The sequence below is a fragment of the Nomascus leucogenys genome, chromosome 4 (assembly GCF_006542625.1).
Source record: "Nomascus leucogenys isolate Asia chromosome 4, Asia_NLE_v1, whole genome shotgun sequence".
Lineage (NCBI taxonomy): Eukaryota > Metazoa > Chordata > Mammalia > Primates > Hylobatidae > Nomascus > Nomascus leucogenys.
In genome coordinates, this window is record NC_044384.1 from 92,383,366 (window position 1) to 92,444,687 (window position 61,322).

General features: G+C 52.4%; 2 protein-coding genes across 4 annotated transcripts; both read left to right on the top strand.

Moving 5' to 3' along the window:
- Positions 1-707: 707 nt before the first annotated feature.
- Positions 708-12,465, top strand: CTSD (cathepsin D). The gene is made up of 9 exons (XM_003281336.4): positions 708-908; positions 3,247-3,406; positions 5,075-5,198; positions 5,630-5,748; positions 7,149-7,381; positions 10,194-10,316; positions 11,076-11,220; positions 11,313-11,411; positions 11,550-12,465. Exons 1-9 carry the CDS (start codon positions 841-843, stop codon positions 11,715-11,717), a joined length of 1,239 nt encoding a protein of 412 aa, XP_003281384.1. The 5' UTR covers positions 708-840; the 3' UTR covers positions 11,718-12,465.
- A 3,263-nt stretch (positions 12,466-15,728) lies between these two features.
- On the top strand, positions 15,729-31,779 carry IFITM10 (interferon induced transmembrane protein 10). Of its 3 annotated transcripts, none has more exons than XR_004029728.1 (3): positions 15,729-16,210; positions 17,093-17,455; positions 31,150-31,779. XR_004029728.1 is itself a non-coding variant. In XM_030811507.1 (3 exons), exons 2-3 carry the CDS (start codon positions 17,303-17,305, stop codon positions 31,297-31,299), a joined length of 393 nt encoding a protein of 130 aa, XP_030667367.1. In that variant the 5' UTR covers positions 15,760-16,384; positions 17,093-17,302; the 3' UTR covers positions 31,300-31,779. The 3 variants fall into 3 exon arrangements, 2 of the variants coding, with proteins under 2 accessions (XP_030667367.1, XP_030667366.1); XM_030811507.1 differs by having other exon boundaries at positions 15,760-16,384; positions 17,093-17,545; XM_030811506.1 differs by having other exon boundaries at positions 15,760-16,210; positions 17,093-17,545.
- The last annotated feature ends 29,543 nt before the right edge of the window (positions 31,780-61,322 follow it).

Genomic DNA, 61,322 nt, shown 5'->3' on the forward strand with positions numbered 1-61,322 from the left:
AGCTTCTCTAGAAAACGCGAATTTCGCCCCCTCAAGAGACAGCTGTGCAAGGCCATATCAAAACATGTGAAAGGAATGTATTTTAGGGTGGAATACTTTGCCTGCCTTCGGGCCTGCTGTCTGCCACGTGAGGCTGTGCCAGTGTGAGGTTGGAATTCGGGATCTGGAGGCTACAGAGCCATCGGTGAGGCCTGAGTCTCTAAGCACAGCGCCCAGAAGGAGAGGGCGGAGCAGGTCCGACCCCCTTTGCGGCAGGGCCTGAGCTGGTTTTCCAGGTTTCTCTGGAAGCCCTGTAGAGGAGCGGAGGGTCCATTAAGTGGGCTGAGGACTTTGAATTTAACCTTGGTTTGCAAGAGGCTTCCAGAGAGGATGTCTGGGAGCGTCTCGGAGGGGGACGAGGGGGCGCCGGGAGGAGCAGGTGCAGGAGCCCACGGCGCAGCGCCCCGCGCAGGCCTGGACGCGGGGACGGCCGCGGCGGCCGGGACAGGGGTCACCCCGCAGGGCCCTCCAGGGTGGGCCGCCCCACGACCCCGGGCCAGGCCGAAACAGGAATCCTCCAGACCCCAGAACTTGGGCCGGGCTGGCCCCGCTGGCGCGGGAGCCGGCGCGGGCGGCGGGAGCAGTGGGCGCGGCAGGCGCACCCCCGGGCGCTGTGCGCGTGCGCCGAGGTCGCCCCGCCCAGGCCAGGCCCCGCTCCGCCCCGCCCCGCGCACGCCGGCCGCGCCCACGTGACCGGCCCGGGTGCAAACACGCGGGTCAGCTGATCCGGCCCAACTGCGCCGTCATCCCAGCTATAAGCGCGCGGCCTCGGCGACCCTCTCCGACCCCGCCGCCGCCGCCATGCAGCCCTCCAGTCTTCTGCTGCTCGCCCTCTGCCTGCTGGCTGCACCCACCGCGGCGCTCGTCAGGTGAAGCCTCAGGGGCCGGGGCTCAGGGACGGGCAGGGGTCGCGGCGCCGAGGTCCCGGGGCCTGTGGTGACTTTCGCGCTCCCCTGCGGCCCCCACGAGCCCCTTGCGCCCCCCGCGCTGGAATGCACCTGTGCCGCCCTGCGCGGCCTCCTGCACGGACCACCTGCCTACGGGGCGCCGGGCTCCGGAGGTGCAGGGGACTCGGGGCAGAGGCGCCAGATGCCTCTTCCCCATGCCACCCTGGGTTGTACCTTGAGGACTGCAGACTGACCGCAGCCTCCCTGGAGACGGGGCGGGGCGGGGGGAGGTAGTGCTCATTCGGGGCAGGTGGAATTGGGGTCTGTACTGAGCGCCCCTGTTGCTGGAGACCTAGGTGCAGGCCCCAGAGCCCCCGAGTATGGGCGAGTCCATTTCCTTAGGGACCCCTTTACCACCTGTGAACTGGGGTCTTTAAAAGTTTGCTCCAGCGGCTGTTATCACAGGCCCTGGGCTGGGAGGCCCCTCGAGACGCTAGGAGTTCCCATGTCCCTGAGAGAGCAGGAGGCATGGGGAGTGGGCCGGCTTACCCACCCCGGGCCTGGGGCTGTGCTGCAGTAAGGCCCACACGCTCCTCAGGCCGATCCCCTGTGCCAGGTGAGGCCACTGATTGGGCCTGGATGGGATGGGGCCCGGCCATGCCTGACCAGCTGGGCAGAGGAGGGCCATGCTGCAGTCTGCTTCCTTGACCCCCTCCCCAGCCCTTGCAAGGCAGCCTGCATTCCCAGGAGGGGTATGCTGACCCATCCTATTGGGCACCTGCCCCACCCTTGCTCTGGGCCTTTGTGGGAGACCTGGGATCTGCGATGGGTCCACTGCCCTTGGGCAGGTGGGTGAGGTCAGAAGGCTGCAGGGGCTGGAGCTGGCTGGGCCAGCAGGAGCAGTGGGCTGGGTAGGACTGAGCCTCACCAAAGGCTGTGGGGGAACGGTCCGGGGGCGGGTAGCTCCAATTAAAGTCGTTGTTGGGGAGTAGCCACAAGCCTGAGCCTGCCTTGACCTTGCCAGCCTATCCACAGGCCTCCCCTCTCCAAGGAGGGCGGACACAGCAGAGGGGAAAGGATGCTGGGGCTTCTTGGAGGGAAGGGTAGCTGAATCCAAGCCCTCACCTGATTCCAGCTCTTGTGCGACTGATACTATTACACCTGCTTCCTGGGTCCCTGGAGGGCGTGTCCCTCCCCCAGGACAGAACCTGGGGCTCTTCCAACCCACCAGCTCTTAGGCAATAATTTCATCTTCCCGGACCACGCCCTTGGCAAGCCAGGAAAAGCCGGCTATGACCTTGAACTCTCAAGGTCAAGGAGAGGTTTTATCTAAGTGATTAAAAGCCCAGGGGAGCTTCCTTGGAACAGGGAGTCAGTTCACACCAAGGGGAAGGCCAGTGGCCCTGGGGGAGGGGCAGGGACCCCTCTCTCTGTTACTCGCTTCCTGGGTATGGAACTCAGGACCCCTGACCTCAGTCTGGAGCTCCCTCCTGCACCCTGGCCGGTGGTGTGCTGGGTGACAGGACTCTGGAGGGGTACCCTGAGTGCAGCTGTCGGGGGAGGCAGGGCGGTGGGTGAGGGAGCACAGAAGCCTCTAAGGCCCCAGGTGCAGTCCTGGACTTTGTGGAGCCGCATGGAGTGAGGAGAGGGGCGGATGCACAGGAACGAGTGTGGGATGAGGGCACCGGGCAGCCACAGGGTCCATGTGGAGGAGGACAGATAGTCAAGGAGGGCTTCTGGAGGTGGTGTGGAGGGCCCATCTGATGGCCAGAGGAGGCCACCCAGAAGGTCAGGCAGAGCTGCCAGTGCCAGCCTGGAGGTGGGGCCACCTTCATGCAGGTGTCTGGGGGTGGAGAGCAGGTATGGGGGCTGGGTACAGTGGGCTGCCTCAGAGCACTTTGGGCAGGAGTGACAGGTACCCGCCAGCACCCTGAGCAGCCATGCTGGCCACCATCCTGGAAGAGACCAGCGCAGGTGCAGAGGGAGGATGGGAGACCCTTGGGGGCTTTGGAGCCTCTAGAATGGCTGAGGAGAGGAGGGGTGGGCACACTGGCCCCCAGTTTGGGTGTGTGGGGCTGAGGTGGGTGGCGGGTGACCACTTCTTAGGACTGTGGCCTGTGCAACCTGGAGGGGGCAATGGGTTGCCATTCACTGACTTGGGGGAGCTGGGCCAGCAGTTTCCAGGTGACAGGCAGGAGTTTGGTTTTGGCTGTGGTGACTCTGAGATTCCCCAGGGGCCTCCAGGTGGATGTGCAGTGTTGGCGGCCTCGGCCGGCAGGCCGGAGGGCCTCCCTGATATGCCCCGACCCCTGGTTGACAGGATCCCGCTGCACAAGTTCACGTCCATTCGCCGGACCATGTCGGAGGTGGGGGGCTCTGTGGAGGACCTGATCGCCAAAGGCCCCAGCTCGAAGTACTCCCAGGCGCTGCCAGCCGTGACCGAGGGGCCGGTCCCCGAGGTGCTGAAAAACTACATGGACGTGAGTATGGGTCTCAGCCCTGCTGCAAGCGGAGCCACTGTCAGGAGAGCTCCGTGGAGTGTGGGGAACACTCCGCCTCCTGTTCTCAGCAGCGCAGTTTGAGTGGCTCACCTGGCCACGGTGGCGCCCAGGCTCAGCCACACTCCTCTCTTCCCCATCCTGGAACCTCCTGCCACTGGCCCCCGTCGTTGCAGGGTCTTGGTCCTGCTCGGGCCTGGGAGGGTGATTGGGGGTGGCCTTGGGCCTTGGTGCTAGCTCACCTGTGGGGGCGGTCCTTGGGCCTGCCTGAGTGTGGCCGGCTGCCCTGGAGCCTTTTACCGCTGTCCTGCTGGGAGGCCTGTGGTGACTCGTGGCCTCCCCAGCCCCTCCCCATCTTCTTCCTCTTGCAGCAGCCCCTCCTGTGCCCACTACTCCTTCAGGGGGAAGCAGCATCCAAGGTGGAGCACTCTGGAAGCCACCTAGCAAGCTGGGGCTTGGTCAGCCTTGTCCCAGCTCTGTGGGGTCAGTTCGAGGCCAGAGCCTGCTGTCCAGCCTCGGGGCTCTGGCCCACTGTGGGGGGGCCTTGCCCTCTGTCCTGCTTGGCCCGAGTCCTGGCTGTGACAGGAAGCCCAAGACTCACAGGCATGTGACTGGGCCAGGGGGGCACTGGGGGGAACCAGGCGCTATGTGCCTGGTCCCAACTGGTCAGTTCCTGATCGCCCTAGTGCGCGAGCAAGCAGATGCATGCGTGCACACACATGCACATGCACACATGGAGATTTGCTGAGTCTCCCCCTGCCAGTGGTCACTTCCGTGGGGCCATGAGTCAGCAGCTGCTGCTGCTCCGTGAAGCCAGGCAGTTGGAGAAACACTGGGCTGGGCTGGTGCCAGGAATCTGGTGGCTGACGGTGGCCCAGGCTCCAATCCTGGGGGAAGCAGGCACCCAGGCGACCCCAAACTCCAGGACCCTCTTACTCTCTGCTTCCTGAGAGGCTCAGCGGGCATGGGACCCCTTGTACTTGCCTGATCCCGGAGTCAGCACCCCCACCTGGCCCTGCTATCCCTGTGTACACACGGGGAAACTGAGGCCCTGGGCCATTAAGGCAGGGTTGCTGGGCAGGCAGTGACTCTAAGGCTTACCTTCTCCCCTTGACCAGCTGAACCCCTCTAAGCCCTCTAGGCTTGGAGTTCACCCTGGAGGGCAGGGCAGGCACTGAGACACCCAGAATCAGACCCTGACATGGCCCCAACCTGGGGAGGAAGTCACTTCCTTTTTCAGGCCCTGGACCGCGGGCCACCAGGGGAGCCTTCCAGGCTGGGCTTTCCTGCACCCGGGGCTCAGGCCAAGGGCCACGTCTGTCCCCACCCTGGCTTGACCTCTGGCCTTGTTTTTTTGTGGGGAAGTCCTCAGTCTCACCATGTATTAAGCAGGGGTAGGTGTCAGAACCTAGGGGTCTGGATACCCCAAGCACCTGTGGGCATTAGGACCGAGGGCTGGGGACCTGGCCCATCTTCCTTGCAGGCTGAGCAAGTGGGAGTGGGTGGCTGTTGGCAGCTGTGGGCCCCGTGATGCCCCTCCCTCCAGCATGGGCCTTCAGGGCTCGGCTCTGGGGACAGCCGGGCCTTCTGAGGCCCAGTGGGGAGATGGGGCCCCCTCTCCCATCTCTGACGGACCCTGTCCCCTGCCAGGCCCAGTACTACGGGGAGATTGGCATTGGGACGCCCCCCCAGTGCTTCACGGTCGTCTTCGACACAGGCTCCTCCAACCTGTGGGTCCCCTCCGTCCACTGCAAACTGCTGGACATCGCTTGCTGTGAGTCACACACCCCGGCCCCGTTGCCCAGGTCCTGCCCTTTGGGGATGTCGCCGCAGGGCTGACTCAGGAATCACTTGGGCAACGCACTTCTCCTGCCTCTTGGCCCCATGAGCCAGGCCAGCCCTCCACCCTGCTCCAGCCACTGGCTTTCTGGGTGAACCACCAGCTGTGGTCTTGCTCTCAGCAGCGCTGGGGCTGGGGTGGCTGCAGAGGGAGCCAGCTGTGGCTGGGAGGGAGGCCCGGGGTCACAGCCCACAGTCCTGGGGCTCTGGCATGATGGTGGGCCTCAGATCCCCTCCAAATCCCACCCTGGGGAGGCAGCCTGGGGGGTGGTGTGGGCTCCATGGTAGATTGCAGGGGGATGGGAGGGCCATGGCCATGGCGTGGGCTGCGGGATGACCGGCGGGCCCCCTTGTCGCCCGGGTCAGGGATCCATCACAAGTACAACAGCGACAAGTCCAGCACCTATGTGAAGAATGGCACCTCGTTTGACATCCACTATGGCTCGGGCAGCCTCTCCGGGTACCTGAGCCAGGACACCGTGTCGGTGAGTCCCTCTGGGGCCTTTCCCAGGACTCGAGGGTGCCAGGGTGTGGGGTTCACCCACTGTGGGTGTGTGGTTGAAAGGGGGGGCTCGGTGATCCCAGCCCAACCCCAGCCCTCAGGTGGCCGGGGCAGTCAGCAGGGTGAGGAGGGGCCTGGGAATGGGCCTGGTCGTGTGCAGGCTGGAGGGACAGCCTCAAACCCAGGGGGTACAGGGGCAGGGGTCCCCGGAGTCAGGCCACAATGAGTGGGAGGGAGGACAGGGCAGATTGATTGGGCTCTTTTTGGCACATTGGGTTTGAGGTGCCAGCAGGTGTTGAGGGCTGGACCTCGGGCTGCACAGGGTCCCTGCAGCAGGCCGAGGGCCTGGGGAGGCTTGGGGTTGGGAGGATGTGCCAGGAACCTGCTGTGGGGGCTGCTGGCGGAGAGACACCTGCAGGAGCCTGGGAGGGCGAGGGAGGGGAAGCAGCAGTGGCTGTTGGGGGCCCCGCCTGCACTCCACCATCCTCAGGGCCCTGTGCAGAGCAACTCCCTGCCCAAGGAGAGGGTGAGCTGGCCCTTGTCACCCTGCCTGGGCCTCAGTGAGTTCTCACCTCGGAGCTGTCTGCTGGGGGTGGGCCAGGCCGCAAGGGGTTCAGGAGTTATAGGACAGTGACACAGCCCCCGGCTCTGGAGCGGGCCAGCAGGGCAGCAGGGCCGCCCTGCAGGCCCAGGGACCCAGGAAGAGGCCCCTTCCTCCAGCTGGAGCTGCTCCTAACAGTCCCTGCTGGGCTGGAGTCCAGGTCTGCACACGGGGCTCCTCAGAGCCCTCCTGTCTGGGCCCTGCTCAGCCTCAACAGGAAATTGCCCCGTCTGCCCTCTTCCACCCCCTCTGCCCTGTGTCAGCCTCAAGCTGTCGTTCTGTTCCCACATCCTGCTCTGGCCGTGTTCTCTCTCTGCAGCCGCATCCAGGGCTGGGGGAGGGGACAGGCAGAGAAGGGGAAGGGGGCAGCATGGCTGTGAGTTTGGGATGGGGTCGGCAGGTTCCCCGTCTCTCGGGCTCTGGCCCAGGCTCTCTCTTGTTCCCAGCGCTGAGGGCAGGAGCAGGACCTGCCTGTCATTGGTGGTGGGAACAAGAGTTCAGAGCAGGGAGAGGAGCAAGGGGTCTGCCCGTCTGTGCTCCTGCCTGGTTCCCATCTCGTTAAACCAAGCCCTGATGACTCCTATGAAGAGGCCCCCACTATACCCCGTGTCCCCATCCCCAGCAGTGTTCAGCTCAGGGTTTCCCGCCCTTTCTTCTGGGCCCTCTGGGCCCCGTCACGTGTGAGATGGGCATCCATTGAGCTGGGTTTTGTAGCCTTATGCTCAGGGAGGGGTGTAGGGCTCAGCCTGTCTGCTGCCCACTGACCCTGCCCTGGCCTGCAGGTGCCCTGCCAGTCAGCATCGTCAGCCTCTGCCCTGGGCAGTGTCAAAGTGGAGAGGCAGGTCTTCGGGGAGGCCACCAAGCAGCCAGGCATCACCTTCATCGCAGCCAAGTTCGACGGCATCCTGGGCATGGCCTATCCCCGCATCTCCGTCAACAACGTGCTGCCGGTCTTCGACAATCTGATGCAGCAGAAGCTGGTGGACCAGAACATCTTCTCCTTCTACCTGAACAGGTGGGCGCATGGGTTCCCTCTCGCTCAGCGTTGCTGGGAGGCAGGGCGGGGCTGGACTGGGAGCCTTCTAGGCACCCCCACTCAGTGCTGCCCCCTTCCTGTTGCTGTGGCCAGAGCTCCTCACCTCTGACCTCAGGGCATCTGGGAGGCAGGGGTTGGCCGCAGAGGAGTAAGTGGCATCACAGAGAAAGCTGTTTGGCCAGGGTCTCCCAGTGGGAGAGGCTCGGGCCAGGCTGTGGGTCCTGGGACGTTGGCAGCTGGGCCTCCCTATGAGAATGGACGCAGGTCAGGGGTCGTGGCAGTTCCTCTTGGTTCAGTCGGCCCATCGGTCCCCGGACCTGGTGATGGGCACATGTGGTCCTGGTCCCAGGGTTGCTGATGGTGGAGAGGGGGCGTGGTACCCAGGGGACTGGGGATCCCCGGGGAGGTGACCTTGGGTGGGTATGGGTCCCCAGCACCACGCGGCGAGCAGCTCTGTGGGCGTCCCCAGCAGGTGCTGGCTGCCCTCGAGGAGGAACATGGGGGCCCTTCCTTCTGGGAAAAGGGTTCTCCCCCACGGCCCCCACCTGCAGCCGCTGCTCCAGCATGGGTGACTCATGGTCAGGTGACCTTGGGAAGGGGACCTCAGCCTCAGTTAGTTTCCTCTTCTCGGGCAGACCTGAGTGGAGGGTTCCACGTAAGAGGGGTGGCTGGGGGTTGGGGGCTTTTGTTTTGGGGGTAGGCAGCGTGTCAGCCAGCGGCCTCCTGCCGTGAGCTGCGCCTGGTCACTGCCCCACACTTTCCAGGGCCGACAGGGGCAGGTTTACCTCACGTACGTGGCTCACTTGGCACTTGGAGTCTCTAGGCCTGACCCCTGACCTTGGGGCACTTCTGGCAGAATTCCAGCTGTAGGGCTGGCCAGGCCTCTTTGCTCTGCCCCTTGCCTGGGCAGTGAATACTCCTTAGCAACACCCAGGGCTAAGCTGCTCACTAGAGGCCAGGACACAGGTGAACTGGCTGGACCATTTCCCCGGTAGCCTTGGGGCACAGGGGAGGCAGCGAGGTGAAAAGGGGTACCCTGAGGGCAAGAGGGCATGCAGGCATGAGTGCCCAGGTCAGGGAGGGGGACACAGGCATGAATGCCCATGTGGGGGAGGGGCACACAGGTGTGAGTGTCCATGTGGGGGAGGGGGCACACAGCATGAGTGCCCATGTGGGGGATGGGTACACAGACTGAGTGCCCAGGTTGGGGGGAGGAGCACATGGTGTGAGTACCCAGGTGGGGGGAGGGGTACACAGTGTGAGTGCCCAGGTGGGGGGAGGGGTACACAGTGTGAGTGACAGGTAGGGGAGGGGCACACAGTGTGAGTGCCTAGGTGGAGGGAGGGGCACACAGTGTGAGTGCCCAGGTGGGGGGAGAGGTACACAGTGTGAGTACCCAGGTGGGGGGAGGGGCACACAGTGTGAGTGACAGGTGGGGGAGGGTACACAGTGTGAGTACCCATGTGGGGGGAGGGGCACACAGTGCCTAGGTGGGGGGAGGGGTGCACAGTGTGAGTACCCAGGTGGGGGGAGGGGCACACAGTGTGAATGACAGGTGGGAGAGGGGCACACTGTGAGTGCCCAGGTGGGGGGAGGGGCACACTGAGTGCCCAGGTTGGGGGAGGGGCACACAGTGTGAGTGCCCGGTGGGGGGAGGGGCACACAGTGTGAATGCCCATGTGGGTGAGGGGCACACAGTATGAGTACCCAGGTCGGGGGAGGGATACACAGGCATGAGTGCCAGGTGGAGGGAGGGGCACACAGACTGAGTGCCCAGGTGGGGAGGCGCACACAGTTGTGAGTGCCCAGATGTAGTCTCAAGGCAGCAGCTTGGGCAAGAAGTGAAGCCAGGCAGGAGGGAGGGTCTGAGGGCTTCTGAAAGCATGTTTGGTGAGGAGAGGAGGGATGGGAGGCGCTGATCAGGTTTCTACACTTGGGATTGCAGAGGTGTTGACAGGAGACGAAGGCGGAGGAGGCTGGAGGAGGGCGGAGGCCCCGAGCAGTGCTGGGAGGACTGGGTCAGGCCTGGTGCTGCCTCGAGTGACGGGCAGCAGGATGGTGGCCAGCTTAGCTGCAGATGCCCTGGTGGGATGGCAGAACTGCCCCAGACACGGAGAGCTTCTCTAACGGGACCAGCAGGATTTGCTGCGTTGAAAGCTTGTACTTGAGCAATGTTTAGAAACGAACCCGGGCGACATGGGCTGCAGGTCCTAGGAAGTGCAGTGCGCTCCTGCCCAGAAGCACCTTTGCTGGCCATCAGTGGTCTGAATGAGGGGGAGATGAGCGGACGTGGCTCGAGGATGCAGGTGGAGGGTGTTCCCAGGAGCAGCCAGTGCAGAGGCCCTGTGGCCAGAACCAGCCATCCCAACTTCCCAGATTGTGCCATCACCTCCTCCTGGAAGCCTTCCTTGGTTTTTCTTCCAGACAGACAGACAGACAGACAGACAGGGTCCTCCCCACTGGGCTCCTGGTGTTCACTTCCTTGTCTGCCCCCAGCCTTGACCCTGATGTCTGGCTGAACCTTGGCTCCTGAGCAGACCAGGAGAACCTGAGGGTTGAGGAAAACCTCTTCTGGGCCAGGCGGGGCCCACGCAGAGCAGCCCCACCCCAGGAAGAAGGGAGTCCCTCCCTCCTCCTGCCTTCTGGGCCTTTCCATCCCTACAGGTTCAGAAAGGCCCCTCCTTCAGGAAGCTCTCCCTGATTGCCACATTCACCCCCTTACTCCTGACCTGGCACTCTTGTGCTTGGGGGGTGGAGTGGCAGCTGACTCCTCCCTTCCTTTTCCTCCTAGGGACCCAGATGCGCAGCCCGGGGGTGAGCTGATGCTGGGTGGCACAGACTCCAAGTATTACAAGGGTTCTCTGTCCTACCTGAATGTCACCCGCAAGGCCTACTGGCAGGTCCACCTGGACCAGTGAGTAGTGGCTGCAGTCGGCTCCCCTGGGTTCTGTGGGTGGGGGTGGCGTGTGGGGACCCTGGAGGACCGCGGTTCTGCAGGCGGGGGTTGCATGTGGGGAGTAGTGGAGCTGGGCAAGAAAGAGATGGGGTCGGACCAGTCCTCCATGCCCCTCCATGCCCCCCATCGCCTCCATCCCCTCTATCCCCTCCATCCCTCCATCCCTCCATTTCCTCCATGCCTCTGTGACTCTCCATGACCTACCATCTCTTCTGTCCGTCTATCTGTCCATCCCTCCATCCCCTCATCCCTCTGTGACTCTCTATGACCCTCCATGATCCTCCATCCCCTCCATCCCTTCCATCCCTCCATGCCCCTCCATCCCTCTATGCCCCTCCATCCCTCTATGCCCCTCCATCCCCTCCATCCCTCCATGCCCCTCCATCCCTCTATGCCCCTCCATCCCCTCCATCCCTCCATCACCTCCATCCCTCTATGCCCCTCCATCCCCTCCATCCCTCTTTGCCCCTCCATCCCTCTATGCTCCTCCATCCCCTCCATCCCTCTCACCACCACCTGAGGGTCTCCCACCCCCCTACCACTCTGGGTCTCCTCTCCCACCCTTCGCCCTGGAGGGCTTACAGCTCCCTGTGCATCCAGGAGCCCTGAGAGGAGGAAAGTGCAGCCCAGCCAGGGGAGGGGCTCCCAGGGAGGGGCACTGGGCCCCCAGGGCACACTCCAGTCCAGGCAGGGGCCTCACGCCCTGACTCCCTGCAGGGTGGAGGTGGCCAGTGGGCTGACCCTGTGCAAGGAGGGCTGTGAGGCCATTGTGGACACAGGCACTTCCCTCATGGTGGGCCCCGTGGATGAGGTGCGCGAGCTGCAGAAGGCCATCGGGGCCGTGCCGCTGATCCAGGGCGAGGTGAGCGCCGGGGGCTGGGGCTGGGGCTGGGGCTGGCAGGGGGAGCCCCAAGGCCACCTCTACCACCCTGACACTGCTCTGACCCCTCTTAGTACATGATCCCCTGTGAGAAGGTGTCCACCCTGCCCGCGATCACACTGAAGCTGGGAGGCAAAGGCTACAAGCTGTCCCCAGAGGACTACACACTCAAGGTGAGCAGGCAATGGGGTGCCACACGCCCCAGGTGAGCGGGCGGTGAGGGGGCGCACGCTCCAGGTGAGCGGGCAACAGGTTGGGGGGGGGGGGTGGGTGGTGCCAGGCCTGGGTGCTGACCACCAGGGCCATCCCAGGTGTCGCAGGCCGGGAAGACCCTCTGCCTGAGCGGCTTCATGGGCATGGACATCCCACCACCCAGCGGGCCACTCTGGATCCTGGGTGACGTCTTCATCGGCCGCTACTACACCGTGTTTGACCGCGACAACAACAGGGTGGGCTTCGCCGAGGCTGCCCGCCTCTAGTTCCCAAGCCGTCCACGCGCCAGCACAGAAACAGAGGAGAGTCCCGGAGTAGGAGGCCTCTGGCCCCGCGGCCCCCTCCCACACACACTGACACACACCTGCACACTCCCCGCCCACTGTCCTGGGCGCCCTGGAAGCCGGTGGCCCAAGCCCGACTTGCTGTTTTGTTCTGTGGTTTTCCCCTCCCTGGGTTCAGAAATGCTGCCTGCCTGTCCATTTGTCCATCTGTTTGGTGGGGATAGAGCTGATCTGAAGCACAGATCTGTTTCACGCATTGGAAGACCCCGCCCAAGCTTGGCAGCTGAGCTTGTGTATCCTGGGGCTCCCTTCATCTCCAGGGAGTCCCCTCCCCAGCCCTACTAGCACCCACTGGGCTGAGCCCCTACCCCACACCAGGCCGTCCTCCCGGGCCCTCCCTTGGAAACCTGCCCTGCCTGAGGGCCCCTCTGCCCAGCTTGGGCCCAGCTGAGCTCTGCCACCCCTACCCGTCCAGTGTCCTGGCCCATTGAGGATGAGGCCACTAGAGGCCTGAGGATGAGCTGGAAGGAGTGAGAGGGGACAAAACCCACCTTGTGGAGCCTGCAGGGTCGTCCTGGGACTGAGCCTGTCCCAGGGGCATTTATTGGCCTGGAGGTGGGGTTGGGATTGGGGGCTGGCGCCAGCCTTCCTCTGCAGCTGACCTCTGCTGTCCTCCCCTTGGGCGGCTGAGAGCCCCAGCTGACGTGGAAATACAGTTGTTGGCTCCCTCTGTGCTGGTGTGCTCTGTGCTTGCTCAGGGGTGGCTCCAACCTGGGATGGGGACGGGGGGTGGGTAGTGCGAAGCCGGCACGGCAGCTGACTCAGGGCAGCACCGGGACAAGCATTTGGGGTGCCCTGGGCCTATGGCCCCCTGCCCTGCCCTGCCCAGCCCATGGGCTCCAGCCTGGTCGGCCAGCGGGGACCGACTTGTTCCCAGGTCTGGAGCAGTGGCTGGCAGGATGTGGCCTTGGCTGGGGCTTCAGGGTGTCTAGTGTGAGTGCCAGCCTTGAGGAGTGATTTCAGGGAGGTGGCCCAGCCAGGCGGCCATGGCACTTGAACAGGATATTTCTGCCCTCGGGTGCCATCAGAGCAGGACTACCAGTCACCCTCCTCAGCCCTCTTGTCCTGGGAAAGAAATGGCCCCAGGTGGCATAGGTGGCTGGCCTAGCTGGGCCTTCTTGCCTCCCAGGCCCTAGAAGTGGCTTTGTGTGCAGTGAGCCGAGCTGGCACCAAGCAAGCCTGCCCGGGGTCACGGTTGCAGGGATTGGACACAAGTCCTCTCCAGCCACAGTTGCCACAGTCACAGATGCCCAGGCTGATAACGCGGTTCGCTTGTTCTGCTGGGAGGGGAGGGGTTGGAAGCATGTGCCCGGATGCAGTGGTAGCAGCCCCTGGGGTTTTAACGGGTAAGTAGGAGTTTGTGGGCATGTGGTGGTGGGAGCAGAGTTCCTTTTGGGATCAGTAGCTCTGGAGTCACTTAGAGCCCCCTCGAGCCCCACCCCAACGGGTTAGAAGATGAGGCAGATGTGACACTTGCCATTATCTTGATGCCTCCGCCTGAGGGTGGTGGCTGCCTTGGCCTTCCTCCCGAGGGGCTCCAGGGCTTGCACTCCAGAGCCATGCCACAGCAGACACCTGGAGCAAGAACGTTTACCCAGGGTGGCACGGAGGCTTGGAAACACATGCCTAGCATTTGGCATGCCTGAAATCTGAGCAGAGCCGGGCAGAGCTCTGCGGGGCCTGGCAGGGCTTCTGGGGAGGCAAATGTCCTGTCATCAGATGCTTTGTGCACCGAGGCCCGGGAGGGCGGAGGTGCAAGGAGGCAGCCGTGCCCTGTTGTCCCCGCCCCGTCCCATTCTGCCCGTCTCCCTCCCTCTGCAGCTTGTCAGCTCCGTCCAGCTCCCATCTTCACGGCTGCTGCCCTGGGGTTGCTCTGAGGGCTCCCTCCAGCCCGGCAGGATTCTCGGGGCCGTGGAGTCTGACCCCAGGTTCCTCCGTGGTTTTCTAGCTGGTGACTGGACCCCGAGCCTGGAGTTTCCCCTGTCTAGACTGGGTTGTAACCAGAAACCCCTAGCAGAGGGGATGCTGGAGCCCAGGCCCTTGGGGAGCCCAGCACAGTCACATGAATGCTGACTGTGCCGAGTTTGGCTGGGCCCTGGCTCTGCCCGGCAGCCCCTGGCTCCCTCTCAGTGGTGTTTGCTGGCCTCAGAGAGAGGCAGCCCCAAGGTGGCCTGAGGCCGGGAGCAGGCCCTGGCTCCCCTGTCACCTACCCAGGACCCTGGGCAGGCCCTGGCCCCTCGGGCCCAGGCAACCCTCTCCTGCTATGGAGGCCTCCTCACTGCCTGAGGCCTTCAGGGCAAACTGGGGCAGCACCGGGCAGAGGCTGTGTGGCAGGTCAGGGTCTCCCAAGAGGTGGTGGCTGGCTGGGTAGGCCCAGCTCAGATGCTAGGGAGACATGGGGGCATGGCACACAGGCCACACGCAGCCCGGGATCAGGCCCCGTCTGAAGACACCGGGTCCAGTTTTCCCTGGGCCAGGCCCTTGGAAAGGAGGAGGGAGTTGGGGAGGGAGAACGGAACTCTGGTTCTCTGACAAGCCCCGTCCACCCACAGCCTGTGGGCTCCAGTGAGAGCGTGGCCAGGGTGCCCAAGGAGATGAGGAGGAGGCTCCTCATGCTTGATGACCCCTCCTGCTCATTAGGGTTTATCAACATCATTTAAGATCAGCCTTGTGCTGTGGGTTCCTGGCGTGCGGTGGATAACGCTGTGCCAGGGGCCAGCCCAGGCATGAGGGGCAGGGACTAGGCTGGAGAGGGGAGGGGCTTGCAGAGGGCTGGGCTTTTCCAGGGATCAGGGTTCAGAACACAGGTTTGGGGAGAAAAAGGGTTCAGTCAGGCACAGGCGGTTAGACAGGACCCCAAGCAGGACCAGCCTTCCAGACAGGAAAGGGTTGTGGAGACACAGGAGGCCAATTGAGAGTGGCAGAGGAGAAAGGAGTTTCATGGGAGGATGGGGCTTGGAGAGAGATGAGGGAGGGAAAACGGGGGCCGCCATGCATCCTCAGCTTCCGGGGGACTTTGGAGAGGGTCGGGGCTCAGTGGGAGCTGGAGGTTGGTGAAGAGGACCCAGCTCAGGGAACCTTCGTGGTGAATGGGGGGACTTGGAGGGAGGGAGGGAAGGCTGGAGTTTTCTCCATGGGGAAGGACTCTTGGGGACTGTTACAGGGATGGAAGACCAGTTGGGGTCAAGCATACCGTGAGAGTGAGGATGTGGTGGGGTAGTGGAGGCGGCTGAGGCTGAGAGGACAGGCATCGGTTAGGAAAAATGATTCACAGGGAACAAAGTATCCTCAGGGGACCAGGCTCAGAAGGGCTAGTAGGGATCACAGAGAGGCTGTGGGCAGGTGAGTGAACCAGCCTCCAGGGAGATATGTGTCATTAGCAGCCAGGACCTCAGCACGGGACCAGAGCTCAGAATGGGACACTTTGCCCTGCGAGCAGAGGGAGCATGCCCTGGGGTCTGTGCAGGAGAGGCCACATTCTCCCAGACTCTCGGAGTGAACTGGATTGGGGCCCCGGCTGGGTGAAGACAGACTCCAGGAAAAGGGGCAGGAGCTCCGATGGGCAGGAGTGGGCTCAGCCAGGAAGGAACAGAGTAGGGGGTGCTGAAACTTACCAGAGGGCTTGGATTTGGTGGGCTAAGGAGGGAAGGGACTGGAGGGTGGTCTTGGGGGCCTTGGGGACTTGGTTAGGGACAGGATGGGGCAGAGACAGGCAGTCAGGTAGGGGGCCTGCTGGGGCTCGGGGGACTGGAGCTTCGTCAGGAGGGGACTGAGCTGCTGGAACTGAGAGTCAACAGGACAGAAGGGCAGGACCCAGGGGCAGGGGTCCCTGGAGGCAGCAGGGCCCAGCGCTGGGGTGGAGCGCCATGGGGAGAGTGGGAAGAGGAAGAGGGTCTCTCTTGGGGAGGCAGATAGGGAGGGTTCCGGGAGCGGCCAGTCTTCCACGGGGCTGGGGGCTCCGCGAGAGGGATGGGGCCGGATGGGGCGGGGAGGAAGGCTCAGTGGGTCCGGGGTGATGGAGGTGGCGCAGGCACCCTGGTCGGAGGCTGTAGGGGTCCCATCCCTGTGGGACCTTGCAACTCCCCAGGGTCGCGGTTTCCGGCCAGGCCCGCGGCCCCCACCCTCCCGGCAGGAGGAGGCGGGAGGCGGGGATGTGGCTATGCCCGCCGCCGCCGCCGCCGCCGCCGTGAGTCAGGCTCTGGGCTGCAGCCGCGCGGCCGGTCTAGCGCTGCGGAGGGAGCGCAGGCGGCGGGGGAGGCAGCGGCGCCGCCGCCGAGCCCCGCGCGCTCCCCACCCCCTCAAGGTTGGGCCGCTGGGACGCGGATCAGTGGACAGACAGCGGCCCGCGGGACGGCGGAAGGAGGCGCGCACCGAGGCTCAGGGGGTCCGGCCGCGCGCCGAGGAGTCGCTTGTAGGTGAGGAGGCGCCGTCCGGGCGGCTGCGGCAGACCCGGGTCGGGCTGGGGGCCGCAGAGCCTCGGCCGCAGACCCCCCGGCGCGCGCCGCACGGGAGCTGGGCACGCGGGGTGGCGCAGAGCGCGAGCGACTTGGTGCCTCGTTGGAGAAGTGTTCGTTTCGCAGCCTGTCATTGTGCGTCTGTGTATGGCCCGGGGGTGCGTGGCTCCGGGCAAGTGTGCGCGCTTGGGGTGTCCAGGTTGGAGGTGGGGGGCGGTGCGCACGAGTTGGAGACCCCGCACCTGTGCCAGTTTTCGGTGCTCGTGGCTGAGCCTGCGTCGCCTTGTGTGGGGAGTTGTTTACTCGTCAATGGCTCTGAGCGCGCCCGCGGGTGCGCCCGGGGTCTGGAGAGCCCGCGGTGGAGCCCGTGGCAGTGCCCGTGGCGGTATCGGGTGTCCGCGGGCGCCGTGAGCAGGTGCTTTGGCCGCTCTGCTAGCTCTGCCGGTTGACGGCTGAGGCAGCGTCGCTGTGGGTCCGGCGCCCCGTGTGTGCGGGGTTGTTTGGGGTGCTGGGGCGCTCTGTGTTTTGTAACAGTGTCAGTCTCAGCGTTGGTGTGCTTCGGGGCGGGGGGTGCTGTTGTGTGTGTCAGTGGGTGAATGTTTGTGCGCAGATGGCAAAGTGATGAAAGCCCCAGGTCCCTGCCAAGGCTGCTGCGAAGGGCTTTGGCATCGTCCGTGGCCGCCGAGGCCCGGGGCGGGTGGGGGAGGCAGGTGGCAGGCTGGCAGCTGGCGGCCCCCGCAGGGATCTCCGTCTCCACTGGGGCTGTTCTCGGGGCTGCCGGGCATGAGGGTGGGTGCTGGCCGGTGGGCCGGGCCCAGCTCGCTCTCACTTTCTCCTCTCCAGGCCCAGGGCCCCGGCCAGTGCCCAGCCCCGCTGGGAGCCCCGGCCAGCACCACGGACGGCGCCCAGGAAGCCCGAGTCCCCCTGGACGGGGCCTTCTGGATCCCGAGGCCCCCGGCAGGTTCACCCAAGGGCTGCTTCGCTTGCGTGTCCAAGCCCCCTGCCCTGCAGGCTCCAGCGGCCCCTGCCCCTGAGCCCTCGGCCTCTCCCCCGATGGCGCCCACACTGTTCCCCATGGAGTCCAAGAGCAGCAAGACCGACAGCGTGCGGGCTGCCGGCGCGCCCCCCGCCTGCAAGCACCTAGCCGAGAAGAAGACGATGACCAACCCCACGACCGTCATCGAGGTCTACCCGGACACCACCGAGGTGAACGACTATTATCTGTGGTCCATCTTCAACTTCGTCTACCTCAACTTCTGCTGCCTGGGCTTCATCGCCTTGGCCTATTCCCTCAAAGTGAGCCCGGGCGGTGGCAGGGGACAAGGGCGGGCTGGAGAGGTGGTGCCGGCAGGACAGTCCCTGGCTGGCGGCTTTCGGCCCCTCTCCCTCTCAGGGGAGCACACGGGTAGAGCAGGTGCAGCTGAGGGGCCAAAGGATCAAAGGACAGTGAGGGGTCCTGATCGTGGGTCCCAGATAGGTCGGGGTACTGGCTAGGTCTGGGCGGGCAAGGGTCTGCCCTTCCCTCTCCCTAGCCATCAGGGCCTGGCTTTCTGCTCAGCCAGCTCAGCAGAACCTGTAGGAGGGGCTGGGAGCGGGGGTTGGGGGGGCGTTGCTCGGACTCAGGGGACATGGGACGTAGACCTGGGCAGCAGCCACTTCTCCGTGTACAGGGATGGGGCCAGCATGGGGCTGAAGAGGGCTTGGAATCCTACCCCTATGGAAAGGAAGAGGGGCCACCTTCTTATCCTCTTCACCCAGAGCCCAAGGGCAGGTGCTTACACAGCTCTGCCAAGCCCTGCGTGGAGACCAGTCCTGGGTGGCCAGGGCAGCCCAGGGAAGAGGGGTGTAAACAGGTCCTGCACCTCCCCAGCCCCCACCCTGAGAGGGCATGACTTCCAGAATCACCTCAGTGCAGCGAGAAGAGCTGACTGGTAGCAGAGCAGGTGCTGGGCAGACATGACCCTGTCTCCCTGAGGGCAAGGTGGAGCAGCAGGGACGGAGACGGTGGGAGGGAGGCTGTGATGGGCTCACAGTGAGGGGGTCAGCCCTGTATAAATGTATCTGGTGCTGGAGCCCTTCCTGGGGAAGGGAGCGTGAGAGTGAGGGCAGGCCCGGGTGCCCTCCTCCCCACCCCCACACACCGGAAGGAAGGGCTTGGCTCACGTTTAGCCCGATCATCACATTTCCCCAGCTCAGACTTGAGTGGCCAAGGCCAGATGTACTCCACCAATGCAGCTGCCCTGCCGGGTGGGGGAAAAGACAGGGGATGCAGGGAGAGAAGAGACTGGGCAGAGGCTGGCTGGGAGGAAGAACGCCTGGCCAGCTTCGCCTCTGCTCCATCCTTGAGCTCGAGCCCCACCCCGCCCGGCATCGCAACTGCGGTCAGCTTTCCCGTCCTGCTCCTGACTCATCATCATTGCCAACCCTTGTGTTGCCCACTGGCACGGGCACCTTCAACCTCGGGCCTGCGGACCCATCCCTGGGCTCTGACACAGGGGCCTGTGTGTGAGCCAGCACGTGCCAGTGTGTGTACTCACATGTAATTGCATAAGTGGGTGTATACTGTGAGTGTAACTGTATGTGTGCATGTGAATGCATTGTGTGCATGAGTGTGTACATATATTTTTGTGTGTGCGTGTGTGTGCATGTGTATGAGTGTGTGTAGGCATGAGTGTATTTGCGTGTGTGTACACGTGCATGCATATGTGTGCATGTGTATGTAATCACGTGGGTGCACATGGTGTGTGGAAATGTGTGTGCACAAGTGTGTGAGGGCGTGTGTGCATGTGTGGTGTGTGTATGTATCTGTGTGCATGTGTGTAATCGCATGTGTGTGCAGGGTGTGTAGATGTGTGTGCACAATGTGCGAGGGTATGTGCATGTGTGCTGTATGTACCTGAGTGTGTGCACGTGTGTAATCACGCGTGTGTGTGCATGGCACATGTAAATGTGTGTGCACAAGTGTGTGAGGGTGTGTGTGCCTGTGTGTTGTCTGTATGTACCTGAGTGTGCACTTGTGTGTAATCACACGAGTGTGCATGGCACGTGTAAATGTGTGTGCACAAGTGTTTGAGGGTGTTTGTGCCTGTGTGCTGTCTGTATGTACCTGAGTGTGCACGTGTGTGTAATCACATGTGAGTGTGCATGGCACATGTAAATATGTTGGTCTAATGGGTGGGTGGACAGAGGACACATGATGAGATGGAAGAAGCACCACAGTGTTTCAGAAAAGGAATACTTCATTCCCAGTTTGGGGTGAGGCTGGAGGACCTCTAGGAGGAGGCAGCAATTTCACTGGGCCTTGAAGCTTGGTGAGGGGAAGGGTGTTTCAGGCGGGGAAAATGGCATAAACTAAGACACGTAGGTGGGGCAGTCTAGGGGGTCATGAGGGGTGTGCCTGTGTGCTGTCTATATGTACCTGAGTGTGCACGTGTGTGTAATCACACGTGTGTGTAATCACACGTGTGTGTACATGGCACGTGTAAATGTGTGTGCACAAATGTGTGAGGGTATGTGCCTGTGTGCTGTCTGTATGTACCTGAGTGTGCGTGTGTGTACTCACACATGAGTGTGCATGGCACGTATAAATGTGTGTCCACAAGTGTGTGAGGGTGTGTGCATGTGTGCTGTGTGTATGTACCTGAGTGTGTGTATGTGTGTGTAATAGCACGAGTGTGCATGGCACGTGTAAATGTGTGTACACAAGTGTGTGAGGGTGTGTGCCTGTGTGCTGTATGTACCTGAATGTGCATGTGTGTAATCACACGTATGTGGTTCATGTAAATGTGTATGCACAAGCGTGTGTGTGTATGTGTGATGTGTGTATGTACCTGAGTGTGCATGTGTGTGTAATCATACGTGAGTGTGCATGGTACGTGTAAATGTGTGTGCACAAGTGTATGAGAGCATGTGTGCATGTGTGGTGAGTATATGTTCCTGCGTGCGTGTGTGCTCACACGTGCGAGCGCACATGTGTGTAGCAGCAACAAAGGAAAGAGGCCCCTGGAATTGGGGGTCATGCCTCCGACCAGCTCCAGCTGTGGCTCCCCGGACCAATCCTGAGCAGAGAGCTCCAGTGTTGGGGGGCTGTAGCTGCAGCTGGGGGAGCTCTGCCTCCCCTCTCTCTGTGCTCTGCCAACAGCCTGCGGACATGGGTCTGGCTGCCTGGGCTCCTGTCCGGAAGCTGTCCCTCCTCCCGCTTGGCTCAGGCTGTGGCTGGCCGGCTGGCATGGGGCAGGCCCATCTGGCTCGGGTTGTAGGTAGGTCAGGGATTTCTGGATGGTGCCGGGTTTCTGGAGGGGTTGGGGGTGGTGTGAGGTTGGCCCTTCTGAGGGTCAGGGACGGCTCATTACACCTCCTCCCAGGCCTGCTCCTCCTGTGTCCTTCCTGCGGTGGGCGGGGGCAGCCAGGGCAGAGCGGCTTTGGGGCATACCTGGGAGTGGATGCAAGGTGAGCTGTCTCCATCCTGGGCAGAAGGGAGGACGGAACTGGCTGGCTGTGGACCCTACGCCTGGGAATGCATCCATCTGGTCACCCAGCTGCAGGTCTCCTGACCTGCACCCTACACCAAGGGCACGGGGCGGACCTGGGGTCAGAAGGTCTTGGCTAAAATCCGAGCTCTTGGGACAGACAAGCCATCTTGCCTCGCTGAGCCCCTGTTCCCTCATCTGTTCACAAAACAAATAGAAACAAAACAACATTCAAGCCAGCACACGTGAGCAGGGCGGAGACCCGCATGCAGTGATATGAACTAGACAGTGTGTCCTTGCCTGCCCCCACGTGTCCATCCACCCGTCCCGCCATCCGTCCACCCCCCACCCACATGGGCCAATTCAGCTCAACGCAGGCTGGATCTGCAGCGCAGAGATTGAAGCCTTATTTTGCACAGCCTGGTGTCCGGGGAAGGCAGAGATACAAAAAGTCAATTCTCCATTCATGCCGCCTCCACACGCTGCCTCCTGATGACCACTGGCTCCCGCGGTCAGCTGGATGATGGCCAGCCGTCTCATCTCAGCATCCAAGCCGCGTTTTTAACCCTTCTGGCCTCAGCAGTTCCCCGCCCCGGTCACTCGGCAAATGTGATGTGAGCGATGTGCATGTCCTGGTTTGCATGTGCACATCCTCAGCCTGGAGAGCTTTTGTGAGATCTGGGTCTCTCTTATGCAAAGCCTACAGAGGCAGTCCTGCCCCAGCCACATCTGCTCACCCCAGCCAATCTGTGCCCAAGGCAGAGCTGGCCAACAGATGGGTCAAGACATGTTGGTCTAATGGGTGGGTGGACAGAGGACACATGATGAGATGGAAGCAGCACCACAGTGTTTCAGAAAAGGAATACTTCATTCCAAGTTTGGGGTGAGGCTGGAGGACCTCTAGGAGGAGGCAGCAATTTCACTGGGCCTTGAAGCTTGGTGAGGGGAAAGGTGTTTCAGGCGGGGAAAATGGCATAAACTAAGACACGTAGGTGGGGCAGTCTAGGGGGTCGGCAAGGCCCCTGTCCTCAGTGGGAAATGGAAGACTTTCCTGGAAGAGTGCCTGAGGCAGTGCGGTGAGGGGTTTGAAAACCTCATGAGGGGCTGGGCTCTCATCTGTAGGAGACATGGAAGAGAAGGATATGATCAGTGCCATGAAATCTGCAACCAGTGTAGGGGAAGGGGACAAGACAAGCCTCGAGGCAGAAGGTTCAAGTCCCAGTGTGGTGGTCCAGGTGGGAGAGCTTGTGAGCTGGGGATGGGGATGGGAGAGGAGGAACTGGTTTTGGATGTACACACTAGCCCACTCACTCCTTTCTGAATATCAGCATCACACATTTATCTTTCCCATCCTCCCTCCATCTATCATTCATCCATCTTCCATCCATCCATTCTCCATCTGTCCATCCATCCATATCCATCCATCCATCCATCCATCCATCCATCCATCCATCCGTCCATCTGTCCATCCATCCATATCATCCATCCATCCATCCATCCATCTGTCCATCTATCCATCCTCCATTCAGCCATCCTCCATCTGTCCTTCATCTATCCATCCATCCATCCATCCATCCATCCTCCATCCATCTATCCATCTACCCTCCATCCATCTGTCTATCCATCCTCCATTCATCCATCCATCCTCCATCTGTCCATCCTCCATCCATCCATCCATCTTCCATCTGTCCATTCTTCATCTGTTGATCCATCCATCCTCCATCTGTCCCTCCATCCATATCCATCCATCCATCCATCTATTCATCCTCCATCCATCTATCCATCCATCCTCCATCCATCCTCCATCCATCCATCCACCCTCCATCCATCCTTCATCCATCCATCCACCCTCCATCCATCCATCCATCTTTCATCCATCCATCCATCTGTCCATCCATCCATCGTCCCTCTGTCCATCCTCCATCCATCTATCCATCCATCCTCCATCCATCTGTCCATCCATCCATCCTCCATCCATCCATCCTCCATCTGTCCATCCATCCAACCATCATCTGTCCATCCTCTCTCTGTCCATCCATCCAAACTTATATTCAATTCATCCTCCCACATTCCCTTCAACCCCTCCAAATAGCCACCCAAACTTCCATCCACCTGTGTTCACATATGATCATTCAGGCTCCCCTCCCTGCCCTGCTCTCCCATCCTGTCCCCACCAACCTTATGCATCAACTCACTAAACTATTCATGTAGTCTCACTTTCTCAGTAATTGCCCACTTTCCTTCCCAGCCCTACCTGTCAATAGACCCAAACATCCCTCCATCCTGTGACCTCATATGGCAACACATCTATTCACCCTTCAAGACATCCACCCGCCCTTCCTCCTGCTGCTCCCCTAACTGAGTCACACTCACCCATTCACTGAGTGCCTCCTTCATACTCAGCCTGCCTCAGCTCACCCCATCTGTCAGCACAATCCAGCCACTGTCACTTTCTCTATTCCCTCCCTCCTCATCCACCCTGTCTCTAACTGCTCATGCATCAATTTCTCACGTTCTTTTCCCTCTCATTTTTTTCTTTTCCTTTCTTTTGCCCCACTTTTCGGCCATGCATTCTCCCCTTCTATCCCCTTCATTCTTTCTACCATCTGCCTACCTGCTTTACCAATATAGCTAATCATTCAGCCATAAAATGTCCATTCTGTCTTTGTTTCCTCTCAGGCATGTGTCCACCCACCCCACCATTCATCTCATTGCCCATCTGGCCTTCCAGGCACAACCATCCCACCTTTCCTTCCTTGGCTTTATTCATATATCCCGTTCACGTGCCTCCAAGTTGAGTGGCGTGAGCCTGTCCAGCCTGCTCTAACGAATTATCATAGATTAGTTGGTTTATAAACACTGGGTATTTACTTCTCACTGTTCTGGAGGCTGGAAGTCTGAGATCAGGGTGCCAGCATGGTCAGGTTCTGATCAGGACCCTCTTCTGGGTTGCAGGCTGTCGACTTCTGTGTCCTCATTTGCCAGTAGGGCTAAGGGCCTCTCTGGGGCCCCTTTTATAAGAGTGCCAATCCCACGCATGACCTAATCCTCTCAAGAGCCCCACTTCCTACCATCACTTTAGGGGTTAGCATTTCAATACAGGAATTTGGTGGACAGAAACATTCAGACCCTAACATTGCCGTTCATCCATTTATATGTCATCCATTCCTGTGTTTCCTCTCCCCTGTTCCTCCAGTGACCTGTTCCATCCATCTCTATAGCCAGAGCCAGTTCCTCTCTGTACCCACATCTACCCACCCCCACTCTTTTTCCTTCACACATTCACCCATCTGTCATCCATCAATATTCAGTCATAGAAGAACTGCCTGGCCACCTAGCCCTCAATTCATCATCAGAATGTCCTTCCATTTTCCTTCCTTCCTTGCTTCGATGGACTCACCCAACTCCCAGCCGTCAGCCTGTTCTCTCTCCCGCTCTCCACCTCCCTCTCCTCTACCCATCCAGCACCATCCATCACCCCTGCACCCACATGGCTGCCCCATCTTCCATGCCCCACCTCTGCTTGTGCTTTTCAGCCAATTCCGCCATCCAGCACCCTTGTGCCCCCTTTGCCTTCCCTGCTTCTTGACCCACTCTTCTCAGGCCCCTTTCCTAATTGCTTTTGACTGCCTAACCTTCTGACACTGCAGGGCTCCAGGGCTCAGCCCTCCATCCTCTCCTTCCTTCATGTTCACTCCCTTGGTGCCCCATCCAGTCCCATGGTTTTGGTATTAGGCCATTCTTGCACAGCTGTAAAGAAATACCTGAGAGAGAGTAATTTATAAGAAAAGAGGTTTAATTGGCTCATGGTTCGGCAGGCTGTACAGGCAGCACGGTGCTGGTATCTGCTTCTGGGGAAGCCTCAGGAGGCTTCCAGTCATGGTGGAGGGCAAAGTGGGAGCAGGCACCTCACATGGCAAGAGTGGGAGCAAGGGAGAGATAAGGGGGAGGCGCCTCACACTTTTAAGCAACCAGCTCTCAGGAATTCACTCACTGTGGTGAGGACAGCATCAAGCCATGAGATCTACACGCATGACCCAAACACCTCCCGCCAGGCCCTCTCCAACACTGGGGATCACGGCAACATAAATTCGACGGGGACATGTGTTCAAACTATATCAGTTTTAAATACCATCTTTTTGCTGATGCTTCTCAAATTTATATCTCTGCCCTAGACCTCATCTTTGAACTCCAGACTCACACAAATTGCTATGCCAAGTGTCTGCTATATATCTAAAGGGCATCCCTAACTTGACATGTCAGAAATCAAACTGCTAAGCGAGTCTTCCTTTTGCAGCCTTCTACAACTCCCTGTTCAGTTGATCAAGCCCCAAAAACCTTGAGATCATGTCAAGTTCCATGCTGTTTATCACACTCTACACCTGATCCCAGCAAACACCATCAGCTCCGCCTTCCATGCATGTCCAGGAGCTGGTCAGGTCTCACTACCTTCACTGCTGCCCTGGTCCAAGCCACCCTCACCCTCCCCTGGACCATTCAATCCACCTCTCTCTGCCTGCTCAGCTATCTGTTCTTTGTTATTTTGAGATGGAGTCTTGCTCTATTGCCCAGGCTGGCGTGCAGTGGCACAATGTTGGCTCACTGCAACCTTCGCCTCCTGAGTTCAAGCGATTCTCCTGCCTCCGCCTCCCGAGTAGCTGGGATTACAGGTGCAAACTACCATGCCCGGCTAATTTTTGTATTTTTAGTAGAGACGGGGTTTCACCTTGTTGGTCAGGCTGATCTCGAACTCCTGACCTCGTGATCTGCCTGCCTTGACCTCCCAAAGTGCTGGGATTACAGGCGTGAGCCACCATGCCTGGCCTCCGCCATCTTCTTAGCACAGTGGCCAGCACTACTTCGTTCACATATGTCATATCACATTCATCTTTCCGGCTCTAAATGACTAAAAAGCACCCACAGAGCCTGCACCGTGCTCCTGGCTGGTCTCCTCGGAACATATGTCCTCCCCTTCTCTCTCTGTGATCTGCTGCCCCTACTCTGCACCTAGTCCTCAGAAGCACTGGGCCCTGCACAGAGAGCTCTATATTCCCAGGACATGCCTCCCTGCAGATGAACACATGGCCGAGTCTGTCACGTTCTTCTGACCTTTCCTCAAGTATCTCCCACCCCACAAGGTCTTCCCTGGCCACCGAGCTAGACTTGCACCTCCTACAGCACTATCTGTTCCCCTGAGCCTCTTCAGGTTTCTTTTTAGCACATTGAGCACATTACATGTTTTACTTATTTACTGCGTTTATTTTCTGTATCTTCTCCCTACAATGTAAGCTGCGTGAGGACAGAGACTGTTTTATTCCTTGTGATATACGCAGGACCTAGAACAGCAACTACTCAGAGCAGGCACTAAGCAAATATTGATTGATGATTGATTGATTAATGAATCTGTCTACCCATCTACCATCCAGTGGTCTACACTGTATCAACAACCCTCCTTCCTTTCTATTATCCACCAGTCTTACCCATCCAAAGCACATCATAAATTCATTTATCTACCTGTTCCACCCATTTAGCATATGGATCTGTCCCAGCCATCCAGCATCCATTACTATATCCAGCCATGGACCTGCTCCAGCCATCCAGCGTGCATTCAGAAACCCATCTGTGCACCTGCCCTTCCAGTCTGGCATCCGTTCCTATATTCCTGTAACCACCTGTCCATTCATTCAAATCACGTGAAGTTCCATTCTTTTTTTTTCTTTTCCTTTTTTTTTTTTTTTGAGATGGAGTCTCACTCTGTAGCCCAGGCTGGAGTGCAGTGGCACAATCTCAGCTCACTGCAACCTCTGCCCTCCGAGTTCAAGCAATTCTCCTGCCTCAGCCTCCCGAGTAGCTGGGATTACAGGCGCCTGCCACTGCTAATTTTTTTTGTATTTTTAGTAGAGACGGGGTTTCACCATCTTGGCCAGGCTGGTCTTGAACTCCCGACCTCATGATCCACCGCCTCGGCCTCCCAAAGTGCTGGGATTACAGGCATGAGCCACTGCGCCCGGACTCCATTCTTTTTATTACACTGCAAGCCTGATCCCAGCAAACACTGTGAGCTCCACCTTCAACACATGTCCAGAAGTTGGCCGGGTCTCATCACCTTCTCTGCCGCTGCCCTGGTACAAGCCATCATGAACACATGAACACACATTTTCGTGTATTCACCTATTTGCCTGTCTTGCCCACTGAACATGCTCTCACATAATCCACACATCCCCTCCCATCCAGCAGCCATTCACTTACCCACTTACCCAGATGCCCCACCCATGTGGCATACATTTGCATGTCCATCTGTCCACTTGGACACACATTCATATGTTCGTCTGTGCACCTGTTACCCCACCCAGCATATACAGACGGTCCCCATCTTATGATGGTTTGATGTATGCTTTTTCAACTTCACAATGGCAGGAAAGCCATAGGCACTCAGTATGCTCCTCAGCTTACTGGGCTTGTGAAAAACACATCACACGAAAATGCGTATGAAACTTTTAACTCATGACACTTTAAACTTATGATGGGTTTATTGGACTGTAGCCCCATTGTACATCAAGAAGCATTGTATTCATAAATTCAGCTATCTGCCTGTCCCACTCATCCAACATACATTCTTATATCCATCCAGCCCTCCTCCCCACCCAGCGCAAGTTTCTACATCCATTTCTCTGTCCCATACACACGGTCTCCATCCGTATAACCCCTCAGCTCTATCCACCCACCTTCCCGATCACGGGATCACTCCCCTGCCCTCCTCTTCCCTATCTTCTTTAGCTATGGCCGCCATTTTCCATGCACCCAATACTCCTGCTGCCTCAGCCTCCTGCCCTCCACTCCATCCTTTTTTGACACCCAGTGTTTCATCCTCCCTCTGCCACGTTATTCCTCACTCCAAGTATCCAACAAAGAAATCATGACCAAAAGTTTGTTTTAGGAATTCAGAGTTGTCTTGGTATAAGAAAATCAATAAATATAATCTACCATATTAATGAATTAGAGAAGGAAACAATACGTTTATCTTGTGGAAATTCTAATGCAATCATAGACCTTTAATGATAAGATGAGCATTATCCTTCCTGGTACCTTGAGCTCAAGAATGAGACTCAGCAGCTTGTCCTCATCGCTGCTGTCTGGGATCACTCTGGAATCTTCTTTGCCTCCATGACAGGAGCTTACTTTGGCCCAGGCACTCTGGTGGAGTTTCACATCCATCAATTCATTAAGCCTTTCCCACAACCCTGGGAGGCAGCGCTGTTGTCATCTTCATGTTACAGATGAGGAAATGAGCAGAAGAGTGAGTTGTTAGCTGGCCTAAGGCTGCACAGTCTATGACCTGCAGAATCAGGATTGAAATCCAGTCAGTGTTTCTGCATCTATGCTTTAACCTCTGTGCTGTGCTGTATAGGAATAGACTGCAAGGAGGAAATAGAACTACTAGTATTTGCTGTAGATATGATTTATTATTAAGAACATGTGGTCAATTAGTACAATATGATAGTTTAGCTGGATACAAAATCAGTTAGACATACAATTTTAAAATATACTTTTACATTATAATAAAAAGCAAAATAAATAGACTAAGATTAAGTCTAACAAAAGATGTCATAGCTCTTTCTGGAGAAAGTTGTACAACTTTATTTTAGCAAAGGCATCAAATAAGACCTCAATAAGTGGGTGACACATTCAGTCCTTATAAAGGAATACAAATTTCAATGCAGATGTAGTTTCCTCCAAAACTACTAGCATAAGAACCCAATGAGAGCATAGACTTTCTTCCTGCCTCCTTCCTTACCCTGATTCCTCAATACCTGCTTCTTCCCATCTTCGATCTCTCCATTTTGATAGCATGTTCTGTACAATTTATCTTCCAAGTCACCTACTTGCCCACTCGCCCTTGTTCCCTCCCTTCCCTTCCCTCTCCAACTTTTTTTCCAGCTCCACTCCATTGACTCCACTCCATCTATTCAACTCACTCCCCTCCATCCACTCTATCCATTCCATTCACTCCATTCCATCCATTCCATTGACACCACTCCATCCATTCCATCCACTCCACTCCATCCATTCCATCCACTCCACTCCATCCACTCCATCCATTCCACTCACTCAACTCCATCCACTCCACTCACTCCACTCCATCCACTCCATCAATTCCATGGACTCCACTCCATCCATTCCATTCACTCCACTCCATCCAAGCCATCCTACTCCATCCATTCCACTCCATCCACTTCACTCCATCCATCCATTTCATCCACTCCACTCCATCCATTCCATCCACTCCACTCCATCCATTCCATCCATCACTCCATCCATTCCATCCACTCCACTCCATCCATTCCATCTGCTCCACTCCATCCATTCCATCCACTCCACTCCATCCACTTCACTGCATTCACTCCATCACTCCACTCCACTCCATCCATTCCATTCACTCCATTCCATCCGTTCCATCCATCCACTTCACTCCATCCACTCCATCCACTTCACTGCATTCACTCCATCGATTCCATCCACTCCACTCCATCCACTCCACTCTATTTCACTCCACTGCATTCACTCCATGTACTCCATCCATCACTCCATCCACTCCATCCATCCACTCTACTTCACTCCATCCACTCCATTACTCCACTCCACTCCATTCATTCCATTCACTCCACTCCATCCATTCCACCCACTCCACTCCATCCATTCCATCCACTCCACTCCATCCATTCCATCCACTCCACTCCATCCATTCCATCCACTCCACTCCATCCACTCCTCCACTTCACTGCATTCACTCCATCGATTCCATCCACTCCACTCCATCCACTCCACTCTATTTCACTCCACTGCATTCACTCCATGTACTCCATCCATCCACTCCATCCATCACTCCATCCACTCCATCCATCCACTCTACTTCACTCCATCCACTCCATTACTCCACTCCACTCCATTCATTCCATTCACTCCACTCCATCCATTCCACCCACTCCACTCCATCCATTCCATCCACTCCACTCCATCCATTCCATTCACTCCACTCCATCCATTCCACCCACTCCACTCCATCCATTCCATCCACTCCACTCCATCCATTCCATCCACTCCACTCCATCCATTCCATCCACTCCACTCCATCCATTCCATCCACTCACTCCTCCATTCCATCCACTCACTCCACTCCATCCACTCCATCCATTCCATCCACTCCACTCCATCCATTCCATCCATTTCACTCCGTCCATTCCATCCACTTCACTCCGCTCCACTCCATCCATTCCATCCACTCCACTCTATTTCACTTCACTGCATTTTGCCCCACTTCATTCCATTGCATTCCACTCCACTGAATTGCATTCTCTCTTTCCCTTCTCCACTCCATCTTCTTTTTTCTCTCCTCTCCCTTTGTTCTTTCCACTATTCTGCCTTCTCCATCCATCCACCCAGAGGCTAATCCATTTATGCTTCCATTCTTCCACTCAATTATGCACCCTTCGCCCTGACCACCCATCTATACCCTGTCTGTCCACTCTTCCGACCTGGGTCTCCTGTCCACCTGCCTAACCTGCACACTGAGGGATCCAGGCATTAGTCAGCCCCAGTATCTACTGCCCACCTTCCTTCTTTCAGCCCAGCTCCAATCTACTAAGGCAAAGATTTTTTGCCCCTTCCTCTCTTCCTCTCTTTCCATTCTCCTTCTCTTCCTCATCCTAGAACTTGGTTTCTTCTTACAGCAAACACGCACATATTTGTGGAGGTGATAGAAGGAAAGAGTGCTGAGGAGGGGAGGGCCCTATAACTCATTCTGAATGAAGGTTGCTTCTTGGAAATGAGTCCAGCTCAGTCCACTGCCTCCCCAAGGCTTCCTGAGTGCCAGCCCACTCCCTTTACCTTAATATCCCTCCCCAAAGGCCCTGGAGACTGCTGTCTCTCCTGCCAATGCACAACGCTCGTCCTCAGGGCATCCCAGTTAATTTTAAATGAGGCAGAACCAATCAAATTAGGAAACAGTTGTGTCGCCCCATCCTCCAATCATATTCTCTCTGAGGCCAACTTCTTTTATTTTAATCATTTAAAACTTGCAAAAAAGAAAAAACAAAGAATTTCTTTATATACTTCACCCAGTTGCCCCAATGTTTTAACATTTTACCATATTTGCTTTTCTCTCTCTCTATAAATACATCTTACCTACTTTATAAACCAGTTGAGGGTTGAGAGGTTTCAGACATGATGCCCCCATGCCCCTAAGTTCATCAGTGTACAGTGCCCCAGGGCAGAAACATGTTCCTATAGAACCATCGTTCATTTGTCAGCTCTCGGAAACAAGGCACTGATATTGTGCTGAGCACTGTGGCACCGGCCCTGCTGGGCTCCTGGATGCTCCAAGGCCCTGCTCCCTGGCTGACTGCCCATTTCCTGTCCTCCTCCCGTCTTCAGGTGCGAGACAAGAAGCTTCTCAATGACCTGAATGGAGCCGTGGAGGATGCAAAGACGGCCCGGCTGTTCAACATCACCAGTTCTGCCCTGGCAGCCTCCTGCATCATCCTCGTCTTCATCTTCCTGCGGTACCCCCTCACCGACTACTAAGGCCCACCAGGCACGGCTGCTGGCGGAGACAAGCACTGAGACATGTTTATTCTCATGGTCCCTGAAACGCAGGATCCCATGAGGTTGCGGCAGGGCAGGGCTTCTTGTCCTGGGGCCCCCTTGAGCTGTGAACTGGGCAGCAAGGCCATCAGAAGCTGAGTACAGCAAGGGGGCAGTGAGCTTGGCCCTCAGCCCACCCCCTCCGCCTCCTGGCCTCCGCCCTGCCTGTGTCTGGGGCCTGGGGGTTTCTCCCCTTGCTGCTGCACCCTGGCTTCCAGTGTCTGTGTCCCTGCCCTCACGTGCCCCTTCCCAGGCTCCTGGGGCCCCTTGGACCTGACACCTAGCAGGAAGGGCTTATGCAAAATTGTCCCAGGATGAGAGGACTCACTCTATGCTCCCTGACCCTGCCTCCTCCATGCTGTGACCCCGCTCAGAGGCCTTGTGTCTGTGAACTTTCAATGAAATACCCAAGCAGCTCTAGCCCAGCCTTCTACTTTGTGTCCCTGGCAGGGCCTGGAGAAGTCTGGAGGCTTTGCAAGCCTCCTTCAGGAGCTGCCTGGTGGTCAGGGCCCCTGGTGCTGTGTCCCAGCAGACTGCAGGAGACCATCTGCTCCATCACAGCTGTGCCAGATGGTGAAAGGGAGGGTGGGCATTTGGTGGAGGTACCCCAAACTCGAGTCGCTTAGAGGGTCAGGCAGCCTCCTGGGGGGATGCAAGGGGGTAGGGCACAGCCTCAGCTGCCTGCATTGGCCAAATCAGAGCAAAGGAAACCACAAATTCACTCAGAAGGAAGCAGCAGGCAGAGACGATAGACCCCTGGCTAACCCCTGTCCCTCCTGGAGGGCTCTGGTACCCAGGCAGGCCCCTTTACCTCTCTCCTGCCCATCTCCTGAGCTGTAAAATAGGAAAATGGCCTTTCACTTCTACAATCACTGTGAAAATGAACTGAAGATGCCATTCAAAGGCCGAGGCCAGCGCCCTGACGGCCCACGGCATGTGCAGTCTGCAACGTGGGAGGTGGGATGCAGGGATGGGCTCTGCCCCTTGGAACTCAGGCATAGTCATGGGGGTGCCGGTCAGCCCTGAAGACAAGTCTGATGAGGGCGCGCTAGGAAAAGCGCAGGGCGTCAGCGAGGCACACGAAGGAGGCGGGGAGGTGAAGATGGAGAAGAAGCCGAGGCAGTGGCCGTGGGTGTGGAGCCTTGCGCCGTGGGGGCCCAGCTGGTCTGGGAAACCTCAGGAAATCCCACAGCACAGGTGCGCAGTGGGAAGGACTCGCTATCCCGTGGGAAGGCAGGCGAACTTTCCCAGGGAAGGGGCATGGCCGTGCGCCTCATGTTTTGGGAAGCTTGTGCCCCCTGGGGTAGCGAGGCCAGCTTGGAGGGGAGTCCAGTGGACAGAGGTGGATGCAAGTGGAGGGAGCTGAGCCTGGGCTGGGGCTGGCGGCAGAGGGCTGGACAGCAGGGCACCTGTGTGGCAGCTGTGCAGGCAGTGGGGTTGACTGGTTTAGGAGGTAAGGTGGGGGAGACCGGAGGACTCCTGTCCCTTGACTTGGACAGCCCAGTGGAGAGGGCTGTGTACCAACAGCAGGAAACCAGGGAGAAGAAGATGTTGACTCTGAGATGCCAAGCAGAGAAGAGGAGAGCCCTCTGGGCTGGAGACGTGGGGTGCCTCGGAAGGGAGGACTTTGAGCAGCGGCAGATGGGACAGACGCAGGGGACAGGGCACAGCCGTGGCAGGAGTGCAGCGAGCAAGATTCTGCTGACAGTCCTGACCCAGAAACCTGCAGAGGAAGGGAGGGTGGCCAGTACCTGCCCATGGGCCTGGGGTGCAGCCCAGGCGGAGGTGGAGGGGGTGCTCAGGGAAGAGGGCAGGGGAGTGTGTGACCTCAAAATGGGAGGGCTTGGGGGTCAGAGTTGGGAGAGGGGACAGGGTGGGGACCATGTGGGACTCTTGAGCACCGACCCTTGACCCCAGGCAGTGGTGAGGTGGGAGGGCAGGAGGCGGTGGGCTGTGAGGCTGATGCGGGGCTGCACGGAGCTGTCATTGAGCCTCTTGGAGGATGGTGGGAGAAGCGCCAGGGGCGGCTGAACGCCTTGCCGAGCCTGTGGGCAGCCTGCCTGGTTGTGGGCACTTCGGATGCTTGCACCATTAGACCCAGAGGCTTCCTGGACGAGCCTGGGCCGGAAGATGATGGCAGAGGCTGCTGGGCCTTGGAAGAGAGAGGGTCCTGGTTTCTAGTTCCTGGGGCACCTAGGGGAGACCTGGGTCCTGTGCCATGAGGTCAGCTAAGGCCGACCCCAGTGTCCAGGTGTCTCCCATGTTATGCCTGGGAGGGAAGAAAGTAGAGGGGCAAATGCTTTCTTTGCCTATTTTCCTTAAAACTTTGGTGCCAGTGCTGGTGGCTGCCTGGGACAGGGGCCAGGAGGAAACACACCTGCATTAGGGAAGCCCTCAGCCAGCTTTTCCCTGGGATGTGCCTGTGCCTGGCTGGAGCTTTCTGAGTTCATGTTGGGGAAATGGAACTGTCACCTTCCAGCCAGTAAAGGCACCCCTAGCTCTTGGCATGTTTGTATTCAACTCCGGGCAATGTGGGGCTACAAAGGCCTCTGGCTTCCACACCCTGGGGACCGGGGGAGGGCTGGTGCTCCCGTGGTGGGTGTCCACGGTGAGGTCAGGCCCCCACAGCAGGTGCATTCTCACCCTCAGCAGGCAGGCAAGCAGGCATCAGCTCCGGCACTGGTCTCTGGCTTCGAAGTCTGTGTCTTTGCCTGTCTGTACTCATGCCTGACCTGCTGGCACTCCCTGTCCACTGCACTCCTCCCGCCTCATTTTTATGTGATTTTGCACAGTGCCTGGCAAACATTTGACATTCAATAAACATTGTATGAATGAAAGAATCAATCCCCCTCTCACTCTCTCTCCGTCCTTCTCCCTATGTGTCTCCATACATTTGTGTATCTTTTGGAAGTCAGGTGACTTTCCCTGCCCTCCCCTCTCCCCATGCTGCCCTGGTCACTGCCCTTGGGACCCCAGCCCAACAGCCCAGTTTAAAAGGATTGGGACTGGGCTCAGTGGCTCATGCTTATAATCTCAGTGCTTTGGGAGACTGAGGCAGGAGTATTGCTTGTGCCCAGGAGCTCAAGGCTGCAGTGAGCCATGATTGCACCACTGCACTCCAGCCTGGGTGACAGAGCGAGACCCTGTCTCAATAAATAAATAAATAAATAAATAAATAAATAAAGGATCAAGACTGAGGGGAGTGTAAAGGCTGAGCCTCACTGTGCATCTGTGTGTGTGTGTGCGAGACTGTGTGCATATATGTTGCATGTCCGTGTGACTGCGCATGTGTGTGACAGTGTGCACACGTGTTCATGTGTGTGTGCAGTGTGTGTGCCTGTGTGCTTTTGTCTGTGTATGTGGTACATGTGGATGTGACTGTGTGCATGTATGTGTTGTGTGTGACTGCATGTGTGACTATATGCATGCATGTATTATGTGTACATGTTTGCATGTATGTGACTGTGCATATGTTTGCATGTGTGTGACTGCATGTGATGAACACGCTGTGTGCATGTGTGTGACTGTGCATGTGTGTGTTGTGTGTGCAAGTGTGTGCATGTGTGACTGTGTGCCTGTGTGTAAATGTGCTTTGTGTGATTGTGTGTGACTGTGCATGCATGTGTATGTGTTGTGTGTACCTGTGTATGCATGTGTGTGGATGTGTTATGTGTGCATGTTTGTGACTGTGTGCATGTGTGTGAGTTGTGTGTACATGTGTGTGCATGTGTGTGGCTGTGCATGTGTGTATTGTGTATATGTGCATGTGTGTGACTATGTGCGTGTGTGTGTTGTGTGTGCATGTATGCATGTATGTGACTGTGCATGTGTGTATTGTGTATATGTGCTGTGTGTGGCTGTGTGCATGTGTGTGTGACTGTGTGCATGTGTGTATTGTGTATGTGTGCTGTGTGTGGCTCAGTGCATGTGTAAGATGTGTGTGCATTGGGAAGGAGGTGCTATAGGGTCATCCCCCAGCCTCCTTTCCCATGACAACAGTGGACCAGAGCTCTCCAGGCTCCCCTGCCCTTGCCAAGCCACTGCCCATTCCAGCAGGTGGTGGAGCTTGATGCCTCTTCTCTAGACATTGGAAATCCGCATAACATTCTTTCCTAATTGCATGTGCTCAGCTGTCCCATGGGGGCTTTAGAGACCAGGAATATATGCTCCCTGGGGTCCTCCTGCTCCCATAGCATGCAGCTGACTAGCTCAGATGGATGGGGGCACAAGGGGCCAGGGAAGTCTCTGACCCCCCCAAACCACAGGGCCCACTGAGGCAAGCTCCATCGAACTGGACCTCAGGATGAGAGGAACTGCCCTTGACAGGGACTGGGCAGAGAGGGGAACTGTTCTGAGACAGAAAAGGGACAGGAATCTCCTCCCCACCCCTATTTCACATCCACCTGCTGAGCTGGAGGCTTTGCAGGGGTGGTCAGGGGTGGCTTGCAGCCAGGACAGGAGATGTGCTCCTGGGAGTCTGGCCAGAGAGGCTATGATGGTGGAAGAGGCAGAAGTAGTCACTGGAAACAGCATCTGAAAATGGCCCACAGCTGATAAGCTCCATGAACCCACTAATTTGAGACCAGTGAAGCCCACAGGATAGAACAGTAAATCCCCGGCTGAGTACATCACAGCGAAACTGCACAGCACCAGAGACACAGAGGAAAATGCCTTCAAAGCAGCCAGAGAAAATCGATTATTTTCAAAGCAGCAACGATGACTTTAAGCCAAAAATAATGGGCTGTTCATGACCTATGGAAAAGAAAGGATTTCTTTAAACAAAAGCTTCTTAAATGTGAAATATGACACACAGAATAGTGCCCAAAGTCAATTAAAAGTAAATGTACAGCTTGATGAATCTTCACAAAGCAATCACCCATCAATTTAGCCATAAAATATCAAGAAAGAGCACTTTGTCCAGACCCCTGGACAGGGGGTCCTTCTGACCACCCCTTCCTTCCCAGCTGGGACCCACCACCCTGACTGATCAACACCCAGCAATCAATTCCAAGTCCTTGTGTACATTTTTACAACCTAAGAGTGCATCCCTTAGCACCGTCATCTGTTAAACAGGCTCCTGACTTTTGGAAATTTTTATGAATGGAACTGGGCCATGCACTCTTTTGTGCTTGGTGTTTTGTGCTGAGTCACCCCCCAGGGATTCACTGGGGTGCTTATGAATTTTCATTGCAGCCTGACATCCATTGCATCATGTACCACAGTGTACATATCCATTTTACCAGCGACACACGCTTGGGCCGTTTCCGTCTTGGCATTTAGGGGCACCACTGCTGCGAGCATCCTTTTGCGTGCTGCTTGGGGCCCCCAGAGCCCATGTCTTAGTGGTGGGATTGCCGAATTATGAGGTTTGCCGGTCCTCCACCTCAGCAGGCGACGCCCACCCTCCAAGGTGGCTGTGCCTCCCCCAGCAGTGTGTGTTCCCACCGTTTCATCTCCTCCCCAGTGCACCTGCTGTCAGTCTTATTTTTTTTATTTTTTTTTAATTTTTGCCACTCAGGGGAACACGTGGTAGTATCTGGCGGTGGTTTTGGTTTGTGCTTCCCAGATGGGTGAGGAAGTCGAGTGTCTTTTCTGTGCACGGACTGGCCATTTGGTTTTCCTGTTTGTGAAATGACTATTTCAGTGTCTTGACCATTTCTTTCCTTCCAGGCTGTCAGTTTCTCCGTGATTCTAGGGGTTCTCTCAGGACAGCGTGTCCACGTCCTCTGATGGTTCTACACAGTGCAGATAATTTCTTCCGCTCAGAGGCTTTCCTCTCCACTCTCCTAGTGGCATCTTTTTATAGACAGAAGTTTCCAATTTTAACATAGTCACAATTACCAACATCTTCCATTTGGTTACTGCTTTTCTCTGCAAGACACAAATAGAGTGATCACAATGAAAAACGACGCATTTGACAAATCTGAGTACAGGTTGGGCAACTTCTGGGTTGCTGGGAAGGTTCCGTTTTCTGATGCTGGTGGTGGTTGCATGACTATTTGCTTTATGAAAGTCATTAAGTTGTATATTTATGCTTGATGTAGTTTTCTGTATAATATTTATGTCTTTTATATATTGCAGTATTATGCATAAATGCCACCAATGGGAAATAACTCAAATATCTACTGACATATTTTCATATGCATATGAAAATAAAATAAGTAACTATGCACATATTTGGGTTCAAGTAATATCTGCGAGAGAAATTATCCTTATATTTATTCATAAATAATTCCAATGCATAGAATAGAATATCTCCAGAAGAAAACTGGCTCTGGGAAGGGCAAGTGAGCAGTGGTGATTAGTAATTTTTGTTGTGGACTAAGCTGCACAGAGAGGAGAATGTGGGGGCATCCCTGTGGGGAGGGCACTCGAGGAGGAGGGCAGGAGACTGGGCATGGAGAGGAGGGGCTGCAAGGAGGGGGCCAGAGCCATGCATGATGAGAAGGGCATATGCAGGGAGATGGGCAGTGGCAATGGGAGGGAGGTGGTTACACCCAGAGGGTCAGTAAAAGAAGTAAAGATATTAAAGCTAATGGAAGTCCGCTTTCTCACTGTGGGCAAAGAGAGTGACAAATATTGAAAGGGATGAAACCAGAACGCAGCCTGAGGTGTTGGATTGGAGTTGGAGGAATCCATTTATTCTCCAGCTCCTTCCTCTAAGAGGCTCTGGAAGCAGCAACCCCCCAGTGGCAGACCCTGGCCCCTAAATACCACTCACCACCCACAGGACCTGGGGCTCCCTGGGGAAGCAGTTGATTCCAGGTTGAGACATGTCAGGGACAGGATGAGCCAGGGCGAGGACATGCAGAAAACATGCAGAAGTCGCTTCCCACTGGCCACGCCATGGGACAACTTGAGCATCAAAGCCAATAGTGTTAGTCAAGATTACAGTTTATTGCATAAAATAGGAACCCGAGTTTAATACACTGATGTTAATACATCAATAAACTGGTAGTTGAACAACCACAGGGATCTTTAGTTCCAAAGAGACTTCCTGAAGAGTCATCACAATCACAAAGAAACTTTATGACTTTATGCCTTCAGAGGTAAGTTTACAGGTGGGGAAGCCCAGCAGGCATCACCTTGATCAAATGATCAAAGTGAAGTCATCAACAACCAGATAAGTTGAAACTGTTCACCACTTGATGGGATGCACTGAGAAGAACAAAGTCATTTCTGTGATATTTCCGCCGGTTAAGGACTGAATGTTTGTGTCACCTCCACTGTGATGGTATTGATGACAGGGCCTTTGGGAGTTGATCAGGGTTAGATGAGGTACTGAGGATGGGACCTCATGATGGGGTTCGTGTCCTTATGCGAAGAGACACCAGAGGGCGTGTTCCCTCTCTCCTCCAGGCCTGTGAAGACACAGTGAGAAGGCGGCCGTTTGCAGGCCAGGAAGAGAGCCCTCACTAGGACCCAAATCTGCCAGCACCTTGATCTTGGTCTTGTACTTCCAGCTTCCAGAACTGAGAAATAATAATTTTTTTTGTTTCAGGCACCCAGTCATATTAGCTGTGGCAACCTGAGCTGACTAATATCCTGCCAAAAATGCACAGCCAAACACCAGACAGACCTAAACTGAGGGATCATGAGAATAGATCTGGCCTGTAATCAGAAGTGTCAAGGTCATGAATGTCAAGGAAAGATTGAGGAACCATTCCAGACAAATGTAATTAGGCACACTCTCACTCTGTGGTTTGCCTTTTCACTCTCTTAATGTTATATTCTGATAACTAAGTTATTTTTAATTAAATTCCATTTATAATTTTTATCTTGTATGACTGATGTTTTTCATGTCCTGTTAATTTTTAATTTCTTTTTTCTTTCTTTATTTTTTTTTTTAACTCACTTCAGGGTCATGAAGCTTTTCTCTTAATAGCTTTATTGTTCTGCCTTTCGGATCTAGGTCTGTGCTCCGCCTTGGATGAATTTTTGTGTATGATGTGAGGTGGGAGGTTGGGGGAGCCGAGGACACTGTAGGTCCTCCACCCAGGTCCACTTGGGTGATACCACTGTTCTTCTGTGCCCCATCCCCAGCCTCAGTGTGCATCTGTCTCCAAGAGTCCACGGCTGAGACGGTACTTGGGAAGACCCTGTATCTGGACGTTATATCCCTTTCATAGCCTTTAGTCACTGCTGTTTCTGGCTGGAGTTCCAAAGCCAACTCCCCTGTCTGCATCAAGATAAACTTATGATCCATGATCAAGACTTGCCATTGATTAGGCAGAAGCTGGGCCTGCACAGAAACCCCCACTCTCCTGAAATCTTACTTTCCTTCCCACATTTTCCTAGGAGCATGTCCCCAGTAAATTATAGACATGTGGATCTTCTCACTTCAGGTTCTGCTGCCAGAGAACCTGAACTAACTCAGGGCAATGTTGGTATTTTTATTCTTCCCATATAGACGTCCCAGTGATGCCATGTCACTCATGGAGAAGACCATCTTTCCCCCACTAAGTTGCAGGGGCCCTCAGTGGTTGGTTGGGTGACCATAGAGATGTGGTGCATATGTTTCTGGACTTCAGTCTGTCCCACTGGTCTATTTATCTGACTTTACAGCAACATCGGACTGTCTTCATTCCTGTGGGAATACTATCTGTATTAAGTCTTCATAACTGGTAATGTTTTTCAAGGAATTTTTCCATTTCATCGAAGCTGCCAAATGTATTGACATAAAGTTGTTCATGGCATATTTTTATTCCATTTTGGATGTCTGTACCCACATTGTCATTTCTGGTCATCATAATTCATACTCTTGACAACTTTTGATTCTCTTTATTCTTGGTCAGTCTTGTAGATAATTATCAATATACTTATTTAAAAAAGAAAAGTTTGCCTGTGGATCTTTCTATTGTGTGTCTGCTTTTCATTTCATTAATTTTTGTTCCTAACTTTATTATTCCCTTTCTTGTAATTTCTTTGGGTTTAAATTGCTCTTTTTCCCTCCAGCCTCTTTGGTCAATAGTTTTTTTTAACTTTTCTTCTTTCATAATATAATGAATTAATTTAAACCCATAAATATCCTACAAGTTTTGATATTATATATGTTTTATTATCATTTGTTTCAATATAGTTTCTGAGTTCTATCCTGATTTCTTTTTTGAATCCTTGATTACATAGACACTTGTTGGTTAATTTGCAGACATTCAGATTTTTTTTTTTTTTTGAGACGGAGCCTCGCTCTGTCGTCTAGGCTGGAGTGTAGTGGCACGATCTCGACTCACTGCAAGCTCCGCCTCTTGGGTTCATGCCATTCTGCTGCCTCAGCCTCCCGAGCGGCTGGGACTACAGGCGCCTGTCACCTCGCCCAGCTAATTGTTTTGTTATTTTAGTAGAGACGAGGTTTCACCGTGTTAGCCAGGCTGGTCTCGATCTCCTGACCTCGTGATCCGCCCACCTTGGCCTCCCAAAGCGCTGGGATTACAGGCGTGAGCCACCGTGCCCAGCAGACATTCAGATGTTTATAGTTATTATTATTATCTTTTTCTTTGAGACAGAGTTTCGCTCTGCACTCGCCCAGGCTGGAGTACAATGGCGCGATCTCAGCTCACTGCAACTTCTGCTTTCCAGGTTCAAGCGATGCTCCTGCCTCAGCGTCCCCAGTAGGTAGGACTACAGGCACCCACCACTACGCCCGGCTAATTTTTTGCATTTTTAATAGAGACCATGTTGGCCAGGCTGGTCTCAAACTCCTGGCCTCAGGTCATCTGCCCGCCTTGGCCTCCCAAAGTGCTGGGATTAAAGGCATGAGCCACCACGCCCGGCCTGTAGTTATCTTTCTGTTCTCAGTATCCGGCTTTATTTTTACTATTGTCAGGGAACACACCCTAGATCATTTCAATCCTTTAACAATGCATGAGGCTTCTTTTTGAAGCAGATTTTGGTCTGTTCCTGTAACTGTGTCTATGTGCACTTGAAAAGATGTTTATTTTCCAGTTATTGGCTATAAATTTTAATTATTTCCAGTGGTTAATTATGTTGTTGAAAACTTCTCCCACCTTACTGATTTCATTTTCAGTCTACTTGTCCTATCAGTTGCTGGGAGAGGTGGATTAAAGCCTCCAACTCTGTAGATTTGTCTATGTCTCCTAGCCACTGTCAAGCTTTGCTTTTGCATATTTTAAGCAATGTTATCAGATGAATGGAAGTTTAGAATTGTCATGTCTTCTTGATTGATCTTTTTAAAATTATCAAGTGATTCATTTTATTGGTAGCAATATTTCCTTTATTAAGTTTGTTTTCTGATGTTTATTTAACTACCTCTGCTTTCTTTTGGGTAATGTTTGTAAGCTATATCATATTTCCATTCCAATCTGTCTATATCCTTTAATTATATCTTTTGTAAACAACCATTTATTTATTTATTTATTTAGATGGAATCTTGCTCTGTCGCCCAGGCTGGAGTGCAGTGGTGCGATCTCGGCTCACTGCAACCTCCGCCTCTCAGGTTCAAGCGATTCTCCTGCCTCAGCCTTCCAAGTAGCTGGGATCACAGGCGTGTGCCACCATGCCCAGCTAGTTTTTGTACTTCTAGTAGAGATGGGGTTTAGCCATGTTGGCCAGGCTGTATTTATTTATTTTTGAGACTGGGTCTTGCTCTGTCACCCAGGCTGGAGCGCAGTGGCACAATCATGGCTCACTGTAGCCTCGACTTCCAGAGCTTCAGCGATCCTCCCACCTCAGCCTCCTGAGTAGCTGGGAACACAGGCACATGCCTCCAAGCCTGGCTAACTTTTTTATTTTTGGTACAGATGGGGTCTTGCAGTGTCGCCTAGGCTGGTCTTGAACTTCCAAGCTCAAGCAGTCCATCCGTCTCAGCTTCCCAAAGTGTTGGGATTACAGGCGTGAGCCACTGTGCCCTGCTATAGACAACATTTTTTTAAAAGCTGGATTGACTAATTTGACTTTTAACTGCAGTGACTATCCACTTATTGTAACATTGAATATAATTATGATATAGTTAGATTTAAATGTACCTTTGTTTTGCAATGTTTTCCTCGACTCACTTGTTTTTCCTCATTTCTTTTCTGCCTTTTGTTAGATGAATCAAATTTTTGTTTGTTTGTTTGTTTGTTTGTTTGGGACTCTTGCCCAGTCTGCACTGCAGTGGCGGGATCTCAGCTCACTGAAACCTCCACCTCCCGGGTTCAAGCAATTCTCCTGCCTCAGCCTCCCGAGTAGCTGGGACTACAGGCGTCTGCCACCACACCTGGCTAATTTTTTGTACTTTTAGCAGAGATGGGGTTTCACCATGCTGGTCAGGCTGGTCTCAAACTCCTGACCTCATGATCCATCTGCCTTGGCCTCCCAAAGTGTTGGGATTACAGGCGTGAGCCACCGCGCCCAGCCAAATCAAATGTTTTTATTTCATTTTATCTCCATTAGATTTTTAGCTATACACTTTTGTATTAATCTCTTAGGAGTTATAATATGACAACAGAAATTACTGGCTTGTTACAGTCTAAAGAAAGTTGTATTTTCACCACTTCCCAAAAACAGTACAGGCATTTTACAGAAATTTAACCGCGTCTACTTCCTCCTCCCCTTTGTGCTATTGTCATTTTATATTTTACTTCTATATATGTTGTAAACATCTGTAATCTCATTGTTTTAAATACCCAGTCTTTCTGTCTCTCTCTCTCTTTCTCTTTTTCCATGTAGTGACTTGCATATTTACTCAGCCTTTCCAGGACACTGTATTCTGCTTTGAAGTTCCGCATTCTATCTGGGACAATTTTTTTCAGCACAAAAATCTCCCTTAAGTGTTTCCTGCAACAGCCTGGCTGGTCTGAAATGGTCTTTGCTTTTATTTTTGAAGGATATTTTTGTTGACTATAGAATTCTAGGTTGGCCATCTTTTTCTTTTAAAAAAACAACAACACGCTGTCATCCTGTTCTCTTATGGTTTCCATTGTTTCTAATGAGAAATCAACTAACTTATAAAATCAGTCAGTTATATTGACTGATTGTCCCTTGAAAGGTTGTCTTTGATTTGTATATTTTCTATTCATCTTTCTTTGAATTTACTAATTCAGTCTTCTGCTATGTTCAGCATATTATTGAATATACCCAACACGTTTTTAGAAGAATCATAGTTGATTGCAGAAAATCTTGATTAGGACTCTTGGCTTGTGTGAAGGAAAGCAAAAGAATATGTTAAGAACCCTTCTCTGAAGATTCATAATACATATTAGCTAGGTAAAGCAAAACTCACAAAAGACATGTTGCTTAGAAACCTGTGGAGTGTTGCTTAATCCAACATTTTCTATACATTGTATATTTTAAGCAAAATTTAATTATATCTTGATTATTGCCAAACACTTTAAGAAATATTACCTTAGAATATAACTTGTGTAAATATCTCAGGACCTACTCTCAGAAAGTATATGTGGGCATCGCACAGCTATATTCTGTTTTTTCATCCAATGCATTTTCAAATTTTAGAAATAATTAGTTTAACAATGCTTATACCATTGTTTTTTAGATTTCAATTTTCTGATGAGATTCTTCATCTTCTCAGGTATTTTGTTCATCTTTTCCTCTGTCTTCAAAACATATGTATAATAGTTCTTTTAATGCATGTCTGCTAACTCCAACATATAGATTAGAAGTGGTTGCCTCTTACCGTCCGGCTTTCTTTTCTTTCTTCATTCTTTACAACAGGTAGCCATCCTGCTAAATTTATTTTCTTGATATTGGATGCATTTATCTTCTTTTCATGTCTCTATTTATTTTTGCATTTCATACATTATGCATAAAAGAACTTCAGAGGCTAAACATTATGTATTAATTTATTAAAGACAAATTGTTGTTTTCTTATGAAGAGGATTTTCTCCTTCTGTTAGGTGGATCGCATGGGAGGGCTTGACGGTTTCAACCCAGTTTGTTTGAGGAATTCGTTTGACTGCGTTTGCTCAGGATTGGATTTGAGATTTTCTGAGTCAGTCGCTTCTAGTGTGTTACCACTTTGGGGCAGAACGCTCCTGTGCCCTTAAATGTTTCCCCTAAGCCGTGAAAGAGGACGCAGATTCCGTCTTCCCGGCAGAGGTTTTGCTCTTTGCTCTTCGCTCTGGCTGGAGATCTGGGTGGGAATCCTGGGGGCCTCGCGCACTGGGGGCAAGCCACTGTCTCCAGAGGGACTCATGAATCATGGGGCCACAAGAGAGGAGTTCACTCAGCCTCTTTTGTTTTTTTTGAGACGAGTCTTGCTCTGTCGCCCAGAGCTGGGATTACAGGACTGAGCCAGCGCACCTGGCCGGTGATATCTTTTAAATCTGGTTAAACCAGGTGCGCTGGCTCAGACCTGTAATCCCACCACTTTGGGAGGCCAAGGTGGGTGGATCACCTGATGTCAGGAGTTTGAGACCAACCTGGCCAACATAGTGAAACCCCATCTTGGCTCACTGCAGGCCCCGCCTCCTGGGTTCACGCCATTCTCCTGCCTCAGCCTCCCTAGTAGCTGGGACTACAGGCGCCCGCCACCACGCCCAGCTAATTTTTTGTATTTTTAGTAGAGACGGGGTTTCACCGTGTTAGCCAGGATGGTCTCGATTTCCTGACCTCGTGATCCGCCCGCCTCAGACTCCCAAAGTGCTGGGATTACAGGCGTGAGCCACCTCACCTGGCCCACTCAGCCTCTTAACAGTTCCCAACCCGACATCCCCGTGCCGCGGGCCACCCTGAACCTGGACAAGTGTCCAGCGGCCACAACCAGCTCTGCCCTGTGCCTCCCACCACTCCCCACCAGCCTCACAAGACTCAGCAATGTCACCACTGGCTTCTCTTTCCCTAGCAGAATCCCAACACCCAGGCCAACCCCAACCCTCGGCCCTCTCCCAAGATGGGCCCCCAGGAGAAAATTGGCCATTTAGAGCAACTATCTAGAAAAGGTTATTCTTTGGAAGTTGAGTTGCTCTAGTCGTCTTTGCTTTTATGGCTCTTGAATGTCCTATGTGTATTTGTCATCTGCATTTTTTCCAGTGGTCGTAGCGTTGTTTCCTAAAGTGATACGCAACATCTCAATGAAGCAGGGGTCTTCAGTGGTTGTCCTTTTCTTTATTACCAGTTCTTGATTTAACCAGATTTAAAGGATATCACCAGCCAGATGTGGTGGCTCACAACTGTAATCCCAGCACTTTGGGAAGCCAAGGTGGGTGGATCACCTGAGGTCAGGAGTTGGAGACCAGCCTGGCCAACATGGTGAAACCCCATCTCTATTAAAAATACAAAATTAGCCGGGGGTGGTGGTGTGCACCTGTTATCCCAGCTACTCGGGAGGCTGAGGCACGAGTATCGCTTGAACCCGGAGGTGGAGGTTGCAGTAAGCTGAGATGGCGCCACTGCACTCCAGCCTGGGTGACAAGAGTGAGACTCCATCTCAGAAAAATAATAACAATAAAATAAAAGATATCACCCTTGATGGTCTTCTAGGGTCTTTATTATGTTGTTTTTCACATTTAAATGGATAATCTCCCTGCACATGGAGACAGGCAGAGGTAAGTTCCACCTCTCTGCTGTTTTGAAAACCCATCCTCTCTTCATTGTTCTGCTGTGCCACCTTAGCTGGACATCAAGTGTTCCTGGATGCAGGGTCTAGTTCTCGGTTCTCTCTTTGCTCTTCTGTCTGTTCTTGCACCAATGCCAGATCATCTTACTTACCGTAGCTTTAGAATAAGCCCACGTGTCCACTCCACCCCTCATATTGTCATTCTCCAAGAATTTCTTGATTATTTTACTTTAGATTTTCACTTAATTTTAGAGCCAGTTTATCCAAAATTTTTTAAAAGCCTATCAGAATTTTGATTAAATCTATAGATATATTTTGGTTGGTGCAAAAGTAATTGCGGTTTTTGCCATTAAACGTATGCCATATAGCATGCTTGGAGATTTGGAAAACCCTTACATATTATAAACATATGTAAACAAAAACTCTCACACCTTATAAAAATGTAAATTCTCCCCAAATATTAGCCTGGTGCAAAGGTAACTGTGGTTTTTGCCATTAATGAATTTACATTTTTATAATATGTAAGTTTTTCTTTACATATTTTTATAATAGGCAAGGGTTTTCCAAATCTCCAAGCATGCTATAACCTTCCATTTGTGTAAGCCTTCTTTAATTTCTCCAAAAAAAACCACTTTATAGTTCTCTGTGTAGAGTCTTACACAGAGTTTGTTAAATTTATTTCTAGATATTTGATTTTTATGCTACTGTAAATGTCACACCATTTGAAGCATTTTCTTTTCTAAGTTTTTATTACCAATGTGAAGAAATATAATTGACTATTAAAGAGTAATCATATAGCCAGGATCCTTACTGAATGCATTTCTTATGTTAATAATGTTTTGTAGCTTTATCTGGATTTTTTATATATACAATCATAGCACCTTATCATATGAATAATTAGAGTTTTATTTCTTCCTTTCTAATTCACATACATTTTATGTGCTTTTCTTGACTAACTGCATTTTCTAGGGCCTCAATTTCAATGTAAAACAGGTGGTGATAGCAGGCTTTTCTTTTATCATCCTTATCTCAAAGATAAATCTTTGAAGTTTGTAGGACTTGTGTGATATTTGTTCTGGGGATTTGCAGACATCCTCTACTAACTTAAGGAACTTCCCTATCATTTATAATATGCTAATATTGACATTTTTGCTATAATGCCATAAATAGGAAAGACTTTTTATTCTGCAAAAGAAAGCATGGACTAAAAACTAACAGAGCTGATGGAAAAATAGATTTGGGCAGCAGTTTTATTCCAAAGCTGTGTCATTTTGGGACTGGAGTAAATGACAAGCATTAGCAAAGTTCAGTCCCCGTCATCATGCCCACCCGGCACCTATCAACTGCCCCTTATCAGCCTTCAATACTGGCTCAGGATTCTCATTTCAACAAAGAGGCCCTGAAAGGCACTCACTTCAGATTTTCCCAAATTTAAACGTGTGCTTCAGATTGTAGGCATTTTCATGATTTTTTTCCACCATGGGTGAAATGCATTTTTTTTTGGAGACAGAGTCTCGCTCTGTCACCCAGGCTAGAGTGCAATGGCAGGATCGCTGCAACCTCCGCCTCCCGGATTCAAGCGATTCTCATGCCTCAACCTCCTGCATAGCTGGGATTACAAGCGCCGGCTAACACGCCCGGTTAATTTTTGTATTTTTAGTAGAGACAGAGTTTCGCCATGTTGGCCAGGCTGGTCTTGAATTCCTGACTTCAGGTGATCCGCCCACCTCAGCCTACCAAAGTGCTGGGACTACAGGTGTGAGCCACATTGCCCGGCACTTCTCAGCCTTACCATGTGTGCCCCCAGCTTCTTCAGATGGCTCATCGGGGCAGGTGCAGCAGCAGTCCCTGCGGACACCAAGCCAGCCATGGCCCGCGTTGAGAGAGGCGCCTGTCTTAATTGTGAAAATGCTTACCTCAGTCCTTTTACATCATTAATATGCTGGGGGGAAAGGTGTCTAAAGGAGAATAATTCTAGTGTCATACTGATACTCCTTTATTTGCCAATTGCTTTTGAGCTAGTTTGCATTTTACACAATGCATTCTGGCAGAAATGACCCCATTTATTAAATTCCTATGAAATATTATGGAACAATGTTTCTACATCATTTATGTGATTTTCTTTATTGTATTCAAGGAAGTTAATGCAGCAAATGACATTCTTGGACATTTTGTCTAATGTTAAAACAGGCTTGCGTGCCTGGACTGGGCCTAAAATGTTCATTGTGTATTCATGTTTTGAAACGCTGCTATTTTTGTCGTGCCTCTTTGTTCCAGAAGCAAGTGTGCGCTGGACTCCCAGGCTTCCTTGTGCCCACTGCCCCCCTGGGGCTCGGGTGCCAAGATTTGGCTGCTTGGCCTTGAGTTGCTTAACAGGGTTTTTGCCTCTGCGTTTTATATTTGGTGCAGCAGCTGGTGAGGCCATGTGACCCTGGAGCTTTCTTCGTAGGAAGGTTTAATTTAGTTTGAATTCTTTTAATAGTTATTGCTTTATTTGCTATCCTATTTATGTCCTTCTGTCTCCAATATCTTGCACTGAATGCTTAATTCATTAGTTTTTTTTGTTGTTGTTTTTTTTTGTTTTTGAGGCAGAGTCTTAACTCTGTTGTCCAGGCTGGAGTGCAGTGGCCACAATCTCAGCTCACTGCAACCTCTACCTCCCAGGCTCAAGAGATTCTTGTGCTTCCACCTCCTGAGTAGCTGGGAAAAAATACTTTTTTGTTTGTTTGTTTTACTCAACGCAACAGTTTTTAGTCAGAGAATATTATATTCCACAGTCTGAATTATGCACCATATTCCAAGGAACCTCAGTTGTTTTGACTGGTGCACAAACAGCAAACAAGAGGGCCATAGAGGCAGCACTTTCTACAGCTCTTTTATCTAGTATATCTCTGTGTAAAAATGCCATGATGATGAGCTTCGATTTTTCCCTTCAGATGTTTTTATGTTTTCTAATTTTATTTTTAAGTGCAGTTTGAGTGCAAGATAACTGTGGCAAGTTGGTGACAAATTGGCTGGTTGACAAATTGGTGAAGAAAATGCAGAATAAAAGAAGGGGTAGGCCGGGTGCAGTGGCTCACGCCTGTAATCCCAGTACTTTGGGAGGCCGAGGTGGGTGGAACACCTGACATCAGGAGTTCAAGACCAGCCTGACCAACAAGTGAAACCCTATCTCTATTAAAAATACAAAATCAGCCAGGTGTGGTGGTGAGCGCCTGCAATCCCAGCTACTCAGGAGGCTGAGGCAGGAGAATCGTTTGAATCCTGGAGGCGGAGGTTGCAGTGAGCCAAGATGGCGCCACTGCACTCCAGACTGGGCACCAAGAGAGAAACTGCATCTCAAAAAAACAAAAAATAAACAAACAAAAAAAACAAGAAGGGTAAAATGGAACTTTGTTAAAACATTTTAATTAGGGGCCGGGCGCGGTGGCTCATACCTGTAATCCCAGCACTTTGGGAGGCTGAGGCGGGTGGATCACAAGGTCAGGAGATGGAGACCATCCTGGCTAACATGGTGAAACCTTGTCTCCACTAAAAATACAAAAAAAAGATTAGCCGGGCGTGGTGGCAGACGCCTGTAGTCCCAGCTGCTTGGGAGGCTGAGGCAGCAGAATGACGTGAACCCGGGAGGTGGAGCTTGCAGTGAACTGAGATCCTGCCACTGCACCCCAGCCTGGGTGACAGAGTGAGACTCTATCTCAAAAAAAAAAAAAAAATTTTTTTTTAATTAATGTATTTTTTTAATTTTAATTTTTTTTGGAGGCAGCGTCTCACTCTGTCATCCAGGCTGGAGTTCGGTTAATCCTTTGTGACTGTGTCACAGGTCCTTGAGAAAAATTATGTCCTTTTCCGTGTTAGTGCTGGGTTCCTTAGAGGACTTTTAGGCCGTGTATTCATTGTCATGTTCCGCTCTCTTGCATACGAATTGACTTTGCCGTGGGAGAAGTGGCTGTCCCAGGCCCCGGCAGCCGCACTCTGCATCTAGCACCGCATTTAACGCCAAAGCCATGGGCTGCTTCCAGAGACTGGGGTGCTATACGGGCTTGCTCCTGGGAGACCCCACACTCCTCTGAGGAAAGACGTTGGCGTAGGGATCCCCGGAGGCCTCGTCCAATGTTTCTTTGATAGCATGGCGATCTCCCATGCTGCTTCCCCTCGCCCTTCATTCAGGGTCACACTTGCAGCAGGGTCCTGGCTCCCCCGGCCCTTATGGCTCCTCCCCATTTCTTCCACGTAGACATCTCCCTGCTGAAATCCCCTGCATTCGATCCCGTCTTTGGGCCTCCTCCTTAGACGGCCCCTGTCGAACGCAAGTAGTGCTGAGAGTGGTCTGAGAAGGCGGGTGCTGGGATGAGCACTTGGGACGGGCCCACGAACTGCTCAGGAGACACAAGCGCCACCCCTCTGGTTGTTGGGTGGGGCATGGACAGTCCTTAACACGAGGTGGAGACTCCATTGTTAAAATCTTTCCTGGTGATGATTTGCAGGGAAGATCTAGGTGGAGGAGAGGCCTGTGGCAGTACGATGACATAGGCATTTGCAAAGCACAAGGGGACAATGCCAGCAAGGTCAGCAGGGTTGGGTGGCACCGCTGAGCTGCACGGCGGCCCAGCCCAAGGATAATGAAACATGGACGGCTGCCAACGAAGAGTCCAGGACTAAGCACGGAGCCAGGGGGCTTGGTGCCAGCTCACAAAGAAGCTCCTGCTCCCTCCGTGGAAGGCAGACTGAGGACCTCATTGTGACGGTCCCAGAGTCACAGAGTGGTTGGACTGCTCAGCCAAGGAAGACCTGGGACGTGAAGTCAGGCCCTGAAAACAGAGACAGAAACATGCGGATGTGTCCCCAAGGATGTGGACTCTGCAGCCCACCTGGACTCTCAGGACTTAGCGAGCGGTCGACCCTTCCCAGGCAGAGCTAACACTGCTGTCACGTTTGAGCAAGCTGCTGAAACCTTTCTCACACAGGGCAACAGGTGCCCCTTGAAAGCTGCCCCTCATCTTTTCACCTGACTTCCAGGTAACTGAGGTTAAATGCCAGCCTAACCTGGTCAGCGACAGATGGGACCTGGTGAGGTGAGAAAGACACGACACACCTGAAGACTCTCAAGGGACCAGGAGGGGCTGGGGACACGCTTGGGATGGGACTTATTTCCCCTATTAAACAATAGGCCGGGCACGGTGGCTCAAGTCTGTCATCCCAGCACTTCGGGAGGCCGAGGCAGGCTGATCATTTGAGGTCAGGAGCTCGAGACCAGCCTGGCCAACATGGTGAAACCATGTATTAAATCTGTACTAAAAATACAAAAAAATTAGCCAGGCGTGGTGGCAGGCACCTGTAATCCCTGCTACTAGGAAGGCTGAGGCAGGAGAATTGCTTGAACCCAAACAAGGTGGAGGTTGCAGTGAGCTGAGATCGTGCCACTGCACTCCAGCCTGGGTGACAGAGCGAGACTCCATGTCAAAATAATAATAATAATAATAATAATAATAATAATAATAATAAGGTAACATTCACAGCTCTATGAGTTTTTAACAACCATATAGTCGTGTCACCTCCACTCAAATCCCCGGTGCCATTTTGTGGTCAAACGTTCTTTCCCCACTCCCAGACCCTGGCAACCAGTGATCTTTTTCTTGTTTCTGGAATATTCTGTAATATTGCTTTTTCCAGAATGCCATATGTTCTGGGATCATACAACATGGAACCTTCCAAGCCTGGCTTCTATCACATAGGCGGATGCCTTGAGATTCGTTCATGTTGTGTGCCTTTATGGTTTGCCCCTTGCTTTGTGAGGTAGGACTCCCAATTACGGATGTGCCACAGTTTATCCACTTTTATCCCACTTTTATCCACAGTTTATCCCAAGTTGAGGGGCAGTTTGGGCTTTCTCTGGCTTTTGGCAATTACAAACAAACATTCCTATGCAGGTTTTTGTGTGAACATAGATTTTTATTTCACTTGGATAAATGTCTTTGGGTAAGATTGCTGAGTCATATGTTTAATCTTATAAGAAACTGCCATGCCGATTTCCCCAGGGGCCACACCAGTTTCACTCCCACCAGTGGTGTACAGAGTTCCATTTCTGCCACCCCTGCCAGCACTCGATATAGCCCATTTTTTAAAACCGTTGCTATTCTAAGGAGTTGAATATAGTGTTATTTCATGGCAGTTTTAATTTACATTTTCCTAATTACTAATTATGTGGAGCATATTTTCGTGCACTTATTTGCCATATATATATATATATATATAATATATATATATGAAGTGTCTGTTTAAATCTTTTGCCCTCTTTTTTTTTTTTTTTCAGACGGAGTCTTGCTCTGTTGCCCATGCTAGAGTGCAATGGCATGATCTCGGCTCACTGCAACCTCCGCCTCTCGGGTTCAAGTGATTCTCCTGCCTCAGCCTCCTGAGTAGCTGGGACTACAGGCATGCACCACCACACCCGGCTAATTTTTTTTCTTTTTTTTTTTTAGCAGAGACGGGGTTTCACCATGTTGGTCAGGCTGGTCTTGAACTCCTGACCTCAAGTGATCCACCCGCCTCAGCCTCCCAAAGTGCTGGGACTGCAGGTGTGAGCCACTGCACCCGGCCCCTTTTGCCCATTTTTAATGTAAATCAGTGCAACCTCTATGGAAAACAGTGTGGAGATTCCTTAAAGAGCTAAAAGTAGACCTACCATTCGATCCAGCAATCCCATTCCTGGGTATCTACCCAAAGGAAAAGAAGTCATCCTATGAAAAAGACCCTTGCATGGGTATGTTTATTCCAGCACAGTTCACAATTGCAAAGATCTGGAACCAACCTGAGTGCCCGTCGACTAACAAGTGGCTAAAGAAAATACAGCACAGATACACCAGGGAATACTGCTCAGCCATAAAAAAGGGGCAAAATAATGCCTTTTGCATCAACTTAGATGGAGCTAGAGGCCATTATTCTAAGTGAAGTAACACAGGAGTGGAAAATAAAAAAACTGTATGTTCTCACTTTTAAGGGAGAGTTAAGCTATGAGTACGCAAATGCATACAGAGTAATGTAATGGACCTCAGAGACTCAGAGGAGGGGCGGGGAGAGGGGGCTGGAGATTTTTAAAACAACACTTTTAGGTACGATGTACACTACTCAGGTGACACGTGCACTAAAATCTCAGAATTCACCACCATAGAATTCATCGATGTAACAAAAAAATCACTTGTACCCCAAAAGCTATTGAAATAAAAATTAATAAAATAAATAAAAAATAAGTAATAAATATTTTGCCTGTTTTTCATACCTGTTTGTTTTCTTCTTATTGATTTTTTTTTTTTTTTGAGACAGGGTCTTGCTCTGTCACCCAGGCTGGAGTGTGGTGGTGCGATCTTGGCTCACTGCAACCTCCACCTCCCAGGTTCAAGTGATTCACCCACCTCAGCCTCTCAAGTAGCTGGGAATACAGGCATGCGCCACTGCGCCCAGCTAAGTTTTGTATTTTTTGGTAGAGACAGGGTTTCACCATGTTGGCCAGGCTGGTCTCAAACTCCTGACCTCAAGTGATCCACCCGCCCAGGCCTCCCCAAATGCTGGGATTACAGGCATGAGCCACTGTGCCCAGCCATGATTTTTAAGAAGTCTTTTTTTAACTTTATTTTTTTTAAAACAAAATGAGATGAGGGTCTTGCTATGTTGCCCAGGCTGGTCTCAAACACCTGGGTTCAATTGATCGTCCTGCCTCGGCCTCTCAAATTGCTGGGATTACAGGTGTGAGCCATTTTGCCCAGCCAGCCTTCAAGAATTCCTTAAAGACTAATACATGTCTTTTATCAGATCATATGTTTTCAAATGTTTTCTCTCCATCTGTGGCTTGCATTTTCACTCTCCTAACAGTGCCTCTCCAAACACAGAATTTCTTAATTGTGATGAAGTTTAACTCATCACTTTTCGTATTTTATGAAGTGTGCTTTTGGCCTCATGTCTAAGACGTGTTTGCCCAATACGAGGCCACCAAGACTTTCTCCTAAATTTGAATGTAAACCCATGATTTGTTTGGAGGTAGTGTTCTGTGGCGTGATGTGTACCTTGAAGTTCACTTTTTGCATATAGATATGCAGTTATTCCAGCACCGTTTGTTACAGAGACCAGGAGTTGTCCATTTATGTGCAGCTCTGTTTCCAAACTCTCTATCCTGTTTCACTGGTTTATTTATTTATCTCATGGTTCCTCAATCTTGACATTATCAGCATTTGGGGCCAGACCATTCTTCGGTGTGGGGTCGTCCTGTGCATCATAAAGTATTTAGCGGCATCCCTGGCCGCTGCCCACCCAATGCCAGCAGCACCCTCCCCACAAATTTAACAAACAAAATATCTTGAGATATTGCTGCCTTAGTCAACAAGGGGTTGCTGGAACCACAGACTGCGTGACCTAAACAATAGAAATTCAATTTCTCGCAGTTCTAGAGGTCAGAAGTCCAAGATCCCAAAGTGCTGGGCTTACAAGTGTGAGCCATGGTGCCTGGACAAATTTTTGTATTTTTAGTAGAGACGGGATTTCACTGTGTTGGCCAGGCTGGTCTTGAACTCCTGGCCTCAAGCAGTCTGCCCACCTCAGTCTCCCACAGTGTTGGGATCATAGGCGTAAGCCACTGTGCCCAGCCAGATTTACATGTTTTAAAATCAAGTAGGGTAGACTTTTCCTTTTTCAAATGTGACTTTTTTTTCATTTCTGTGCATATTTTAGAATGAGTTGGGAATATTCTTTCCTCTTCAATTTTCTGCAAACATTAGTGTAGATTTGGTGTTAAGTCTCCCTTGCATGTTTGGTAGAATTCGCCTGTAAAGCTGCCTGGGCCAGGAGGTTTCTTTGTGGGAAATTTTGTTTTTGCTTTTGTTTTTGTTTAAGCCAAATTTAAAGTATTAAATAAATACAGGGCTACTCTAGTTATCTCTTTCTTCTTGAGTAACCTTTGAAAGTTTGTGTCTTTCATAAATTTTGTCCATTTCATCTAAGCTGTTAAATGCATCAACATTAAATTGCTCATATTATTCCTTCTCAATTCTTTTAACACTTGTAGAACCTACGATGATTATGCTGTTGTCATTCCTGATGTTAGTAATCTGTGTCTTTTCTCTCCCTTTTTCCCCTTGATGAGTCTAGCTAAGAATTTATCAGTTTTATTGATCTCAAAGAATGAGATTTGTCTTCATTGATTTTCTCTATTTTTGTTTTGTGTTTCACTGATTTTTCACTCCGATCTTTTAAACGTACTTTTTTTCTTTTTTTTAAACTATTTGCTCCTTTCTCTCATTACTTAAGGTGAAAATTGAGGTCATATATTGGAAAACTTCTTTTTGTTGCTGTTCTTTTTTTTTTTTTTCAAATGCGGTCTCGCTCTGTGAGCCAGCCTGTAGTACAGTGGCACAATCACAGCTCACTACAGCCTCAACAACTTAGGCTCCAGTGATCCTCCCACCTTCAGCCTCCTGAGTAGCTGGGACTACAGGCATGCACCACTGCACCCAGTTGATATTTTTGATTTTTAGTACAGACAAGGGCTCACCATATTTTCCAGGCTGGTCTTGAACTCTTGAGCTCAAGCAATCCTCTCTCCACAGCCTCCCAAATGCTGGAATTATAGGCATGAGCTACGATGTCCAGCCTGGAAAACTTCTTTTCTAACATGGACATTTAATGCTATAACTTTGTGAAAACACAAATTTAGATGTAGCTTTCATTTTCTTTTAGTTTGAAATAATTTCTGATTTCTCTTTTAATTATTCTTTGGCCTGTGGATTACTTAGCAGTATGCTATTTAGTTTCCAAATATGTGGGATTGAATTCCATAGGGTCAGATAATATACTCTGTGGGACTTGGACCTCCTAAAATTTGTTGAGACTTTTTTTCTGGCCCAGAATATGGTCTATGTTGGTAAATGTTCCCTGTGCACTTGAAGAGAGTGTGTATTCTGCTGTTATTGGGTGGAGTGACCTCTAAATGCTGACTACACCCTGCTGCTTTAGAGTGTTGTTCAAATCTTCTGTGTTCTTTTTTTTTTTTTTTTTTTTTGAGACAGAGGCTCGCCCTGTTGCCCAGGCTGGAGTACAGTGGCGCGATCTCGGCTCACTGCAAGCTCTGCCTCCCAGGTTGACACCATTCTCCTGCCTCACCCTCCTGAGTAGCTGGGACTACAGGTGCCTGCCACTACGCCCAGCTAATTTTTTGTATTTTTAGTAGAGACAGGGTTTCACCGTGTTAGCCAGGATGGTCTCGATCTCCTGACCTCGTGATCTGCCTGCCTCGGCCTCCCAGATTGCTGGGATTACAGGAGTGAACCACTGCACATGGCCTTGTGTTCTTATTTAGTTTCCATCTGCTTGCTCTAGCAATCATGGAGGGAAGATTCTTAGTAGAAGGTTATTTATTCTCCACTGCTGAGACAAGACCCTTCTCAATATTCTACCCACGTGCCCCACGAATTGTGGAATTTTCCAGCCTTTCTGCTGGGGTCAGTCACTGTCCCCAGCCCTGCGTGCGCGCCTGGCACAGTTCCCTTTGGTCCTCTCTGCTGGTTCTTTCCCTGGCTCCGGGTAGTTCTCTCCCAGGCATGTGCCGTTCGGTGCCCTGCTGAGGACTCAGGAGGGACCCTCCGCATGTCTCCCAGCTCCCTGTGCAGCTCTCCATTCTCCGATGCTCTGCCCTGTGACCTCGGGCTGCCTTGGTCTTCACAAATGCTCAACTCAAGGAATACACTGAGCTTCCCTAGGGTCTCCTCTCCGTGCACCATGACCTGGAAACACTCTCAGGGCTGAAACCTGGGGCCACTGAAGGGCTCACGTCCCAGGGCTCACCTCGCAGTCCTTGCTTGTCTGTTGTCTGCCTCTCGAGAATAATGTTTTTGTCTTGGTTTTGTTGTTGTTGTCTTACATTTGCAAGTGTAAATTTATTCTCTGTTGTTCTACCTTGACCCAAAGCAGAAGTATCCTAATTCTTTTTTTTATATATTAATCTTTTTATTTTGAGATTATTGTAGGTTTGCATGCAGTTGTAAGAAATAATAGAATATCATGAACCCTTTATCCAGTTCCCTCAATGGTAACACCTCGCAAAACTATAGAACAATATCACAATCAGAATATTGGCATCGATATTTTCAAAACACAGACGACATCCATCACTACAGGAACCCTGGGTGGTAAACCCTAGGAGACACTAATTGGTTTTTCATTTCTATAAGTTTTCATTTCAAGGATGTTACATAACTGAAATAAAACAGCATGTAACCTTTTGAATTGGCTTTTTATTTTTCATTCAGCATGATTCTCTGGAGATTAGCAGGTTGTTGTACGTATCAATAGTTCATTCCTTTTTGTTGCTAAACATATTCCATAAGCTGAATGAGCCCCAACTTATTTAACTGTTTGCCCATTGAAGGACACCTGGATTTTCAGTGTGGGGCTATTACGAATAGCCCAAAGCAATTGTGTGAAAGCTTTTAGGTGAAAGCTGCAATGACTGGAATACTGCAGTAAAGTCTGTTTTCCCGGAGAAGTAGTGGGCAGATCCACCTTGATATGACGGGGGTGTGGGAAGGCTCTCTTCGTCTCTTTCCCTGACCAAACCCAGCTGCTAAACTCGTCATTGCAAGCTGGTTGCTCGATTGTTTTTGACATCACCCTAGGGAATAAATTGCTTCACAGACTAATCCAACCAAATTCTGACTCCTTTGAAAGGAAAGGCCAGTGCTTGAGATTTCTTACTAACTCAGAAAGTCTCTTCCCAGCTCTCTCTTTCTCCATTTCTCTCCAGAAAACTAGCCATTTTAGAGTTAGGCTATGTGCCTAATGAATCTATCAGTCTTCTCCCAGTTGCCCTTCACCACAACCTCCACTGACTCTGAGAGCACCCTTAGGTTTGAACTTCATACACTGTTGCAAATGAAGTCAGTTCCTTTTGGGAGAGACTAGGAGATCCTCTGTTCTACATCCTGCCACTCTGCCTGGACAAAATCTCTCAGCCACCGCTCTGGAACTGACGGCAGGGATCTTGGCTCACTGGTGTCATGCCTACTTTAGAAGCTGGACGCTTGAGTGATGGGCAGCAGCTCCAGGTGTCCTCAGCTTGCCTCTCTCGGCATGAACCCCTCCCATAAGCTGGAGCAAAGGTGACCAGAGACCCAGGATTCTCAGCACGATGAACCCAGGGCAGCCTTTGCTGCATGAGTGAGACCTGAGGCTGAGTAGAAGAAGGGACCCTCACCTCTCAGACACACTCACTCAGAATTCAGCCTGAGAAACAGGTAGCTGGAGGCAGGATGCTGGCACACTGACCCTCACAGGAAGAGAGCCCCACCAACTGGAAGTGAAACTACCTTTTGACAGTGAAAGAGGTCTAGCATGGCTGACTCCATCTTGCCTCTGGCTTCACAGGCTGGTTGTCCTTGCCCATTCCTGGGCACAGGCCAAGCTAACTGATGCAGGATTTTTTCTCAGCCTCTTTGCTGGACTCACAGCAGAGGCTCCTCGTCTACTTGGCACAGCATGCTCAGCCCCTTGCGGGAGGGAGTGCATGAGCGAGCAAGTGTGGGATCTGGCCAGCCACTCTGAGTGCTGACACAGGAGCAAGCTCCACGTGGGGCCCACAGCCAGACCAGGTATGTCACCTCGAGGAGAACATGGCAGTGGGCAGACAAGGGTGCCCGCAACCCCGAAGCCCCAGAGGGGGTGTTAGTGCTCTAATCAGCTCTTTTAGTTCCACCATCCACATCCCAATGGATGGCAATGTGTTAGCAGCTCGGTCGGCCCCTGGTCCCATCGCGTGGGGCAGCTGCCCTCTGCTGGCGAGAGCACAGAGCCAGTGTGACAGCCTTTCTAGGTACCTGCACTCAGTGGGTCCTGAGCTCTTGTCCAGCATCCAAGAAGAATGAGGTCATGCTGGTGATTGAAGGATGGTGAAAGTGGAGACTTTTACTGAGCAATGAAAACAGCTCTCAGCAGAGAGGGGAACTGGAAAGGGGACAGGAAGGGCAGGTCGTCTTCCCCAAAGTCAGGAGGTCTCTTCCTTGAAGTCAGGCCTCCTCTCTCTCTCTACCAAATCAGTCTGGAGTCTTTATAGGCCCAGGATGGGGGCGGGCCAAGCCATAGGTAGTACTGGAAAGGGCAACATTTGATTGGTTAAAAGGCGTTATTCAAAATGAACCAATCCGGAGAGAGCAGGCAAACAAGAATAGAAGTTTTCACTCTGGGCTGCAGGTTTCAGGAAGTTTTGGCTTGAAGGTGAGGTTTCACTGGGGACCCACCCCCATCTGCGTAGGATTTGTCTGCCTCCTGCCTCTATTCTATCCATGGGAGGAATTTAGTTTATAGTTTAACTTGGAAGCAAGGATGATAACGGTCCCTTCACAAAATGAATCCCCTCCTCTTTTGGGAGCTGAACTGCCTTTATAGAACTAATGAAAGACCACAAGGTTAGAATTATGGGAAGGCATGAGTTCTGCTAAAATGTAGGCACAGTGTCTATAATCCCCGTCTGCTCAAGAGTCCTTTGTCCAGAGATCACAAGACTTGTGGCTTTCCCAGTTGCTCCCACAGATAATATCACTGTGGTAGAATGTAAGATTGGTCTTTTGAGATGGTTTTCCAACTGACCCCACTCAGACTCGTGACTCATGACTTGTTTAACCGTTCACCCATTGAAGGATGTCTGGGTTGCTTTCAGTTTGGGGTTATTATCCACCCAGAGGCGGATTCAGTGCACAAGGACCATTTTCCACACCCCTGTGATTGCCCCCCCCAACCAATGAGCAGCACCCATTCCCCAGCCCCCCACCCACCAAACTGTCCTGGAAAAACCCTAACCTTCAAGCCTTCAGGGAGACGGGTTTGAGTGATCATTCCAGTTCTTCCACCTGGCAGGCCTTGTGTTAATTAAACCTTTCATTTACTGCAATGCCATGTTCTCAGCGAATTGGTTTTGTCTGTGCAGCGGGCAGGAAGAACCTGTCGGGCAATTACAGAAGCTGGAGGAGAGATAGTCTTGCATTCCTGGCTGTACAGCCTGGAGTGGAGCTTCTGTCTCACTGGGCTGGGAGAGGGCACACGCATTGGCTCAGATACCACAGACTCACACAGTTCTCACTAAGCTTTAGTCAATTTTCTTGAATAAATGTTTCTCTATTTGAAATGGCTACAGGGCCATTTGCAGATGCTTTAAATGGATGTTGGGGGTGGGGGGTTGTTTGTTTTTGTTTTTAAAATCTTCACCACTTTCACATGGAAGTGGATCTCTGGAGTTCCCCTCATTGTCACACTGCAGTGGGACTGCCCTGTGACTTTATTATTTCATAACATTTGAACATAAGATAATCACAAGCTTTCAAAGGACTAAATGTTCAATGAAGAAAATGGTACAGAAAAACTGTCCCTTCTAAATAAGGACTCACTTTGTCCTCCACCAGCAACCACGAGCACAGCCAAGTGTGTCTCTCTCCTTATGATATGACCTTTCATCTTAAAAGGACACCAAATTTCACTCACATTATTATTTCTTACACAGTGTGTTTTTATATTCAAGGTCACTAAGACTTTCTCCTGTTTTATTCCAAATGTTTTATTGTTTTATATTCAACATTTAGGTCTATGATGGGCATAGAGTTAATTTTATATAAAGTATGAGGTTGAGGTTGAGGTTTTGTTTTGGTTTTGTCTACGGCGGTTCAATTGTTCCAATGCCGTTTTTTTGGAAACGGTTCTCCTTTCACGCGCTGGTATGAATGCGTTCCCCAAAATTCATGGGCTGTAACTTAACCCCTGTTATGGTGTTACTAAGAGGTGAGGTCTCTTGGGAAGTGATCAAGTCAGGGCTCTGCTCTTAGGAATAGATTAGTGCCTCATTAAAGGGCTGGAGGGGATGAGCTTTGGCCCTTTTTGCCCTTTCGGTTTTCCACCAAAAGGACACAGCAAAGAGCCCCTACCAGATGCAGAATACTGGCACCTTGATCTGGGGACGTCCAGCCTCCAAAACTGTGAGAAATGAACTTCTATTGTTTGTAAAATACCCAGTCACAGGTATTTTGTGATTGCAGCAGACACTTCTCCATTTAGTTGTCTTTGCCCCTTTGTCATAAATTAGCGCTGTCTTGTTTGTGCAAGTGACATCTCAACTCAGTGCTTTTCCCTTGATCTGTGTGTCTACCCCTCTGCCCATACCACACTGTCTACATTGCTGTCGCTTTATAGAATGTCTCAAAGTCAGCTAATGTCATTCTTCCAACTATATTTCTTTTTTCAAAATTGTTTTGACTATTCTCTCTTCTTTTTTAAATTTTTTTATTATACTTTAAGTTCTAGGGTACATGTGCACAATGTACAGGTTTGTTACATATGTATACATGTGCCATGTTGGGGTGCTGCACCCGTTAACTCGTCATTTAGATTAGGTATATCTCCTAATGCCATCCCTCCCCCCTCCCCC

Coding starts and splice junctions, on each gene's coding strand:
- CTSD (XM_003281336.4), top strand. CDS start 841: ATGCAGCCCTCCAGTCTTCTGCTGCTCGCCCTCTGCCTGCTGGCTGCA. Junction 3,407..5,074: donor TGCTGAAAAACTACATGGAC/GTGAGTATGGGT, acceptor GTCCCCTGCCAG/GCCCAGTACTACGGGGAGAT. Junction 11,412..11,549: donor CAGAGGACTACACACTCAAG/GTGAGCAGGCAA, acceptor GGGCCATCCCAG/GTGTCGCAGGCCGGGAAGAC.
- IFITM10 (XM_030811507.1), top strand. CDS start 17,303: ATGGCGCCCACACTGTTCCCCATGGAGTCCAAGAGCAGCAAGACCGAC. Junction 17,546..31,149: donor CCTTGGCCTATTCCCTCAAA/GTGAGCCCGGGC, acceptor TCCCGTCTTCAG/GTGCGAGACAAGAAGCTTCT.